This window comes from Peromyscus leucopus, chromosome 18 (genome assembly GCF_004664715.2).
Source record: "Peromyscus leucopus breed LL Stock chromosome 18, UCI_PerLeu_2.1, whole genome shotgun sequence".
Lineage (NCBI taxonomy): Eukaryota > Metazoa > Chordata > Mammalia > Rodentia > Cricetidae > Peromyscus > Peromyscus leucopus.
The window spans coordinates 26,323,217-26,395,305 of NC_051078.1; the positions used below are offsets into that span (position 1 = coordinate 26,323,217).

At 37.5% G+C, this 72,089-nt stretch overlaps 1 protein-coding gene across 2 annotated transcripts; it reads right to left on the reverse strand.

Moving 5' to 3' along the window:
- Positions 1 to 1,248: 1,248 nt before the first annotated feature.
- On the reverse strand, positions 1,249 to 54,254 carry Slc6a15 (solute carrier family 6 member 15). Of its 2 annotated transcripts, XM_037196786.1 has the most exons (13): positions 54,163 to 54,254; positions 53,371 to 53,533; positions 32,740 to 33,200; positions 28,164 to 28,321; positions 27,682 to 27,808; positions 26,445 to 26,626; positions 19,037 to 19,147; positions 15,151 to 15,392; positions 14,856 to 15,048; positions 9,277 to 9,469; positions 7,795 to 7,954; positions 3,756 to 3,918; positions 1,252 to 2,586 (listed from the first exon to the last, which is right to left on the reverse strand). In XM_037196786.1, exons 3-13 carry the CDS (start codon positions 33,026 to 33,028, stop codon positions 2,215 to 2,217), a joined length of 2,190 nt encoding a protein of 729 aa, XP_037052681.1. In that variant the 5' UTR covers positions 33,029 to 33,200; positions 53,371 to 53,533; positions 54,163 to 54,254; the 3' UTR covers positions 1,252 to 2,214. The 2 variants fall into 2 exon arrangements, with proteins under 2 accessions (XP_028739351.1, XP_037052681.1); XM_028883518.1 differs by lacking the exon at positions 54,163 to 54,254 and having other exon boundaries at positions 1,249 to 2,586; positions 53,371 to 53,740.
- Between the last annotated feature and the right edge of the window lie 17,835 nt (positions 54,255 to 72,089).

The window sequence follows — 72,089 nt, forward strand, 5'->3', positions numbered from 1 at the left end:
GGAGATCAGGTTGGACCTGGACATGCAGCAATCCCTTGCCTCATCTTGTGAGTACTGGGATCATAGACAAGAAGCACCATAGCTTGCTTGGACTTTTATTTGACAGATGCTGACATCAGGACAAAGGTTACCTGAAAGGACAGCTGAAGGATTAACAACACAACGTGACGATAAAAAAAGGAGGGATCCTTCACTTTTCTCTCACCTCTTAGCCAATGTTCCTTGCGTGGCAAATGGGGGGCCTTGGAAATTGTTCTCCAAATCAAAAATAGAATTCCTGCCTTAGTCTTAATTAGTTTGATAATAAAAAATGGAGATCTGTTTCACCATATAAGGTAGGATCCCAAATGACAAACTTTGTCAGAAGAGAAATGAAATCAGCCCCTTACAGAGCTCCTTCTGCTGCAACCCTGTGCAGAAGAATGAGGGTATGGAAGCAACTTATGTGTCCATCAAAGCGCTGACAGATAAAGAAGTGCTCATATATAAAAGCAGAGGAACATTATTTAGCTGAGCGAGATACTGCCATGGGGAACAACATAGAAGGAACCAAAGAAATAAGATTCAGTAACAGAAAGTCAAATATTACATGCTTTCCACTTATGTCTGAGATATGTTTGTTTGTTTGTTTGTTTGTTTTTATCATTATTGTTAGTGGAAACTCAGAGTAGCACAATGAATTACCACCAGGAGAGTAGGGAGGAAGCATAGTAAAACAGACTTGTGTGTATGTTTAATGACTAAATGTAGAGGGCTCATATAAATCATGGGTATTAACAGGCTGGGCATGCATATAACTCAGTGGTAGAACACTTGCCTAGACTGCACAATATGCTCATAGGTTCAATATCCAGTAAAGGAAAGAAAGAAGGGAAGGAGGTAAGAATTATAATTAATAAAATTGCACTGTGTGTTCAGGTTATTTTCCCTACATTTCCAGTTCTCTAGCTAATGTCAAACATGAAACAATTGAAGCAAGCTTTCAACTGTGTACACATTTTTTTGGAAGCTATATGCCTTTTTCCATATTTTGAGACATTAGAGCACCCATTAATCATTAAACGCTATTGTTTATTTGTCTGTAAAGTGGTCACAGCCCTGTGACTTTGTTAATCCCACTGGGAACGTGATGATTACTACAAAATGCTTAAGTGCTGGCTGAAATGTAAGACAACCTAGGTCACGAATTGTAAGGGGCCATAATTCAGTTCAAATGATTCAAGGAAAATCAACGAGGGAAACAAAACACCATTGTTTAAATGTTGTTTATTTGTAGGTTAAAATGTAATGCCATACAGTTTTAACAATCACTTAAAAAAAGGATTTGTATTTGCATAAAATGAAGCAAAACAGAAATATATGAAATCAAATACTATCTTGCTTCAAGTTTCCAAATCAGCACTTAGAGTCCCAATACACATCTCTATACATTGCAAGTATATTATATAAATATACTATAAATGATCTCGAAACCACAATAAATATTAAGTAGGTTTTTAGGCACACGGCATTAGAAAAATGCAGAGTCTGCATAATTCTAGAGAGTGTAGAGCAACTCTCTCTTAGGTCATTTTCACCCACCTATTTTACACAAAATATACAGACATCCCATGTGATCCTCTGTCACCTCTGACTAACATGTCATCCGCCCCAGTGCCTTCTCATTCTTTGATTCTATTGCTCTCTATAGCTATCACATAAGAAAATACTTTGCAGTTTTCTTCAGTTAGTGCCTAAATAAGTACAGCCTATCTACAGAACGTATTCATGAAAATGCGCTGAGAGGCACGAATTCACACAACTGTTCTTGGTAATACTGGGACTCACCCTGAAGGCGAAATTATAGCTTGTAAGATATACCGGGGATTTTAAAACTGCCAATAATATTAAATCCAGAAATTATTAGAAACTGAGGTAACACCTGTTTTTTTTTTTCTTAAGAGATAGAAATACTTGAAAATATGCCAAAAGTATTGTTTTAAAAAATCCTGGCAAAACATGACCTCAGTCACTGTAAGCTTTGTTTGCAATCATCTCTGTGCAGATGTAAAATGAGGAATGCTCTTCCTGGACTGCCTTACACTGTTGGAATTAAAGACCACAGCCATGGACACCTGAGATCACCTTCTGATAAGTGAAGCCCAATGCTTCTCATAGTAGAACCAACGCTCATCTATAAAAATGAATCACACACAGCTTCTGCTTCCATTTCAGCTACAAGTCTGACTCTGGCATATCTGGCATGTCTGCCATCAAATACCCAATCCCATAGCGTCCATTGGGAGCGGTGTCCAGTGTCGGGGAACCACTTTGTTTTCGATAAATATTTTTACCAAAATTTGGAGATGACATTTCACTCGGTATCTTTCCGTGAATGAGGCTTGCATCGTCTCCTTCCAAGTTTACAGGCTCTTTCAGGACTCTTCCTCTCTTATACGTCACAGAGGCCAAGTTACCGGAACTATCATCTATGAGGTTGCATCGACGAATGACGAAAACAACCGGGACAGGAAGTATTGCAAGAGCCATCAGAGAGAAACAGACAGCCATCCCCCACATTGGATAGCTCAGAAATTCTTCTGATGCCTGATAAAACCAAGGAAAAATAACTGTCAGCCTTCTTCATATGCCCACATATGAAAGAGTTACATTGCTCTTGGGTTTGTGTGCCAAATTCTGGGATTATAATGTCACTTGCTCAGAGTGACAATAAGTAATGGAAATAATATTCAGCAAATTCAATAGTTAAAAAGTCTGATCATTTATGTTTTGGTTTCTTAGAATTCTGCCCTTATCCAATAGTGTTTGAGAGAACCCAAGGATGAGATAAAGGGGGAAAAAAGGGAGAGGAAGAGAAAGGGAGAGAGGAAGGAAGAGAGGGAGGGAGGGAGGGAGGGAGGGAGGGAGGGAGGGAGGGAGAGAGAGAGAGAGAGAGAGAGAGAGAGAGAGAGAGAGAGAGAGAGAGAGAGATTCTATTTCCCAAACCGAATGCAACCACATCTGTTAGTCTAGGAAGAAAAACAAAAGACTTGACAATAATTAAGCAAAACTATCTGTCACTAAGTTTTGGGGTACTGTTACTAAGCAACAGACGTCTGCTATGTGTACCATACTATCTTTCAAAAATCTGAAAACCTGGTCTGTGTTTCCATTGTGAATGTGTGATTGTTATGTAGAATTATTGACCATGGAGTAGTTAAAATAAGTGCACTGGTCTGTAACAGCCAATACAGATCTCATCTTTGAGCCAGTGTGACTAATACTATTTGGAAATACACCTTCTATAGTCACTGCTCACAGAAAATAACTGTCATAAATCCTTGATTCAATATTTATTTAAATTATGTCTACATCACTATATGTATTTCAAGTGTTGGGAACAGCTGGAATGTAATGAATTTCTATATAAAAAAAATATTTCCAGAAGTTTACTATGCTTCCTAGAGTCAAAGACCATGCAGCCACTGTTCTTCAGTGGTAAGAGGAAGAGATCTGGTTGATAAGTAGAAAGGTGATGAGTGTCATTTGCTCAACAGAAGTTCACAATGTATAAACATCATAGCTGTTGGAGGTACAAATAATAAACCATAATACCCCAAACCAAAGCAACATCATTCAAAAGCAACAAATAAGTAAATAAATAAACAAACAAACAAAAAATAAATAAAATACTATGAAGCAAATAAAATACAAAGCTTTCTAAAGTGGTATATTTTCACTTCAAAATAAGCTAACTTCTTTTTTTCGTATTTTACCTTCTCCTCGATCCATGCATTATAGCCTGGAGGACTCAATCCCATATTCACAATGCTAGCAATTAGCAATGTTAGTAGCATTAAAGGGGAAACGTATTTCCACGTGTAATAGTAATATCTGCTTGGCGCAAAGCCTAACATATCCGTTAGGTCTTCTATAAACCTGGATAAAAAGAAAATATTTAATTATTCTTCCATCTTATTACGCTGCCTTACTAACTTCACAGGAATCTAGATTTAGACACTTTAGTTTGTCTTGTACGGATCACAAATTCAGAGTAGAGGCATATCTCCATGGGTTAAGTGCCTACCATTCAAGCACAAGGGCTCAAGTTCAGATTCCAGAATCTACATAAAAAAACCGAGGCCCATCAGCATGCATATCAACCTCGGTGCTGAGGCAATGAAGACTAGGCAGTCTCAGGAGCTTACTTGCCATAGCAAGCCCCTGGCCCAGGGAGAAACCCCTTCCAAAATAAGAGGATAAACCAATGTTAACCTCTGGCCTCCACAGGCACATAAACAGACAAACTTGTCTTTACATACATGCACACATATAAACACACACAAATTCATAATGGAAGATGACTTACCCAATGAATATTTACTTATGAAATAAAATGAAGTTACTATCATCATGTTTAAACCTTTAGTCAATGACTAGGAACTATATTACAAATGCAGAATTTGCTGTTATGTTAAACATCCTGATTATCATTTTACAAAAAACGATAATGATTTTATGCCACCATCAAATACCACCAGTGGGTGTTTATACTTTGTGGAATTCTCACTGGGTTTTTTTTTGGGGGGGAGGGGGGATTGTTGTTGTTTTTTTAGTAGTGTCATAATTGGAAGAATGTTCGCATTTTGTATTTCATTCACATATCTTTCAAGTCCCTCCTCTAGGATCGTCTCTTTACTTTGTCCTATAGTTGCCCAGTGACAGTTACCGAAGGCTATCTCCATTTTCTCATTCACAAAGACAGCTGATTCTTTTTCTACTCACAAATTAGGCTTAGAAGCGGAGTCATGAATAAACTTATGCTGGACTGGAGTTGTCTGGTAATTGTGGTATAATTTATAAGAAAAGATACTGAGCCTTTTATGTATATAGCACCAACATGGCAAAAGTTTTGCCACTGTAAAAATAATCATCTCCCTTTGTATTCAGCTAAAAGTGAATCTTAAGGCCACCAAGATGCCTCAGTGGGTGAAGGTTCTGATGATCAAGTCTGTGACCTGAGTTAGATACCCAGAAACTACATAGTGTAAAGAGAGAATCAAAGCTTAAAAATAGTCCTCTGACCTCCATGGGTACACTGTAGTATGTGATCCACAAACACATAAATAAAAAAAAGTAATTAAATAATAAATACATAGATAGATAAATAAAAAAATGAATCTTAATGCCACCCAGTTATCCTTGTACTGATGTTTTTTACAAACTTTCTAGAAATCTATCTCTAGTGGACAGTTTCTCATAACTGTAATTGTCAACAATCACTACACTTGAATATCAGTTTAGTTATGTCCAAAAATATTTTTTTCTTTTCTTGATTATACACATATATAGCTAACAAATAATAGTTGAAAAATGCCTGCTGACAAATGATTCTTCTACTAGAAAATAGTTTGCTTTATCAAAATAAAGTTTTGTTTCAGTATGATGCTCAATATTTTTTCTTGTACTAATAACTTAGAGATCTGGCATTGGCTATTACATCTGGTTTTAAAGAACTCTGTGCAACCTTTCAATAATCACATTATCATTTATGTCAGGTCAGTTCTTTTCAGTATAGTTTTATGTTTGCATATATATATAGATATATATAAAATGTATTTATGCTTTCTTAACTTCTGTCCCATTCCCATTCCTAAATCATTCATTATTTTTACTTGATTTTGTAAAAATAAATGATAAAAATTATTTTCTATCTCATATAATTAACTACTGTGCCTTTTATGTCTCTTTTATTTTTGAGTTTCATTTATGACATACTTATATTTTATGCACAATTATTTCCTGAACCCCCAAAATTTTGCTTTTACATCTACTTTTTCTCTGTCATATTTTTCAAAATTTAAACAGTTCCCCAATTACACCCTTTGGAAATATGGGTCAATTCTAAAACTTTGAGTATCTTGTGAAAACTTTTAATTGTTCATGGCTTGCTGTGTATCTCATCCCCTCAGTTTCTTTCTCTTGAATTATTTTCTGTAAGACGACTACCTTAAATAAAATCAATTTTCCTGAATTTTCAGAAGGAAAAGATGAGGACACCTCCATATTTGAAATGATCAAAGATTGTCCTTGCAATTTCTCAGACCTGTGGTGTCTGCTGTCCTCCTCTTGTTTATCTGTTCTTTCTTTTTAGACTGGCCCAGCCCATGGTGGGAAGGGTGGTGTCATCCCTGGGCTGCTGGTCCTGTGTTCTATAAGAAGATGGGCTGAGTAAACCATGGGAAGCAAGCCAGTAAGCAGCACCCCTCCATGGCCTCTGTATCAGCTCCTACCTCCAGGTTGCAGTCCTGCTTAAGTTCCTGTTATGACTTTCTCCAGTAATGGACTACAATCTGGAAGTGTAAGCCAAATAAACCCTTTCCTCCCCAGCTTGCTTTTTGGTCATGGTGTTTGATCACAGCAATAGTAACTGTATCTAAGGCACATGTCTTCCTCAATCATGATATACCTAGGCAGGGTCTCTTACTGAACACTACTTTTTTGGCTAGCCAACTTCCTGGAGACTTCCAGCCTCTGCTTACTTTATAGGGGGATTACAGGCAAGTCACCATGCCCAACCAACATGTTTTCCATGGGTTCTAGGAATCTGAACCACAGTATCTGTGCGAGCTGTAATGCTTACTCACTAAGCTATCCCCAAGCCTCCTTAATTCCCATGCATTTCCATGAAGACACAGAAAGTTCTTCATCCACAATTAAGGCACAAGACTTCATCCACTTCTAAAATTTCTATTGCTGCTTTCGCTAATAAAACGTGGTTGTTAAATGCAATTCCTACTCTACCTGATTTGTAGCTTTGGACAATAAGACAGTCTCAACTTTGTCAAAATACTCACTCAATACCAATGATGCTATTTATGTCACATAAGAGGACTCTAGTTCTCAACTAAATGCACTTTCCACAAGACTCTCATCACTCAATCTGTATCTGTCAGGTGGAAACAATTATTTTTAAATATATTGAATAAAGACTTCAAAGATCACTTATCCATTGAGATGAACTTGAACATTTCATTTCACATCAAATATACATCCCTTTCTCATAAAAAGTGTGCAACTTGGGTTTAAACATGTAGAAAATTCAGTTAATTGCATATGAAGACTGTGTGAAATGAATATATATGTATCTCAGAATCGAACAGATCATTTCCCCAAATCTTTCTGACACTAGAAACCATTAACTCCTTCTCTCTGTCTCTCTGTCTCTCTGTCTCTGTCTCTGTCTCTCTCTGTCTCTCTGTCTCTCTGTCTCTCTCTCTCTCTTTCTCTCTCTGGGTGCCAGTCTCTCTCTGTCTGTCTCTGTCTCTCTTTCTCTCTCAATTTCTTTCTCTCTCCCCTCTCATAAAAGATATAACCTAGGAAGTAATGCATAAGCTTTAGAAGGAAGTGGGGAAATCTTGAGTCACAGATCCACTGCTGCTCAGGTTTTAAATGAATAAGATGCCTCTTATTCTTCTTATCCTCTCCATATATGAAATGTGTGCAACAATACCAAGTCAGATGAACTTAAGGTCATGGAACATATCAAATACTTTTCAAGTGTGGAAGTTATTCATTAATAATAAGAATTAAACCCATGCTTAGAATTCTAGACAATCTTAGGTTGTCTGCAGTTCTCAACCCCCATGCACTGAGGGAGTATATGTCAGTAAACTATTCAATCAAGAAGAGACTGAAATACTAGTCTTGGTGAAGATTTACCCCTTTTCATTCCATTCCCCTTTCAAATGAAATATTGATCAAACTTTTCAAAAGTGGAAGGAAAGCTAACTGCATGCAATCAAGCATACTTACTTATCTATGCCATAAACAAAGCTTACAGCAATATTCTCCAAGATGACCACAATTAGCAGAGGCAATGTAGCAGAATAATCATCAAACATTGTGACAAAGTAATTTCCAGAGCGCTGCACAAATATCAGGCCGATACAAAATGCTAGGAGGCAACAGATAACTAAAGAAAATAAACAAATAAAAAAGTTAGCCTCTAACCAAAGCCAAGACTTTCCTTTATTATCACTACATTCAACCAACAGGTTTTATTTTTATATTTTCTTGTAGGCAATAACTTCTCTTATTCTTTGGAAAATTACATGTTGGGAGCAGGTTACACTGGGTTAACCTCTACTAAGTTAAAAGTATGTATCCCATCTCTTTAATTCTGTGGAATTCCACCTACCGAGTACAAATAATACCTGAAGGGGAGTTGTATGACAATTTTAAAAATAAATATCCATATCATATTTCTATTATTAATAGAAAAGTGACCTTCCTGGTAGTACATTCTCATAGATCACTACATTTAATAAGCTTCTGTAGTTTTGAAATCCCTATGCAATTTTGAATTAATAATGAGTCTAGTATGCCTTATAATGAGATTATCAAACTTACATATGCTCATATTTGATTGAAATAGTAACTGCCATTATAGTATCTTATCATTATAATAAACTTTTACATGTCATTAAAGCATAACAAGAAAAACCCAATTAGAAAAAGCCTCGCCATCAACCCATATTTATACATTCATCTTGCCTGAATAGCTTGAATGTGCAAAGTAAAGCAATGATTAATAGGGCTGAGTACTTTGATTATCCAAACAACAACGAGAAGGAACTATCTTAAAGTTGTTTCCTGATCAACATCTAAGACATAGATTCACAAATTTAGGGACACTTGTTAATATAAAAACCTACAGATACATTTGTAATCTGGTGTGTTTTCTACACATTTAAAAGCTATTTTCTTGGGCTTCTTGGCAGGGAATATAAATAAGTAATGGCTATATTATATGTCTCAATCCTGTTTTAACATAGATAAGTAAAGTTAAAAGAAGGCGGGAATAGCTCTCTCTACTTCCTCTTTGTGGATCCAGATGTGAGTTCTTAATACTGTTCCACTTGCCTGCTACCTCAGGGTCTTTAACCCTCTGAAACTATGAACCCCCCCAAATAAATTCTTTCTTCAATTAGTTACCTTGGATGTAGTGGTTTTTCACAGTAATAGACAAGTAACCAATATAGGATAGAAATAAAAATTACTTTTTGGAGAAGATAAAAATGTAAATGTAATTTATAGTAAATATAACTTTTCTCCTAAAAAAATTAATACCCTAAAATAATAATACCTACCATTGTATTCTTATGAAGTATAGTCTATTATCATATAGATATTAGTACAATCCCAGAGATAACACAGTCAAATTACAGTCTCTAATCTCTCACCAGCATAAATGGACCACACAGTTCATGTTGAAAGTCAAAAGTGGAGTCTCACCAGTGAGTATTTCCTTCCTCACTTTGAACGTGTCCACGATAGGTGTGATGATCCCTTCAATGGTTCCAAACATGCTGCCAAGCCCGAGATTTATCAGCATGAGGAAAAACATCACTGACCAGAAGGGAGATGCCGGGAAATGAGTCATGGCTTCTGTAAAGGCAATGAAAGCCAATCCAGTGCCCTGCACAGCCTGCAGAACATAGACAAGAGCGATAACCTGAAAGTGGGGAAATCATTAAGTAATAGCCAGAGCTACTGCAAAGAAATATGCTAACATAAGCTTTTATTCCTTAAATGGAGTTCTTATTCCCAAGACCCAGACCGATGGTGTTGAATAACCAAAGAAGGAAATACAGTTCAGAGTGCCTAAACAGAATATACAACCATATGGTTGTTGCTTATTACTTCAAATATAGTGGAAGGATATACTATATTAATAAATACATGATATTTTTAAAATTTTGTTAAAGCTTATGAATGTAAACACTGATTTATTGTAATAAAAACAAAACACAATACGTATGTACGTAAATATTTCTGGCCTATGAAGTAGTTTAGTCATCTGGAATAAAGAAAGCAGATAATGGAAAGAATAAATGTTTTAGCTTAAAAGAATGGGGATAAGGGGGGAATTACTGGTACATTCAGTTGAGGCAAGTCCAAGCCCTTCTCTCTGCATCAAAACTGTGCAAGGTGTCCCACCACAGGTAGATAGCTCCAAAAAGCTAGCCCATGTACCAGGGATGGATCCTGATCCCACTACCAGGGGGCCCCCTAAACACTCCAAGCCAAACAACTGTCTAGCATATGTAGAGAGCCTAGTCCAGTCCCATGGGGGCTCCACAGCTATTGGTCCACAGTTCATGAGTTCCCACTGGTTGTCTCTGTACATTTCCCCATCATGATCTCAATGTCCCTTACTCATAGAATCTCTCCTCTCTCTCCCCCTGGCTGGGGGCAGGAGGAGGGAGAGAAGGGGATCTGTGGTTGGTATGTAAAATAAATAGAAAATTTCTTAATTTAAAAAAAGAAATTACTGAATTATAGAAAGTAAATTGCCAATCTTAAGAAAAATCACTGAAGACAGCTTATGCTGGAGAGGATGTAGAGATAGGGGAACTCTCCTCCACTATTGGTGGGAATGCAAGCTTGTACAACCCCTTTGGAAATCAATATGGTACCTTCTTAGAAAATTGGGAATTAATCTCCCTCAAGATCCAGCTATACCACTCTTGGGCATATACCCAAAAGAATACTCAATCATACCACAAGGGCACTTGCTCAACTATGTCCATATCAGCATTGTTTGTAATAGCAGAACCTGGAAACAACCTAGATGCCCTTCAACTGAAGAACATAAATAAAATGTGTTACATATACACAATGGAATACTACTCAGCAGAGAAAAACAATGACATCATGAGTTTTGCAGGCAAATGGATGGATCTAGAAAAAAAAATCATCCTGACTGAGGTAACCCAGACTCAGAAAGACAAACATGGTATGTACTCACTCATAGGAGGACACTAGATGTAAAACAACGATGACTAGACTGCTACTCACAACTCCAAGGAGGCTACCTAGAAAACAGGACCCCAAGAAAGATACAGGGATTGCCCAATGACAGAGAAATGGATGAGATCTACATGAACAACCTGATGTGAGTGGGGGTAATGAAAGGCAAGAGTCAAGGGAAAGAGAGCTTGGGGGAACAGAAGATGCCAGGTGGACCAAGAACAGAGGGGGAGAACAAGGAACAAGAGACCATGATAAATGGAGACTACATGAGAATAGGAAGAAGTAGGGTGCTAGAGAGGTCCACAGAAATCCACAGATACCCCCACAATAGACTACTGGCAATGGTCGAGAGACAGCCCAAATTGACCTACTCTGATGATAGGATGGCCAAACACCCTAATTGTCATGCTAGAAACCTCATCCAATGGCTGAGGGAACCGGATGCAGAAATCCAAGGCCAGGTCCCAGGTGGAGCTCTGGGAGTTCAATTGGCGAGAAAGAGGAGGGTTTGTATGAGTGAGAATTGATGAGACCAAGTTTGGAAAAAGCACAGGGACAAATAGCCAAACGAATGAAAACACATGAACTATGAACCAAAGGCTGAGGAGATCCCAAATGGATCAGGCCCTCTGGATAAATGAGACAGTTGATTAGCTTGATCTGTTTAGGAGGCACACAGGCAATGGGACCAGGACCTATCCTCAGTGCATGAGCTGGCTGTTTGGAACCTGGGCCTTATACAGGGATACTTGGCTCAGCCTGGGATGAGGGGACTGGATCTGCCTGGACTGAATCTACCAAGTTGAACTCAATCCTCATGGGAGTCTTTGCCATGGAGGAGATGGGAATTGGGGGTGGGCTGAGAGAAAGGCGGGGGGGGGGGGCAGGAGGGGGAAGAGCAAGGGAATCCATGGCTGATATGTAAAATTAAATACAGATTGGCAAAAAAAAAGATTTGACTCCCTTAAGGTGTCCACTGATCTCCATTGTTTGACATATGCCACACTAATGCATGTATAAACATGATACACACATATAATATTAATAATAATAATAATAGATAAACTATAAAAATGTGATTTCAAAAAGTTTTAAAATGTTTTATTCATCTTAGAAAAATCAATAAAATTAAATGTTCTGGTAAATAGAAAAAGAAAAATCAATTTCAAAAAATAGAAAAAGCAAGAAACACTTATTTTTGTCTGTTTCTTTGCTTCTTCTTCTTCTTCTTCTTCTTTTTTTTCCTAATTAGAAAGAGAATGAAAGAGCCTGGAGCTAGGTGGTGGGGGAGTGGGAAGGAGCTGGAAGGAGCGAGGGGAGGCGAAACTGTGATTAGAATGCGTTGTATGAAAACATCACTTTTCCTTCTATTGGATTGCCTTTCCAGCCTTGAGATGGTGGCTTTTGCCTTGTCTTACTGTATCTTATTTTGTAGTGTTTGGGTGGTCTCTCTTGGGGGGCCTGCTCTTTTCTGAAGAGGAGATGAAGGGGGAGTGAATCTGGGAAAGAGGGTGTGGTAGTGGGGAGATAGAAAAAAATGGAGGGAACAGAAACTGTGATCAAGATGTATTGTATGAGAGAAGAATATATTTTCAAACAAGTACAAAAAAAACCCACGTTTTCAATGAAAAAAAAATCCATTGCATATTTATCTTATCTAAGTCTAATATTCCCGTTTTCTAATGTTCAGAAAAAATTGGGTTAATTGATTGATAATTTTCATAATCACTAAAACTGTTAGAGAAAACAGTTAGGAAAACACACAAAATTATAGGCATATACAAAGACTTTCTGAATAGGATGCCATTTGCAGACAAAATAATGCTAACAACTGAAAAATTAGATATCATGACATTAAAACCAATCTGTAAAACAAAAAAAAATAATCAAGTGAATAGACAGCCTACAGATAAAAGTTTGCTAGCCACACAACTGACTAATGATTAATATCTATAGTAAACAAGGAACTTTAAGTACTAAAATAATAAGAATCAAACTATCCAATAAGTAAGCAGGCTAATGAAATGAACCGATATTTCTCAAAAGCTACAGTACAAATAAACTCATACAATGGACTTAACATCATTAGCCATGACAGAAATGAAAATTAATACTACATTACTATTCCATCTTACTGAAGTCAGAGTAGCAGTCATCAAAAAGAAATTACAAGAAAGACTGATGAGATCATGGAGAAAAGGAATTCATATACCACTGGTAGGAATGTAACTAGTGCACTCTATATGGAAATCATTATGAAGTTCTCTCCCAAACTAAAAGTAGATATACAATACAACTGAGCTGTACCAAGCCTGGTATTCTCACAAAGAACTCCAACCGGCATACATGAACGTTAGTTATTGTAGTACTGTTGACAACAGCTTAGATATGGAACCAACCAGGCGCCCATCAACAGAGGAATGGCAGATATGACGTGGTATGTATATACACAAAGGAATTGTTTTAGGCCTAAAGAGCAAAGTCACACCTTTTACAGAAAGTTGAGTAGAACTGGAGATAATCATATCAAACATATTTAGTCAGTTTCAAAAGGACTGATTGTGAATGTTTTCTCTTATTTGTGCTTCCTAAAATGTGTGTGTGTGTGTGTGTGTGTGTGTGTGTGTGTGTGTGTGTGTGTGTGGTTAGTGGAAAAAAAATAGCCCACTTATTGAATGGGTTGTTTGATTCTTATTATTTAGTAGTCAGTTTTTTGCATATTTGGTGTGTTTTCCTTATTTTTCTGTCTAACACACACACATATACATATATATGTAAATATAGGCATTAAATGAATACATTAAATTAAGACATACAGATATATATTAAGTTTTGTGTGCATTAAAGTATAAACAACTTTGGGGGGAAAAGAGTGGGCGGGGCTATAAAGAGGAATGTGTATGGGAGGAATAAAACTTCTAAATGAAACTGTTCTTATGTAACTTAGTACTATAGACAATGAATATACACCCACGGGAAAAATAAAACTGAAAATACTTTTTTACTGAAAAAAATGAGGCCACAGGTCAGTGGGTGGACTGTTTGCTATACAAATATGAGAATTTTAGTCCAGATCCCCAGCATCCATGTAAAAATCAGGCGTGTTACCACGTGTCTATAATTGCAGTACAGGGGCGAGGGCTTACTGACACCCACAGACACGACATGCAGATCCCTGTGGGTCACAGTGTCAAGTTCCAGGTTCGTTGAGAGACCCAGCCTCAGGTCATGAGGTAGAAAAGTGATTGATGAAGACACCTACCAACCTATGGTCTCTCTGCCCATGCCCAATGGGAAAGTGTCCTCATGTCTCATGTGCACACTACGCATACATACATACATACATACATACACACACACACACACACAGAGTGAAACATATTAATATTATAAAAAAGTGAGACTATGCAAAGTGATTGTGGTATTTCATTTAAAAAATGAATGAATAAACTAGAAACTATATTTCCTCTTACAATTCAAAGTTATAATTGTTAATGGCTTCAGGCACAGTTGCCAGCATGAGATATTGATGTTGAGTTCCAGGCATAAATAACTATATTAGAGAAAGTGATTAATGGCCAATTTCTGTCTTCGTATTTGGCAATGTGAGTAGATAATAGCAATCAATAGAAGGACATTTATTGCTTTTCCCTAATTCCTTGTTGATTAAAATATATTATAGTCTAAGAAAAAGAAATAACCAGAATTTGTTGAACTGAACTGTCAAAGTAACCAAAATTATCATTCATTCATTCATCAAAATCTCAGGAATCAAAATTCAAATTCTGCATTCAATTTTATACCAAAATATGTATTCGGATTAGTCTTCATTCTAGAAGGGCCATTCATTTACTTGTGATGAGAGTATATAATAGTGTGACTCAAGCAATAGGACTGCTTTTTAATGAAGATCTTTGTAAGTAAACACACTCTATGAGATGCAGAGCTATCTGAGAATTTCGAAACTGCATCCCTAAGGCATTTTGCAACCCACTTTGGGGCGAGGCATATGTTAACTGAACGATAATTGCTTGGCTGCTCAGACAGGGCTTACTAACTTTATTTAGCTCATCCTCGATCTGACAGGAGTTGAGATGAAGAACAGCAAACTCCTCTTCCTTCACTTTTTGAATGATGTCATAAACTAAATGATAATCTTCCACAGTGACAGCTGAAAGGTTAATGTGATGGGGAATGACATCCCGGCTAATGTTTCCCATTTTCAAAAATTTCAAGATCATCTCGGAATTTCTGAAAAAATAGAACAGAATGAGAGTGAGCACTCGGGTTCTTTGATGCATAATTTATAGAGAACTGTGCCATTAAAAGCAAGTGGATATTAATTGTCCGTACTGTGAAATGCATTTTTCATTTACGATATTGGCTTTGAACCCCAGCACTGCGAACACCACCAGTGTGGCCAGGACAGAAGTGATAAAATTGATGAAGGACACGAGGACGGCGTCAAAGTGGCAGTTGTTGTCTCTCTTGTTATAACTCGAAAAGGCAATGACTCCACCAAATCCCAGACCTAAGGCAAAGAAGACCTGAGTGGCTGCCTCTCTCCACACCTTGGGCTCCAGCATCATTTCCAGCTGTTTGAAATGAAAGAGAACAGATGTCAGGAATAAATTCCTAGTTCTGACCAACTCACTTAGATGGGATTAGATCAATTTAATATGGATAGATGACACTTACCAACCAAAGTGTAATTTAAAATGGGGAAATAAATTTTCCTTTAGGAATAAATAACTTTTTTTTCTATAAAAGCAGCTAGAAATGCAACAAGAAATACTATCAAGCTCTTACATAGTGATTTTTCCACTTATAAAAGAACTTTTCAGTGTTTTCAGATAAATCGTAACAGGAGATTGTGGCAGAGAAATGACTAGTCCTTGATAATTTCCCATTATATATTCTTCTTTGTCTTTTCCATAGTATAATGCATCAATTACAAACACAAAGTGAAATAATTACTTCACATTATAGTCCTCTCAAGTTTTGAGTATTTCAAATGATGGAGGTAACTGGCATGTAATTGTTCTGATTTGGCTGCTACTATAGCTTTTCATTGTTTTTATTCATTCTTTCTAAAGTCTCCTGAAGGTCATTTCTTTGAAAATAGAAGGAAGTCTATTGCATTATGAGTGTTCTGAATGTGCAAACACATTTCATAAGGTTGTGCCTTACTTCTTTGAAGTCATCAAATCTTTCAAGAATGTAATAAAATAGTTAACTGAAATAATTAATATTATATACAGCTGACATGGACCTCAATAAGTATTTAAGTTCATTTCCAGTCACACAAAAAATGCTTAATTGGTATTTTTTTTCTCTCACACATTAGGTCAAATTGTCTCTATTGAGAGTAATGTCAATTGGGTGGCAGGGAGCTAAGAATAAGGATTGTACCAAGTTTCAGACCATAATGTTGCCACGGAGACACTTCATGAAAGTGCAAACCAAGGCTAACCACAGTCCTCTTAATTTTGCTTTTTCAATAGAAAGAGTAACAAAATAATTGCCACAGTATCAACTGGAGTCTAAGCGTCCAGTATTGATAGTGTATGAAAATGGTAGTGACAAACACAGATAAGCGCTTTGCATGTTTTCTTCTTATTTAATAGTCACAGAAGCCCATCCAATGTAGTTGCTGAAACTGTTATCTGAGCCTTTGAAAAGATGAGAAACCAGCCCAACGTTACTCGGCACGTCAAAAGTGGAAATAAATAGTAATATTTGTGGCCTCTAAAACTACCAGTCTCTCTCAAATATTGGGATGCTGTGCTCCTGGTAACTTTAATTATCTGTACCTTTTAATACTTTATGAGTATTATTATTAAACATAATGATTAGATCCATAGTTTTAGCAATTAACTAATATGTGGAGTATTTCTCCAAATACACCCAACTGTCTATCATGGCATCACCACTAGATGTCAGGAAAGAGTCATTTCTAAAGACTTCATTTTGCCTGCTTCCAAATTCCAAGATAAATTTCCTCATGGTGTTTCAGGGTATTTTGTGTGCTTAGGTACTTTCTTCCCAACAACAACAACAACAAAAAAAAAAAATTGTAAATTACAAGTAACTTATAGCGTTCTATGTTTTATTGATACTTATGGGAGACTAACCCTTTCTTGAACAGAGATGAATGAGAAGGAGATTGATTGGAAGTCCGGGTAGGATAGGGGTGGGGTGGGTGTGGGGGGTCAAGGTGGTGATGTGGGGAAGAAACTGGGAAGAGGAAATGGGAAGTACGGGGTGGGGAAGTAAGGGGTAGGCTACAACAGGAATATAAAATAAATAGATGAAAAAAAAATGAAGGGCTGTTTTAGATTAATAATAATAATAATAATAATAATAATAATAATAATAATAAAAACAAAAGTAACTTATAGCCAGGTGTGGTAGCTTATGCTTGCCTTCCCAGCACCTGGCTATAACAGGAGTATTGCCCTAGTTGTGAGGCCATCCCAGACTAAATCCCAGACCCCCAGGGACTATAAAGTGACATCCTGTCTGAAAAACAAACAAAAAACATGTGATAATTATTATCATCTTTATATCCACACCCTCGATCAGAGGTTCTCAACCTTCCTAATGCTGTGACCCTTTAATACAGTTCCTCATGCTCTGGTGACCTCCCCACCCACCCATAAGATTATTTTTGCTGCTACATCATCACTCTAATTTTGCTCCTCTTATGAATCAATATGTAAATATTTTTGGAGATAGATGTTTGCAAATGGGGTTGAGAACCACGACCCTGGAGTAAACCAACATCATTTTGTCAACAGTAAATGGGAAGTTAGCCGAAAAGAAAAACTAAAAATAAAAAAGGAAAGAAAAGAAACTAAAATTTTAAAGAGAATCCCTAGTCCAAATTAAAAATGTTAATTCACGCTGAAATTTTAAATGCTAGATCCATGTAGAAGTTTGTATCCATTCTAAACTATGTACTAAAATCAAACTCCAGAACTGTGTGACAAGCAGTTGTGAAGACAGAAAGTAGTTACAGTTCAGAAGTTAATTCAGAAGACTCAGTTGCCTTGAAATCAGGAAACATTTTCTTCAACGCTCTGAATATCAATTGTTTTGGTCATTGGGTATGTGAGGCTTGATGTAGATTCTAATTCTAATTCTAAGGCAGCTGAAATTTATGAATCTAAAGCAGTGTGACTTAGAAAATTCTCAGTGGCATCAGATATTAAAGAAGAAAACCAGACGCTCACATCAGCATTTTTGCTCCTCCGAAATGAACACAAACTCAGAGCCAGACATGCAAAGAACACAGCTTCTTTTACCTCCTAACAAGGCAGCTGACAAAGAATTCCACAGAAGCTAATCCCTTCTGCCCCTGCTTACAGGACCCACCCACAGCTCCACAATCGTCCTTCACATAACCTCCAGTGTCGGACCTGTTTTAACTGCATGCTATGACCTCCTTACCAGAGTCTTAACAAGCTCATGGTGAGCTGAAACTTTATTTTGGTGAATCACAAAAATCACATACACCCAAACCTGTTTCTGTTTTCTGTTGAGTTAAAAATGACAAGGTATGATTAAGTCTGCAAGTTAGCTCTGAGTAACCAGAGTAAAAAATGAACAGCAATCTGCTTAGCACTGCTTAGTAGAATGGCAATATGAGTTTCAAGGCCTCCATGAAGCTAATGGCAAAGTTCCTGATATATGTATATGTCCATAAAAATTACAAAGATTACCACTATTAGCTATGACTCCATTCCCAAGAAAACACTAAATCTCTGAGACAGTATTCTAGGAAACAGTAGGGACCTTCCCCTGAGTCTGTGGATTTTAGATTATCTGTAACCTGCGGACACTCAGGAGATTAATATTTTCTTTAGTTTTTCTAGCAGAAAGATACTGTTGTTCATCAGTATTCAAATAATCCATGATACCAGTTGGATATGAACCACTCAACTAGAGGGGAATGAGTAAATGCAGATCTAAATTTCCCAGATTTATTAATGTAAAAACCATAAGCTATTTCATAAGTAGAAGAATTTCTAATTTAAATATTGACAATCTTACTCAAGAACCAGAATGATATGTTTTAAAATTTGGAAATGGGTCTAATTGAAAATACAGAAAAGCTGCTTTTCTGGAGTGGTCAACATAGTCTAATTTAGAAGTCTAATACATTTATGTTAAAACAATTAGCCCTTAAAGATAGCTACATTTTTACAATACATGTAATGGAAAATAACACACATACCTTAGGGGTGAACATGTGTCGGATGCCATCAATTGAACCATTTAATAGCAGGGATCTGATTAGGAAGCATACAAGTACCACGTAAGGGAACAGAGAACTAAAATACATGATCTGCAAACAAAGAAAATGATAATAGGTGAGGCAGACTAATGACTGTTCTCACAGTTAACACTACACTTCGATAGCCACTGTTTTGGCAGTGTGAGTAATATTATTCCTAACAGCTTCTGAAGTCACTTTGAAAGTTAATTGTCCTGGATTCTTTAAGATCTTATTTGACACATAAATAAAACTCGTTCAAACTGATTCATAGTGTTGTATATATTTATGGGGTGCAGCATCAGTCAATACATGTATAAAATGGTCAATAACTTTTTTTTTTTTTTTTTGGTTTTTCGAGACAGAGTTTCTCTATAGTTTTGGTGCCTGTCCTGGATCTCAGTCTGTAGACCAAGCTGGCATCGAACTCACAGAGATCCGCCTGCCTCTGCCTCCCAAGTGCTGGGATTAAAGGTGTGCGCCACCACCCTTGGTGCGGTTTGGCTAATAACAATTTTAAGGTAATTAACATTTTGTGTTGTGAACCTTTAAACTCATGTCTTGTAATTACTTTAAGATGGTCAGTAAATTGCAGTCAACTTTATTCACCCCAGTGTGGTACAGAATGCTAGGCTGTGTTCTTCCTTTTGTCTTTTGGGAGTCCTTGTCAAACAATTCTTTGTCCATCTCTTCCTTCCCCAGACCCTACTGTGGCCTCTCTTTTGCCCTCTAATTTTATGTAAAAGACTCTTTTAGTTAGCCAGTTGGGAAAGCACATAGAATTTGCCTTTCTCTTACTGCATTATTTCATGTATCTTCCATCTGTTTTACTATGATAAGACATTGTCCAATTTAGTAGATGGATAATTTGTGGGGTGTGTGTATGTATTTGTATGTGTGCACGTGTGCAAAATTTCTTTTTAAGTACAAAATGTTTACCATCTATGCAGCTTCAAATAGCAGGATTTAATTCTGCTCAATGGCTTATTAATGTCTCATGTGTGCCTGCATGGAAAAACACTGACTTAATTTCCCTTGAATTAGTGCACAAATACGGTATAAGATTAATGGAGCTGGCTGTTTAAAAGCAATGTTTAGGAAAGAAATCAACAGGCATAAGTCTCTAACAAGTCCTAGTTCATGTTTTACACACATTTTAAGCAATGTTTCATGATAAATCTGTAAAGCAGCCAACGTATCAAGTAATCCTTAGGCATTGTATTCAGTATAAATCCTTTAACCATTTATTTTTGCCATGTTTGCCTCTAAGGAACTCAGCAAATTGCTGTCATCCCAAGGAGTCATTTGATGCAGTCATTAACTATCTCCTTGGCATCTTCAGGTGGAGGTCTAACACATAAAAAAAATTTCTCCCTGGAAAAGCAAACTTGGGAATTTCTAAGTTGTGCCCCCTCTAGTTCAGAAAATGGTCCTGGCCATCCAGTTGCTGAAGTCATGAATGCAGAGTTGTCCAAGACAATCTGCAATATGCTCAGCGCTTCGAGATCAGCATCCCAGCTGTGCCATTTTCTGCTAAATGCATCCTAAGAGTTCCTAATAGCATTGAAGCAATTGCTAATTGCTCCCTCGGCCCTGCAAATCTTTAAACTAATATGTTCTCCTCCTGCAGAGCTCAGGCCCTTGTGCCCTGACCACCTGGTAGGTGCAGCAAGCTCAGCCTCTCCCTGTAATCACACCACCTGCTCACTCCTTTTCACTGCTCACAGAATCATCTTCTCCCAGAAGTCTTCCTGAGCACCCCAAATCAGACTGCCCCCCTCCTTTTTTTTTTCCAAACTGAATCCACCATCTGCTGTCAATTCTGCCACAGTAGGTGATGACATCACCTTGGAGATATTACCATTAGGTTTGGTTTTGTCTGTGACAGCATACAGCATCACTGAAGTCACCTTAATTGAGTTTTCTTGTCTGCTGCTATACAAGCTCTGTGAGGGTAGAGGGCATATCTTTCCTGTTCAGTCACAGATCTTGAACTCCTAATACACATGCAGACACAGAATAGCTATACGGTATGTATGTGTGTGAAGAAGAAATGAAGGGATGCTGGGAGAATAAGGGGGAAACAGAGCAGAGGAGGCCTCGGCGTGGGCAGGGTGTGAATCGATTACTATGAAGAACTTGTAACAAAAAGATGATGCTTGTGTGCACCTCCTCTGTGGTTGATCCTCTGAAAGTCATATTTAAACATCCTGAAGATATCAGGGACAAATTAGTTCTACCTGTAGAATGTCAGTATATTAAAATCAATATTTTAATAAAATAATTCCATTTTCATTAGTGAAAACAAACATCTTTTCAATAATCTTAGATTGGCCTCCACTTTGATGATATGATTTCCCTTTCATTTCCTGGTTTCTCCTTATTAGGGTGCTTTTTTGTAGTGGGGTTGGCTTTTGTGATCATCTCTGAGGACTTTCACATTCTTTACATGTGCCAGTCCCCAAGGTTTCATTTATTTGTAGCTCTCCACCATTGTGAGGCTACCAAAAGCATGAAGTCCTTTCTGAACGTTTCTGAAATCAAACTCAATTTGCTGCTTCACAGTCGACTTGAGAGGCTTTCCTGGTTCTCACTTAGTTTTACTTCCTGTTCATCTTTCCTCCAGCGTCTCCCTGTCAGTTCTCCTTTGCATGCCAGAGATTCAACATCCACGACTCTTCTGGACGGAGTTTTCTAGCAAGCTGATGGTACTGTTTGCTGAACTGTGAAAAGCCTTCAGATCTTCACAGTGTTTATTGTATAACAAGAGGATCGTTTTACCAGTTTCTGCAGACACTTCAATGTCCATCAGCAACCAGCCCACATTCCTTGCTTTATCTCTCTCCCTCTGCATGAACGGTATGCCAGATTCACACGGGAGCATTTAGCATCCTCTGGGCTTCAGGCATGCTTGATTCTGTGCCTGCAATGACCTCTTTCCAATCCTTCAAGCATCTTAGCATGACCCTGAATGACCGGCTATGTGAAGCCTCACAAAATCCAGGCTAATTACAATGGCTGTCTCGTGCATGTTCTCATTCCCTCTGCTGCTGATGTACTTAATATAGCAATTATCTGCCTGGCTCCTTACCCTATGGGCTTTATGAGGACACAAAATGCTCTGCTAATATCTATATTCACTAATTCACAGCATGCAGTAGGTCATCAAAAATACTGTACATTAAAAAAGAACTTATAGAAAGCTAAGGTTTCTTTTGTGTACACATTCTCTAAACTACAGTCTCTTTATAATATTTTCAAACCATATTCTAATTATGTGGTTCCAATTATTTCCACTTTATTTTATTAGTTCAACAGACATTTGTGTTCTTAAATAAACTAATCTGGATTTAGTGAGAAGATTTTTACATGCATTCTTAAGAAAGAGAAATAGAAATATTTCAAGTTTATAATGTGAAAACAAAAGTCAATATGTCAAACAGATGAATAGTACTAAGTATGACAAACCATTGACTGTATTCTTCCCTAAACAAAGAAATGTTCATACATTTAATTATAAAATTATAAGAGTTAAAACAATGTATCTTAAGCCACACTACATAAAGCATCTACCTTGTTCTTAAACACAAATTCTTTACATTTACACAAATGACTATATTTTTATAGCAAAATCTTATATGAAATTGCAAAGATAAATTCAATTAAATATGCCTCCATATACTACAGACACACATACATTGTTATTTGAAATCGCTTTATTGTATGTAGCTGCCTAAACCTCCTACATTGTACACATTGCTGTTGTACACTTGGACCTGGAATTATTTTACAAATTTGTGGTTTGCCTCTATCACTAGAATAGAAACTTCCTAAATCCAGGCTTTGTTGCTAAACTAAATTAGACTCTGGTAAACACAAAATATTCAATACTTTTGTAAAATAAATAGATGAATGGAAGTGTCCATGAACCTTGTCTAAGAAGTTCATGTTATTAGAGTAGAGAAATGAGATACATTCCTTTGTTTAACTTCAAGCCTCCTTAGAGTTGTCAACCAAAATAGTTTTCACAGAAATTACATTAAGTAAAAGATTACTTTATCAACCAAAATATTATATAGGATATTTTCATGTTGTTACACTAACTAGAATGGGAAAATATATAAAAAATTCTTAATTGTTTTTCTATTTGTATTAAAATGTTTATTATAAACACACATTCAGTAAGCTGTTCAGGACTTGATCACCTGGCTTTAGTTCTGCGGTTTGTTAGTTACTTAATTCAAGATAGTTAGCTTACTCTTGAACTTAATGGACTTTGTTTTGGATTAGAGATAAAATATATGGCTCATTTGGCCTTCAGAATAAAGAAACCAATGTCTGTAACTTATTTAACAGGGTAATACATTAATAGTGAAGAAATGCTAACTAGAAACATCACCCTGGTACTGGAAGCAAGTTGATAAAACTTCCTTTCAATCTTCTATTCTGGATCATAAGATGCTGGAACAAGGGCTCACACAGCCTCTGAACATTGCCAGTGCTACTGAGCTGTCTAATATGGAGAAAATTTCACTGTCACCAAGCATTGTCCCTAAAAGGTTTTCTTTATTTGAGGATGTATTATCACTCTCATTCCCTCTATAGTCTGATACCGGAACATAGTCCTGTTCTTTGTAGTTTTGCTGTCTCCTTTTTATTCAGCTGATGGTTGATTGTGCTCACAGAGCAACAATTTCTCTCCTCCATAATAAAGGCAGAAAAATAAAAGATACCAGAATTCAGTGCTGCAGTTGCATTTTGAAGTGTGTTTACCTGGCCTGAGAGACTACCAACATCCTCCTCTTCTCGCCCATGCAAGTTCCAGTTAGCCTGTCTCCACCCTGTGTGTATTTGCGTGTTTAAGAAACTATATAACAAATTCTCATCTCCCAAGTGGGACTTCCTGGTAACAACGTGCACATGCTAGCCTTCCAGCACTCTTCTCTAGCTAATGCTTGCAGAATTCTCTATTTGGAGGCTTTCGTTTGTTTAATACACGTAGAGAGAGTTACAGTCATCCTTTACAATTCTCTCACCCTATTGACGTCACTATTTATACTAAAGAGCTGTGTTGACTTCAACATTTGTATCTTTTCTCATGTTATTTTCAGCTAGCGTTGGCCCCATCTGGACAGTCAAATCACTTTTGGATAACGATGATGGCTCAGTGGAAGAGACCCTGGATTTTATTAGAGCATCCAATACAGCGCAACACTAGTCTTGTTTTAAATTCTGCCTCTGTCACCCTCTCCCTAAGGTCCCCTCACTGGAATAGTAAATCAAATGTACTGCACAGCTTGTTCTCCATTTCTACTGATACAATTTTATTACAAGATGTTAAAGACAAAACAGAGAAGTACCACCAATATCACTGGCAGTAAATTTCGAATAGTCTCATCAGAAAAGTTGTTAAATATTTGATGTGATAGATATGCTGATTAGCTTATGTTGATGATTATACATTTTCCTCTAAAATAGTAACATTAACTTAGTGTTCCACACACCTGTACAATGATAACTTGTAAATGTAGCATGGAAGAAACTGGTATATTTTTTAAAAGGGGACATTATTCTTTAAGTGACAAGAACACACAAACTCAGAAAACCTTAGCAAACTTGATCATGACAGCTTTTAAATCTCTATGGGTAACCAAAGGTAGGCCCTTCCTCCCACATAACACTACCTGAGCAATGATATGCATGTAATTAAACCTGGCTTAAGAACTTATTCCTTTATTTATGATCTAACTTTAGTGACCCCTACATAGTCAACATGAACTCAGTCAAAGCAATGTCTAAAATTACTAAGTTGTTGGGAAACATAATCACATTTACAAAAAGATTTAAAGACATTTAGTTGTGTTAGCTATTATGGTCACTTATTCACATGCAAATATGTAGTAGCCACAATAGGAATGTAAAGGTCAGGTAACCTGTGATTTACAGTATAAAATACTCTCAGTATTGTTACTAAAATTGAATTAACAGGAAGCAGAGGTGAAATCAGATCTACTTCTGTCCACCCTCATTCCCATGCCCAAGTCATCATTTGACAGGCATAAATATCGTACATACTAAGAGTCAGCATAGAGAGGACCTATGAAGAACACAGCCTGTTAATTTAAAGACAGGAGACAGTAAGGCAAGGTGACACATGGCTGTAAGACTACCACACAGGAGGCAGAAAGACCCCAGTTCAAGAGAAGCTGGCTGTATAGGAGAACCTGTCTCAATCTCTTTTTTAAAATCAGTAAAGTGGGTCTGAAAGTTGTAACTACGTCTTAGAGGTTTTAGGAGTTAATAAGATAAACCAGTACAGTTCCCAGAGCAAAGAAACATGGACTAGGCATCAGTGCCTAATACTGGTTTTGTTTAAATCACCTGTACCAATGTCACATCATCATCATTATCGTCATTATTATTATTATTGACATGCTTTATTGCTATTAGTTATTTTTATTATGATAATAGTAGCGTAGTCCAACTACTACTATTCCCACTATTTCTAACATATGATGCCCAGTTAGACTGAAAAGATACATGATTACAGTTACACTTTGAAAAAATAGATTGATATACATATACCATTAGGGAACAGTGAGAGAGCCAATGCTGAATTCTTACTATGAAACAGCCGAGAGATGGAAAGGACTTTCAAACAAGGGCAGTGATAAGAGTAGGATTCTAGTATTTTTGAAAGCAAAAGAGTGAATAAAAATTATTTTCAGACTGCATCATCTATAAAATAAAACAGCAAACTCTACAGATTTCACACTTCACCTAATGTCCTTTTCAAGCACAGAGTTTTTAATTTTTTTATTTGTCCTGGAAGGCATGCTCTTGTCGTCTTTTGTTTATTCTCTGTTGCTTGTTTGAAATTTTCTAACTGCTTAAGGCCAACCAGAACTTTAAGAAACGCTCAAAAGTACATGATTTGAATATTCTTTATGTAATTATTTCTTAGAACAATACCTGAAAGAAGGAAATGATATCAAACAAATGAACAAAAAAGCAAATTCTTCATTGCATCATTTTCTACTATTGGAGGTGCCTTGTAGTCAGAGAACTATCAGATACTGAACAAATAGCAAATTGAACAGACTTTTAAATATTGAGTGTTTTTTTCAAGATACTGCTGGGATAAATAGATATTATAAATCATATTAAATGTCACTGCAAAGCACTTTGATTATTACTTATGTCCTTTTTGAAGACACATTTTTTTTAAAAGCATCATTTTCGGTAAATACCTAGAATGAAGTTTTTTTACAAGCAATTTGTCAATTGGATTTTGGGGTTTAGCTACAAGGGATTGGCAGTACCCAGGAATGGTACTTGGCTGAGTCAGGAGGGATTCTAACATACTAACTTTTCCAGAAGACTGAATGCCTTTGATCATGGCCAGACAAACCATGACCCAGGCAGCCAGCAGGCAGACAGTCATCTTCCAGTTCAAGCCGCCACTTTCAGAGATGGAGCTGGTGATATCCAGGGCTTCCCTGTACCAGTAATAGGTAGTGGCCGAACTTTTTTCACATTCAGGCTCAATATCTGTAGGAAAAAACAGTTAAGATTCAATAATTCAGACCATCAAAAAATCGTAATGTATAATTTTGGGTTTTGCCAAACAAGTCCCTTAGCTAATTCTTATCATTTCCTAAAAAAAAACATGTACCCGAAAACAGAGGTCAAGTTCACAATGAAAAACAAAAATTTGCGAACTTCAAAAAATTGGGAAACAGGTATCCTCTTTGATATTTATTAAGAATTCTTAGGGGGTACGTGAACTTCTTATGGCAATAATCAAAACAAGTAGTTGACGTTTCCCTTCTCAGACTCAATTATGTGGCTCACTAACACAGCCCAGTCAAGTGAGACAGCTGATAGCCAAAGGGATCTTGTTAAAAAGCAGAATGCAATGTGTGAACTTGAAGCCTGATTTTTGGAATTGCTGCATGAAAACTCATGCTAACTATCATGCTAACAAAACAATATCTGCACTTTCCAAGTCAAAATGGCAATGTTTTGTATATACTGAATTAAATAAAATATTTCACACTTGTTTAATTTTACTTTCTTAAATGTGACTAATAGAAAATTTTTAACTTCATAAATGAATTGCATTCTATAGAAAATGGTTCTTCATTTCTTAATATTTTTAAAAAGAAGAAAACTACAAAACACTATAGCCAACTACATAAAAACAGTAAGTTCAATTCAAATCAATGTTTTACTTTGCTTTTGTAGACTTTATTGAAAAGGAGGCTTCCCTGGGGTATATAGAGTTTATAGGAGAAAGCTTGCAACCTTACAGCTTTTTAATCTAAAGTCTTAAGCACACTAATTAATCCAAAAAGAGTCAGTAAAATTACATGAGGTCCAGTTTATCTCTCTTGTTGAGCTGTTCCTAATGTTGAAGCAAGCAGCCGTTCCAATAACTGAAGGAAGTCTGCTATGATGTTCATTACATCTCCTTTGTTTGTTTGTTTGTTTGTTTTTTGTTCCCACCCACCACCATATTTAAAAGGCAGAAAAGAAAGCCTGTGCCTTTGCTAGTTTTTAAATCATTCAATAGAAGAAGATAACATAGCATGCATGCGTCTTACAAGTGTGCGATGCGTTTTTCACCAGGGGGCACTGATCCCAAGGAAGAGGTTGTTGAAAAGACTGAGAAAAGTAAAACAACGTCCAGCCAATGATGACATTGTAGTAAAGAGCCACAAAATAGCACACCTGCAAACAAAAAGAAATGCATGGAGTTTTATCTCGCATCCTCTGCCCCTCTCTTTAAAACAATGGGATGCAATTCACTCCACCTAATAATATTTAAGTCTTGATCTGACATTTTTTTTATCTGAAAGACATTATCTTTTCTTTAAAGTACCGTTTCTGCGTTCAAGGTTTAAAATACAAGATCAAAGTATTATCAGCTGTCATAGATGGTTTTGTACAGTGCTCTATGTCCCAGTAGCTTCTAAAACGTGATTAAAGAACTATACAGAGACAAAATCTTGCAGTTTACAGAGATGAGGATTATACCATTCCAAACCAGTAAACATAAAAGCAAAAGTCATGGGAGGAAACTTACTACACAGCTAGCGAATCCAATCCCGCCCAGTTTAGGGCTTATGTAATTCCAAACTCCGATGCTGCCTCTCCGAATTCTTTGACCCACCGAAAGTTCCAGGAAAAAGAGGGGAATTCCTATTACCAGAAGTAGTATTAAATATGGTAAAAGATATGCACCTAGAGAGACCAGAACAAACAGAATGTGTCATGTTTTCAGTAGTCAGAGTAGAGTATACATTGACACTAATCACATAATGAAAGACAATATTTGAGTTTTTCTATAATATACATAGAGGTCTTTGAGAATATATAACTGATTTTCTTTAAACTTTGGAATGTTTGAATTCTGGATTTAATTGCTCTAAGAAGTCCCTCGGGACTGCTAGATGGCTCCATGGGTAAACCTCTTTGCTACACAAGTCTGATGATCTGAGTTTGATTCCCTGAGCCACAGTAAAAAAAGAAAATGGTCCTGAAACGTCTTCTGATTTCTTCATGCATGCTCCTCCTCAACACACATATGCACCACACACAAACACACACATACAAAATATTTTTTTTAAAGTAGTTCAGGGTAGAATAATTCTGATTAAAAAGGGGTTATAAATAACCCTACTTTCATTTTGTTGAAAAGATAAAACAACTTCATTAGAAAATAAAGGGTCAGTTCTTTGAAATAATTGTTTTTGTCAATAGACTTCACAAACTCAAATCCATCTTCACACAGCATTTACAAAGTTATTTACTGAATACTAACCTAGACTCATTTAAGTCCTGCATTCCAAAAGCATGACTTGAGATCAATTGTATTTGATAGAACAAAAAAATGTTTGTATTCTAAATAAGGTAATGCCAGAGAAGAGCAAATACCTCATCTGGAAGACAGAAACAGAAAAAAAAATTCTAGCAAAGATAATATGTTTTTTTTTTTTCATATATACCACATATAAAGAGTTTACTTCAGGAACCATATGCTTTTTTTCCCAAAATTATGAGGAAGGAGGCACAGAGTGTTAGAGAAAAATAAAGCCAACACACTTTGTATTTACTGTTAAAGTGTTATATTTGTAGCAAAACACCCATAGTTAAGAAAATAACCATTTTCCATCAAAATCACATGTAAATTATAACTTAGGATATGCAAATCAACTGAATAGCTGGGCGGATATCATTTTTTGATTGATGAGATAAAGAAGTTGTGTACATACATTTCTATATGAGAACATTGCAAATAAGTATGAAAAGACACATTGGATTTCATACTTTCAAATTTCTAGGCTGGCAGACTAGGTCTGGGTTTATTGGTAAATACACCCTGTCACAAAGAAGTAAGGTGGATAGTGATAAAGCTGGACATGGAATGTGCTCCTCTACCCTCCGTGGGTACACAGGAACATGTACCTGCACAAATGCATTTGCAGACCACACAACACACACACACACACACACACACACACACACACACACACACACACAGTATGCTATAATTACCAACCTCATTTTACATGTGTAGGAACGGACCATGAAGAAATGAGGCAGCTAAGGAAAGGTCACATGGCTTCAAACAAGAGAAAAAAAACAAGACTTCCAACTGTCAGAGTGACTTCAAAATATGAGGCATCCTCTCTATGCTAAGATTTAGTAAGCATGGCACTGTGCAGAAAAAGTATTATCTTCACAAATCAATGTATGTTTTGACCTGGTTCTTTTTTTCTGTTATTCAGAAAAATGCCTCAAATGATTCATGAATAAAGGGTTTTGGTTGTTTTGTGCTTGATTAAGATACTTCTCAGCTTTCTAGGAAACTATGCTACACAGTCTTCGTCCCTCTCCAATTCAGCCTATTTCTCATGAGACATGCAATACTGCTCTCTATTTTCATTTGTAGACAAGAAAACAATAATAGGGAAATTATTTTGAATTTTACTTTTATTAAAAAAAATATGTATAGAGATTTGTCTGGCTAACAGCTTCTAATAGCTGTCCATCAAGGCCAATGTCATACTAAAAGGAATGAGACCTGACTTTTATCTGAGGCTGCCTTCATCCTTAGCAGGATGTCCAGTAAGGTGGAGAAAGTGAAATGTCTCAAATTAAGAATATCTGCCAATCTTAGAAAATGAAATGTGTAGTGAGAAACTAACAAAAAAGCAAGCCAGCCAGCAAGCAAGAAAACATTAAAAAAAAAAAAAAAAACAGTCATACACAGGTACTACTCTTTGACACAATAAATAATTCCCTTGTGATATTATCAACTTGCTAGGGAATTGCTGTTTTATGAATGATACGTAATGTGTGGCTCATTTCATGTAAAATTGAATTTTTAGCTCTCTGACAGGTCTGATAAATAAGTTGCTTTCCCAAACCTCTTACTGCACTCCTGGTGGAATTATCTAAACACCTCAATATACTTCAATCACCTTAATACCTTAGCATTTTATCTTAGGAACTAGGAAAATATTGCATATGAATATCTCTATTCACTTGACATGGGGTGTGTGTGTGAATTATAATTAATGTCAAATAAAACCACATTTGTTTTCAGCCAACCAAATTGTCAAAGACCAGAATATAATACCAGAATAATCCTCATAACATTTGGTGATTAAAATGTACCTTACAGAATATGCAGGTTTGGGTTTGTGGATGTGCGGGGAGGGAAGTTCACTCACATGCACATGAACATGTGGAGACCAGAGGTCAATATCAAGCATCTTCATCTACCAAAATACAGCTTATTTTTTGATATAAGGTCTCCCACTGAGACTGGCACTCACAGTTTTGGTTTACCTGGCTTGCTGGCAAGCCCCATGGATTCGCCTAAATTCCTGCCATGAGTATCAATGTTAAAGACGCTTACCACCCTGCACAGCCTTCATGTGGGTGCTGGGAATGGAAACTCAGGGCCTCAAGCTTGTGCGCCATGGAATTTTCCTGGTGAGCCATCTCCCCAGCTCAGAATATGTACTTTTACCCATATTTACTTTGACAAACTTTATATGCATATATTATAACATTCAAAACAATTGGCTTTTCTCCATTTTCCCTTGATCTGGAGAGTGAATCTATGATTTCATGTGAGTCAGAAAACATTTCACTCTTGAGCGACATCTAGAATTCCTTCAGTTTGATTTGGGTGACTACAGAACCATTAAAATATCCTCCTTTTAGGGTTTGTATGAGCAAGAATTGTTGAGACCAAGGTTGGAAAAAACACAGGGACAAATAGCCAAATGAATGGAAACACATGAACTATGAACCAATAGCTGAGAAGCCCCCAACTGGATCAGACCCTCTGGATAAGTGAGACAGTTGATTAGCTTTATCTGTTTGGGAGGTATCCAGACAGTTGGACCGGGACCTGTCCTCAGTGCATGTGCTGGCTGTTTGGAACCTGGGACTTATGCAGGGACACTTTGCTCAGTCTGGGAGGAGGGGACTGGACCTGCGTGGATTGAATCTACCAGGTTGAACTCAATCCCCTGGGGAGTCTTTGCCCTGGAGGAGATGGGAATGGGGGGTGAGTGAGGAGGAAGGGGAGGGGGGGGTCAGGAGGGGGGATAACAAGGGAATCTGTGGCTGATATGTAAAATTAAATTAAATTATAAAATAAAATAAAAAAAACTTAAGTAAAAAAAATCCTCCTTTATATTGACTTTTTCCCACAGAATTTTTGTTTGTTTGTTTGCTTTGTTTTGAAGGATAGGTTCTCTCTCTGTAACAGCCCTAGATATCCAGGAACTTGCTTTATAGACTAGGCTACCCTTGAACTCACAGAGATTCACCTGCCTCTACCTTCTGAGTGCTGGGATTAAAAGTGTGCACTACCATGCCTGGTTTTTCCACAGAATTTTAAAAGTATTTTTTTGTCTTTTTAAAATGTTGATAATTATGTGCCCACTATATATAGTAAAATCGTTGATAATGGTGAAATTATTTTTGTTTAAAATTAAGAATGTTCTCTCTTTTTTTTTTTTACACTACTTGTTGAACCTGGACGTCATTCCATACTATTACAGAACTGGAATTAATGGTGTAAAAGCCCCAAGGACAAAGAATGACCGGCATTATGGTAATTACTGGTTTCACTCCTTCTCATGAATCCAAAAAGTGCTAGGGCATTTAAAGACCATAATCATTCTAAATTACATGTTACTTTTGCTTTTGCTGAAGAATGAAACAATGTAAAATCCAGAGGTAATAAGTCACCGAGAGAATATACGATTCCTCGGTAGTGTTGTCCGCTTTAGGTTCTTACTGAACGCCAAAGCCTGACATGCAGAAAGAATGTAACACATATTAGAAAAGTTCCCATCAGGACTTCAGCAATGTTTATAGTATCCAGGGCAGAAGTTTGAGAATGTGTTACCTTGAGCAATCCCTGAGTGTTTGTAGGACGCCCATCTGTTTCTATGGAAACTTAATCTGAACACAGAGCTGGGCTCCCTTCCCGCAACCCAGTCTCCCTAGCTTTATAATGGAATTCACAATTTCAGAAGTAACAATAGTGTAGCAGCAACAGGAGCGACCTGAAATAAGGAACTGCCATTTACTAGCGTAGCAACTCATCATTAAGACAAACAAGCGCAACTTACCACCTCCGTTCTTCTGACATAGGTATGGGAATCGCCACACATTTCCCAGACCTACAGAAAATCCAACTTGAGCCAGAATGTATTGCAGTTTGCTGTTCCAAGCTGGCCTTTCATCATCAGTTTCCGATCCATCTTCAGCATCTGTATCTTTCTCTTCTTGAACATCGACAATCAGTTCACTCTTCTTAAAAGCATCTTCAGGTGAATCTTCATTGGACAGAAGGTCCTTGACAGACTCAATGACCTCATCGTCTAAATCTCTTTTTACCACTTTGCTATTCTTAGGCATTGGAAAGTATTCTTTTTAAAGACACCTTTGAAGAAAATATATTTTTAATTTTTTTTTTTTTTTTTTTTTTTTTTTTAGTGAAGTAAATCTGAGAAGACTATCATATAAATCCTTGATTCAAGGTGAGAAATTCTTAGGGATCCTGGATCTGATCCCAGTACTCTCAAGGTACCTGTGAAATGAAAAGTTGAAATGTGATATTTAATAATGAAAATATCAACAATACTTCAGCATCCTTCCTTGCTCATTTTTAATGCTCGAGTCCCTTTCTAAGACTATAAAACATGATTGATTTTGGTCATTTAGAATTCAACAATTTCAAAAGAATGTGAATTAGAATGTGTATGAGTTTCACATGCATTTCTTTCACTTAAATTCCTCCTTGAAAAAAATAAACTTTTATCTCCACTTTAATGTACAGTATATAGTCAGTTCGTTACTACTTATTTTTTAGCGTTCTTAATTTTTTTCCTCTCTAACTCAAGTAGGTCTTTTCTTATACATGTGTTATTTTTCATCATTACAATTACATATATAACTTCAAACCCACCGTGTAAATCTGTCTTAAATAATCTTCTCTATTTATTAATTACTCTTCATCCATTCACATGCTTGTTATTAACTGTGATGGCACCCAATAGTTACAATAATGAAGTATACAGTGCCCACTTTTAAGGAATTTATATCTAATAAAGAGAAAAGTCCATCTTCGATAACTAAACAACAACAACAGAGTATTTCAACACAATTTTGCCTACTACATGTAGACAATGCACTAAATAAACCAATTATCTGTCTGACTCATCAGCATTGTACACTGGAATGTGACATCTCTTTTCTCTTCTAACCTATTCAAAGTTATTTTATCAAGAAATTCACATTTTTCCAGCGGGGAATGACACACTTAGAAATCCTGCCTGTCCATCTCTGATGAAAACCAGTGATATATTCAGTCCCTTTTGAAGAGGTCAGAACCATTTACATGCAGATATGCGTTATGCACTTCTTACATCCATGTCTGCATATGCAAAGGATAGGAAACATAGTGTACAAAGCTAAAATGGGAAAGCTGTCAAACTGATTGGTGTATGGAGGGGCAATGTTTAGGAGATCTATCATGAATGTCAAAACACATTGCCTGTATTTAGACTGTCCCTTACATTCAGTATGCCCTTACTCCCTTTCAGTCCAACTATAATATCTTTCAACCCAATGGTCCTTATGTTTCCAGTTGCATATATTATTTAACACTTATGTTGTGGTCCAGCAGAAGACTACGTTATGGTTTACAAAACCTAAGTTATGCACAGACTCTTCGACCAAAAATGTTTTCCAAGGTCTCTTCCAAATCTCTTCAATTTCCCCCAGCTACCTTCATTTATTTATATGTCATGGTAAGATAATGTTTACTGTATTAAAAATATACATACCAAGATAGAAATCCTCTCCTACCCTCCCAAGAGGAGTCATTATGATGAATGAACTAGCATCTTATAGACACAAAAGCAGAAATACAAACACAGAACATAAGTACAAATAAGGGAAATGGGTGCTAAGCAACCAAGAGATCACACCTAAGCAAACACACATTGCTTTATATTGCAGTTATGAGGGCCACTGGCAAGTACTCCATTCTGTCAGCATAGTGGAGTCCCATGGGGCAGCAGATTGGGGAACTAGGCTATAAGATCATGCACTCCAGCCATACAAGGATCACCATAACAAAAGTCACACAGACACCGGGGCTTTAACAGGAAATAGGATTTATAATTTGGAGAAATTATGTTGAGAGGAAGATGCAGATTGAAATTTAAAAGAATGTATCAAAACTTGGAAATAAAATGAGAGGAACAGGTAGAAATATAAGTGTAAAAGTGCTGTTGTTACTTCAAGAAAGAAGTAGTAGTGTTTAGACAGGACCCTCATAATCTTTTTGTTTATTTGTTTGTTTTCGAAACAGGGTTTCTCTGTGTAGCTTTGTGCCTTTCCTGGAACTCACTTGGTAGCCCAGGCTGGCCTTGAACTCACAGAGATCCACCTGGCTCTGCCTCCGGAGTGCTGGGATTAAAGCCGTGTGCCACCACCACCTGGCTAGGACCCTAATAATCTAAAAAATGCTGTCCTCAACTTCTTCGTCTCTTCAAGCTCTCATATAAGCTTTCTTCTTCTATGATAATGGAATCTTATAAGAACTAACATGCCCATGTGAAGAGATAGAGCACTACCAAATATTTAAATCTATTTTTTAAACATAGGCTTTCTGAAGTTGAATCTCTTCTCTAACACTTAGAGGGGTTATGATCTTGGCCAAGTTAATTAACTCTTTTGTAAATTGAAAATGATAATTAGCTTGCCCCACAAAAGTTCTTGTGAAAATACTATCTCAATGAGAAGGTGCGGCCAGTGTCCCCTTTTACTAATGTTACTACTGTTCACTCCTTTGAAAGTATTAGTCTATAGTTAATTTGTTGTATGTCCAGAATAAATGTTGCTCCATGTTTCAGCAGGTATTTTTCCTAAATACTAAGTTCTTTTCCTGCACACTGGATCACTTCAAAACCTACTAACTTCAAACAGAGCAAGAGTTTTAACTGTGTATGATTCATTGGTTCACTAATGAGAGGTAGGTTTTCATGGACAATTGTTACACCAGTTAGAACATGCCTTATTACTGCACCAAAGACCTCTTACAGCTCCAATATGATGGCCTTAGAGTCTCTACCTCAAACATTCAGGAGGCAAACTAGCATTCTGGTATCTGTATTTCTACTAGATATAGACTTTCTAAAATCCTGGCACCCACTGTCTATACTGTAAACACAGATTCCCAAAATATATCCCAATATTCTACCCTACAGAAGGTAAGCCCAAGCAAATGTACTAGTAAGCCTCTGAGGCATATTTGAAAACAACTCACTGGTCAGAGACAGGCTTACAACTAAATGCACACTGATTTGAATAAAATAGACATCTAGACCTATGGAACAGACTAGGGGACAGAGAAATAAACCCACACAGTCATGGCCACATTATTTTTGATGAAGGTGGGAAAAATACAACCTATTCAACAAATAGTGCTGGCAAAATTGGATATTCATTTTGCCATCAAAAGAATATATATATATATATACATATATATATATCATGTTGCATAAACCAATATTAATGATAAAAGACCTTAATTTTAAATCTTAAACTTCTATAAGAATACAGGAGATGTATTTCAATGTAGAGGCAAGAATTTCCTGAATACCACCCTAATAGCACAGGAAACAACATTAAATTAACAAAGAGGGTTACATAAAATTGTAAAAGTGTGCACATAAAAGAAAATGTCAGCACAGCGAAGGGACAGTCTACAGAATTGGAGAAAAATCTTTGCCAGCTATACTGAAGATAAGATTTGAGTATCTAGAATATGTAAAGAATTGCAAAAGTTAAAAAAAAAATGTACCAAACTAAATAGGCCAATGAACTAATCAGGAAGTTTTCTAAAGAAGAAACACATATGGTCAATAAATAATTTAAAATGTGGGAATACTATTTACTCATGGTATGAGTGTAAGCAGATGTAGCCATTGTGGAAACCAGTGTGAAGGTTTCTCTATAAAATTATAAGACCCAGATATTCTAGTCCTTAGTATATACCCAAATGACTCTATCTGACCACAAAGATACTTGTATATCCATGTTTATCACTGCTCCATTCACAATAACCATGAAATGGAATCAGATGAGATGTTTATCAACTGATGAATTGATAATGAATATGTGGTGCACAGTCACAATGTAATGTTACTCAACCATAAAGAAAAGTGAAATTACGCAATTTACAGGAAAATGGATATATCATGAAATGAACGTATATTAAATGAACTATACCAAGTTTAGACAAATGCCACATGTTCTTTGTAGGCAGAGTTTTTCATCAGGACTGCCGGCTTATTACAGAAACTTATTATTAATTATAAATGACAGCTGATAGCTTGGGATTGTTACTAACTAGGTCTTACAACTTAAGTTAACCTCTATTTCTTATCTGCACTCTACCACATGAAGGTACCATGTTTTATTTTTTTTTTCAGCATGGCATGTTCCTCTCCTGCTTCCTCTGCATCTTCTGTCTGCTGGCAGCTCAGCTCTCTTTCTTCCCCACATTGTTTCAGACTGGCTCTCTGGCCTAACCTCTTCCTGCCTAGCTATTGACCAGTCAGATCTTTATTAACGATGAGAGCAACACATCTTTACAGTATATAAAAGGATTATTCCACAATTCTGTCATGCACATCTTATTTTCTAATATTACATAAGTATGTCTATATGAAAGTGAGTGTAGTTGAGGAAATGAAACAAGAAAGAAGCCCATATGAGAGAAGAGGTTTTAAGGAATAGAGTTATAGAGAATAGTAGAAAACATGGTATTTGAAAAGTGGAATGGGGCATATTGAGAAAGGAAGGGTACAAGAGGCCCAGAAGGGAGGCGGAAGACAGGAACAGGCAAGGAAAATCAACCAATACAACCAATGTATGGAAACTTCATAATGAAACCACTTACTTTGCTAGCAAAAATTTTTGAACAGTTTTGTTTGTTTATTTGTTTGTTTTAAAGGGGTGTTGGGATAGAGTCTCACTCTAAAGCTCTAGCCGTCCTGGCACTCACCATGTAGACCCAGCTGGCCTTGAACTTACAGAGATTTGTCAGCCTCTGCATCTCAAGTGCTGGGATTAAAGGCATGCACCACCACACCCGGGTGCAAGCTAATCTTTAGATAGAAACAAAGAAGAAATAAATGCCATTTTTTTTTAAGGAAGGGGCAACAAAGCCATACAACAAAGGGTGTGTGATGACATAAGAGAAACAAATCACCACCATTTTTGAAAACAATTCTCCATATGTGTCCTGTTAGATTATCTTCCTTGTTTGGGGTTTGCATCATAGGGAGACACAACAGTATCGAAAAGCTGGTGGCTCATTAATTTCCATCAAATGTGTCATGGACAGAACACAACTACTTCTGTAGTCATGGGTCCCGCTTCTGACTCTCAGGAACTGCTTTCATTCTTCCCCCTTTCCATCTCATTGCCAAGCACCCTGGTGTGTCTGTGAGGCTTTGTGCCAGTACCTTTCCCTTTTTATTTTTTTCCATTTGCTTCTTTGCCAGCATCGGTTTCCATAACTTGCAAACAAGAACTCTAAATAACACAGTCGTTTTAAATGCCAAAGTATTTTATCTTTCTTTTAATCTGTGTGTAAGAATATCTACTCGTAAAATACGTTGGGAACTTTGTTTAAATTTGTATTTAAATTTTCCCATCCCTACGTTTTTTTTTTTTTCGTTGATTTAATTACCTTCACACATAACTTTTCACAAAAAATTCCTTTGAAGTACTTCAATTTTGACCCCAAACCTTTTTAAACCAATATATAGTTACAACAAAAACCACTTTGTATTTTCTTCTTGTTACAAATTGCTTTAAATTTTTTTAGTTTGGGTCTCTGTCTTCCAACATACATGTTGAAATCAGCTAGTTAAGGGCTACCAATAAACCAATAAAGACAACAATAAAAACATGTGAAACAGTCCAGATAGTGAATGCACTTGCCACCAAGCCTGATTAGCTGAGTAGATGAGTTTGTTACAAAGGACCCATATGGTAGAAAAAAAAAAAAAAAAAAAAAAAAAGAACAACTCTTACAAGTGGTCCTCTCCTCTCAATATGTATACCATCATAGGTACATACAAACATAAACACACACACACACACAGACCAACAGACAGAGTCATAGAAAGAGAGAGAGAGAGAGAGAGAGAGAGAGAGAGAGAGAGAGAGAGAGAGAGAACAAGAAAGAATTTAAAAATTAAAATTTTAAAACACAAATAATTAATTAAAACCAAGTTTACTGGTATTCCAAACAGTATAACATTAATTATGCAAATTCATTTGATAACAATAGCATCTGAAAGTTGGGCTTTTCTAGTTCGTGAACATGGCATATCACTACATTTATAGGAGTATTCATCAATTTTACTAAACAATGTTTCATAATATATTTTGTTAAATTTACCCCTACTTACCTTACATTTTTCATAATATTATAATCTTTCTTAATGTTTGACTTCATTTTTTAATGTATATAGAATACAACTGATTGTAAATTCAAACCTTCTCCCTTCTAATGATTATAAATTAGATTTCATCATTTTTATAGAATAACCTGGAATATATATTTATGTGATCATGTTATCAATGAATGGAAATAATTTAACTTGTGCTTCTTTACGTAGTTAATTTTAATATCTTACACTCAACTGTTGTTACTGGCTAAGATATATTGTTGAACAAAGGTGATAAGAGCAGACATCCCCTGGGCTGGAGAGATGGCTCAGAGGTTAAGAGCACTGACTGCTCTTCCAGAGGTCCTGAGTTCAATTCCCAGCAACCACATGGTGGCTCACAACCATCTGTATATGAGATCTGGCACCCTCTTCCGGTTTGCAGACAGAACACTGTATACATAATAAAGAAAAAAGAAAAAAGAAAAGAGCAGACATCCCTATTTATGGACTAATATAACTGGGGAAATCTACTATTTCAATTAAGTAAAATTTTAGCAATTGAATTTTTGTGTACATATTTTTATCAACTAAAGAATGTTACATCTTCTTAAACAGGAAGTGGGTTTTATAATTTTTATCTTGAAACATGAATAAGAGACTGATCTTTGACCCATACATTTATGCCTTTATTAAAATAATTATATAACTCCTTAACATGCCAATACAGAATACTAAAAACTGTTTCTTAAATTGATTTAATTTATGTAATAGTGTATGTATTTTGTGTTTAATGTACCACTAAGAAGAAACCTGTGAAAATTACTTTTAACCCTTGGCTCCAGTATATTTTATTTTTTAATGTATTTTTAATTGAAATAGAATTACAACAATTTCATCTCCCCCTTTCTTCTCTCCATCCTCTCCCATGCTTGCCCCCTCTCAGGTTGATAGCTTCTTTTTCTTGGATTATTATTGGTGTGTGTGTGTGTGTGTGTGTGTGTGTGTGTGTGTGTGTGTACGCGTATGTTCATGATCATGTACAAATATAAATACAACCTTCTGAGTTCTTTTTTGTTGTTGTTGTATATGTGGTTTCAAGGCTGAGCTCTCTGTATTTAATTACCATTATATAGGCTAGTCCCTGAGAAAAGCTGCCTCTCCTCCTTGCAGTCATTAATTAACTGTCTGCAGTTCCTTGCATAGAGGTGACACTCCACAAAATCTACCTACTTCTATGTTAACATGCCCATTAATATTGCCTTGAGTCCATTCTTATTTATGCAGCTATTTCTAGGAAAGACTGTTTCATAGTAGACTTCCCAGTATTCTGCTCTTACAGTATTTCTACTCCCTTTCCTATGATATCCACTGATCCATAAACACAGGAACCATGATGTAGATCCTGAGTTGCCCAGGATCTGTTGATCTCTGCATTATTTCTAGGCACAAGGACTCTCCTATTAGATGATTGGTCAGGGTAGTCCAAGTAACTTTCAAAACAATATAGACATCCATGTTACCAATGGTTTACTCTTAGGGTTTGAAGGTTGGGCCCCTATTGCTGAAGACACCACACACTTAGGACATAGGACTCAGATGACTTAATGGTATCTAACCCGATATCCTCTTTCCTTGTGGTCTAGCTCTCACAGTTCCAGAAAATGTTATGCAAGCTGCCTCTGGAGAAAGTGATTAACAGTCCCACCCAGCTGTAACACCTATGAACCACAACAACCAAAGGTGCATTACTGACACTCACTGGTTGGGGCAATCAACTGCTGTCTAGTTGAACTTAAGGCCACTCGATGGGAGGGAAACCATGCCTGGTATTTTGCTAGAACAGAGTAATTCCTTACTACATTTTAAGTCTTATCCTTATACACAAAGATGAGTGTGGCTACCATACCTTGCCAAAGCTTCTCCTTATAGCGAATTGTGACCATCACACCACACACACACACATACACACACGCACACTCACGAACTGAATATTTTATTACAGATATTTTAAAAGTGTGAGTGTAATGTTTTTCTTATATCTTGTTTTTGTTTAATTTTAATGCTAATATAAAAGGAGTTTAAGGAGGTTTGTCATGATTTTTATTTTCTGAAAGAAAGCGTATAGGATCATTAGTATTTCTCTTTTAAGTATTTGGCAGTGCTTACCAATAAAGCCCTCTGAGACTATGAGTTTCTTTTCAGAATATATATTTAATTTAGAAATTCAATTCATCCCCCTGACATACAGCTACTTAAACTACTTCTTTGTTGCCTTGGCTTTCGGAAACCACCTTTGGCAAGGATTTTGGCCATTTCGCCAATTCTATTGGCATAATGTGACTGCTGATATTCCAAAGGGATTTTAAAAAGCAACTTTCCTTTCATTTCATTTTGTCATGATTTTGATGTTAGCTCTTCTTTACGCTTTCCTTCTCCTTCTCCTTCATCTTCTTCTTTCCCAGGTCACACTGATATTTTCATTACAGAATTACCTCAATACGTTGGTCATTTTTTTGCCCCATATTTCAGGAGTTCCCAGTTCCAAACTATTATAGCCTCTCTGAAACATGCTTTAATTAACACTTAAAATAAAACTATGCAGAGACATTGCAGACAGAGGGACGTGCATCTTACAGACATATGAAGCATAGCTTTACAGCTTTGACTACACTGGACTGAGATACAGTTCTGGCCAAATTGCCTGCACTGTGACAAGGGATAGTTCTGACATGTCAGCCAGCACAGGCTAAGCTTTGGCATTTGCCAGAAGCTTTATGCTCACAATGCACTAGAACACCCACAAATCTATATTAGGGAATTCAAATTCTAACAAGTTAAATTTTACTGGCTACAGTTTTCTTTAAATATTAATCTGAGTGTTGAATTTGAAATTCATCTTGGATTTAATTACATGTATTTTTTAATTCTAAAACATAGAATATAGAGTACAAACTATCTGAATAAAAAGGAAAAAAATCAAGCCTTATTACAATGTTCAGGATAAAAATAACAATATTCTATTTGCTCTAAAGTTGTGAAATAATTGCAAAAGGAAACAGATGAGAAATTTGTGAAATGCTGAAAAAAATGATGTTGACAAATGTTATAAAAATATTTAATCTATATAGAGTTCAATCTAACATTTCTTTTGAAATTTCTATTCCCTTTATCTCTATCTATTGCATTAAGGAAAAAGATAACCAAATGATACATCAAAGACAGGGGAAGAATATATTTTACAAGTGACAACCCCAAAGTCATAATCTATGCTTTATTAAATATATACACTACCAGAATAACTCAATAGTAAAAAGTATTAGCATCACATACTGGTGAGGTTGTGAAGAAACTTGACTACATTACATATTACAGATGATGACACAAAAGGATATGTCTGATATGAATAAAACTATCCAAATATTTCTGAACCTAACAATGGACTTCTTCGAGTGATCACTGACCATGCCGTTGTACATACCAGAGAAATAAAAACTTACAAAACTTATATAAAATGTTTATAGCAAATATTTATCCACAGTAGAACTCATGTCAGAAATTGCATATATGTGCCTAAGTGATTGAATAATTAACCTACTATATTTACATTGTGAAATAATAGTCAGCATTGATAGGGGAAAGTGTTATCCCTACCAGAAACAATTAGGATAGACAATAGGGAAATGATGCTGAGTACAAACCATTAAATATTAGTAGAGATCAGGATATCACTAAGTGGCCATTGGGTGGGGCTTTTAATGGAGTGGAGGTAGAACACACTGGCATATTGGTATAAAGGGTTAATCTCAGAACAGGAAGTGATAAATTAGATAGAAATGGAGGACAGGGTATAGGAGGGGGCCTGGAGAGGGATAAATTACATTAAATAACCTTCCAAAAAGACATATGGAAGCCACCTGCTATAAAAGTTTCAAACCCATTAATAAAAATAATCAGAATGGAATTACTCTACAACAGGGCAACAATGAACTATTATAGACACCAGAATCCAACAAATGAAAAGGCCAGTGCCAGGAATGAGTTACTTCATTTGGAGTTGTTAGCCATCGAGATCTCTTAGACCCACCCCACCCCCAAACATTACAAGCTATTACTGTTACTCTTGATTACCCGCCCCCAGAACTTGCCAATTAGACCCTACTGTAGAAGATACCAAATACTAGAATCAAAGAACGTGGCAAAAAGGCTGGTATGCACCTGGAAGATGTATCCCTACGAGTTAGCTTCCATAGAGCTAGAAGTACTCGTCATACTAACAAAGGAAAAAGGAATCATTAATCCTGCTGAGCTGTGCGTCCTGTGAGCTACAATAATCAGAAGCCTGACAAAAAAAATGCCCATTGATACAAATAGTGGTACACAAATCGTAATTGTAAACAACTACTTTCCAACTGGATCTAAGTTCTATTTGTCAAAAAGAAACCCATATCCTGCACCATTACCAGTCCAAAAAAATTATGGAGAGAAATATAGCCTCCAAGGGAGAATCTACCACTGTTACTCTGCTAAATGGATGTAATATTAAACTGATTCCTAGTGACTTATACCTATAGGCCAACGTATCCCACAGCCCTCATCTGGGAAGCTTCTATTGGCAGTAGGGGGTGACTTACACAGAAAACCACAACTGGCCCAGATGTAGAGAATAAGAGACTGAAGAACACTCAGCCCTAAAGAGAACATATATACTGTACTCTGCCTCCCAAGACTCATGGGTCATTATAGAAGAGGCAGGTGAGGAAGAGTCTAAGAGCCAGAGGCGGTGGGTGGAGACAAGGAAACTTTGTCTCCTGGAAACAGCAGGGCAGCTGCATGCAAGAACTCACAGTGGGGCCGGGCGGTGGTGGCGCACGCCTTTAATCCCAGCACTCAGGAGGCAAAGCCAGGCGGATCTCTGTGAGTTCAAGGCCAGCCTGGGCTACCAAGTGAGCTCCAGGAAAGGCGCAAAGCTACACAGAGAAACCCTGTCTCGAAAAACCAAAAAAAAAAAAAAAAAAAAAAAAAAAAAGAACTCATAGTGATTAGGACAACTTTAAAAAAAACCAGTAGAAGGTGAATCCTGAACAAACCCCAGCATGGAGAGAGGAATTAGGCACATAATTCCACTCTTATCCCTGGAGCTATTGGCAATTTTTAGCTTCTGGGAGAACAGACAAGGATTTTTTGTGGTTTGTTGGTTTGTTTGTATTCCTAAGAGTATAGCCTCCACTAAGTGAACTGCACTCTGGAGGAACAACACATATTTTAAGATGTTTGGGTAGCACAAACTGGTCTTGAAGGATTTGAAGGGGAAAAAAGGCAGAGCTAGACCTCCCACCCCCTTCTCCAGGGTCTAGCCTGGTGAGCCTTTCTGATCTTCTCCATAAATGCATTCTCAACAACCACCAGAATTAACCCGGGTCCCAAAAACAAAGTCCATGCCTAATCTGGCCACCCAAGTTGTACATGGAAACTCATGTTTAGGGTTCTGTCGGGACCTACCCCTACCTGTCACCAAAAGCTGGTCCCTTCTGAACTGGGTCAAATTTTCCCAACCAGACAGACCCCCTAATTCATTCTCCTATGTCTATCCTGGTACGGCTCCCTTCCCCTCTCCAGCTATGCATCCTTACCAACTGTCTATATCTAGTCTGAGTCCTACATGCAGTGATACAGCCTGGTCTGCCCCTCCCTTGCCTGCACCACAACCGTTTCCTCTCTAGCCAGAACCCTCTCTACCTGTACCCAAGACCATAGGCCCTTCCCATGCCACACTCCATCTTTTTCCCTAGCCAGATCTACCTCACATTCTTGGCTTGGACGGAGAGTGTCATCCTGTACACTAGCCCAGTGTCTTCTGTACACCTGACTTCATTCCATCCAACCTATTTCTAACCCCCTAGCCCCAACCCACACCAGCATCTTCTCTTCTTTCCCAACCTGCTTCATCCATAACAGACTCAGATCGAACTAAGAAAGCCTGCATACCTAGATCACATCACAAAAATACTAACAATAGGAAAGATCAAGCCAGTACTTTGTCTTTAAAACCTACCAGTCATGTAGAAATGTTTGCCAATAAGAATTACCCCAGGATACTAAAGTTTAAAAGAATAATTAAAAACTGTATCAAAGAACTCAAAGAAGACACAAACAACCGGTTCAGTGAAATCAAGGAGGAGATTAACTGAAATAAATGCTAGAGTGACGCCCAAGACAACACAAACAAAAGGCTAGTGGAATTGAGAAAGACAATCCAGGACTTGAGAACAGAATTCAGTAAGGATATGGAAACACTGAGAAGGAATCAAGCTGGAATGAAGATGGAATTGAAAAACCCTATAAGTCAGCTAAAAAAATGCAAAGGAAAGTCATGTAAATAGAAAAAAATCAAAACTTCCAGGACTCAAAGATAAAGTAGAAGATTAAGGAACATGAAAAATGTAAGGAAACACAGGAAAGTAACATACATAAAATGTGAGACACCGTGTAAAAACCAACCCTTTGAATTACAGGCATAGATGAAAGAGAAGAATCCCAAGTCACTACCGTAGACCAGATCTTCAACGAGATCTTGAAAGAGAACTTCCCAAACTAGGGAAAGACATACCCATACAGATAAAAGAAGCAAACAGAACACCAAATAGACAAGACTAGAAAAGAAAATCCTGATGATATATTATAGTTAAAACACTAGGTATACATGGCAAAGAAAATGTATTGAAAGCTACAAAAAAAATTTAAAAAGTTCATGCCACATAAAAAGGAAAACCCATGATAATAATAGTTTATTTCTCCAAACAAACTTTGAAAGCCTGCAGTAATGCTTTCTAAATCTGAAAGGACTATGGCAGTTAGCCTAAACTAACATACTCAGCAAAACTACATGCCATAATTGAGGAAAAAGGAAAAACTTTGCATCATGTAAACAGCCTAAAAAATTTATATCCAACATATTAAATATCAAGAAAAGCCAGGAAAAAATATTATGCACTAACAAAAAGAAAGGCTGAGGGGCCCCCAACTGGATCAGGCCCTCTGAATAGGTGAGACAGTCGATTGGCTTGATCTGTTTGGGAGGCAACTAGGCAGTGGTACCAGGTCCTGGGCTCGTTGCATGAGTTAGCTGTTTGAAACCTGGGACTTATGCAGGCTCAATCTGGGAGGAGGGGACTGGACCTGCCTGGACTGAGTCTATCAGGTCGATCCCAGTCCTCGGGGGGGAAACCTTGATCTGGAGAAGGTGGGAATGGGGGGTAGGCTGGGGGGAAGGGGAGGGGGGCAGGAAGGGAGAGAACAAGGGAATCTGTGGCTATTATGTAGAACTGAATAGTATTGTAAAATAAAAAAAAGGAAAAAAAAGAATGAGCATAACAGAGAGTCCATGGAAAGAAATAAAAAGCCGTAATTATTAAAACACAAAGTAATACAGAATACAAATAACACAAAAAATACATTATAAATAATAATAAGTAACATGAATTGGGCTAATACAAAAACAAATTCATGAATCAGTGGAATAGAACACTCTATCCAAAAAAAATGCACATGAATAAAATATGCCCAGAGAATTTTTGATAAAATACAAAGGTAATGCTGGTAGGAAAATAACAGCTATTTTAATAAGCTAATCTAGAAAAAAAGTCAACATCCTTAGTCAAAACTCCAACTCTGAATGAAATAAGCTTTAAACATTATACTAAAACTAACACAAAATGGTTTATAGACTTGAATATAAAGCATAAAACACATAACCAGGGAGTTTTTGAGAACTAGAGCTAAGAAAAGAGATCAAAACCAAGATCCATCAACACAAAAATTAGTAAGCTATGCTTCAAAATATGCTTTTCCACTATGAAGAGATATATTAAGAAGATGAAAACAAACAATAAAAAATAATCAACAGCCACAAACTGATGCAGACATCAATGGATTGTGTACCCACCCAAAAAGACACACCAACACAACCCCTGCACCTAAGGCTCAGGGGATATTGGCCAAGAGGGGGCTGAAAGGTTTATGAGCCAGAATACCAGGAAATCTGCTATGAGATCGTGTCTCCTAGAAATGACTGGGAAACTACATCCATGATATCTCAGCCATATGGCTGCCTAAACAAGACCTAAACAATGATATGCTAATTCAGAAGGGGAGAAATCTCTAGGGAGTCTGTCTCACCTTTAATCAAAGAACTACTGGCAAATAATGACTGCTGAGAGAGGAAAACTTAGCCTCTACATGGGATGTGCCCCCTCATTAGTTATCTAATGCAAACAGATGAGTCCTGAAAGGATATACACACAAGACACAATAAATGAACTCAAAGGACTGTATTTATATATTTATGCATATACATATAACAATAATAATTAAAAGAAGGCCATCAATTTAGGAGGAGGTGAAGAGGAAACATGGGAGGGTTGAGAGTAAGACGGAAGGGGAAAATAATGTATTTATATTATTTCATTTCTCAATTTAATTAAGAAAAGAAAGGAGAGAAACAAGCTGAATACTAAGAAAAGGTGTTGATTGTTTAACTAAGGGGTAAAGCACTTGCCTAACAAAAAGAAGGCCTTGAATTTGGTCCCTACTGGAGAAAATGTTTGAAGATCACACAATGAGCAAAAGTCTCACACTATGGGTATATAAATGGTCCTTGAACTCATCCATTAAAAATACAAAGTACAAGCAAGGAGGTGGTGGCGCATGCCTTTAATCCCAGCACTTGGGAGGCAGAGGCAGGTGGATCTCTGTGAGTTCGAGGCTAACCTGTTCTACAAAGCAAGTTTCAGGATAGTCAGGACTGTTACACAAAGAATACCTGTTCTGCCCCTACACACACACACACACACACACACACACACACACACACAGAATGAATAAGTAAATAAATAAATAAAACTATAAAGTACAAATTGAGGGAAGAACCTAGTGGAACAGTCTACTGAATGTTATGTGGATGACAAACACTTGAGATAAGATGTAGCATGAATCTTAAAAATTCTTATTAATAAAATTAAACCTGAGGCCAAGTATTGGGGTGAACACTGGAAGATCAGAGAGACAGAACAAGCCACAGTTAACCTCACCTGGCCAACTTCACAGCTGATCTTGTTTCCTCAGACTGGAAGCCTCTGTGTCCTCATATCCAAATGGTTCTCAACTGAACTGTGCTGCTCAAAACCTAAAAGCTTAACCAGCCAAATGCTTCTAGTTTCTGATCCTCATGCCTTATATACCCTTTTGCTTTCTACCACCACTCCCTGGGATTAAAGGCATGTGTCACCATGCCTGGCCGATTCCAATGTGGCCTTGAACTCACCGAAATCCAGAGGGATTTCTACCTCTGGAGTGCTAGGATTAAAGGTGTAAGTGCCACCATTTTCTAGTCTTTGTATCTAGTGGCTGTTCTGTCTCTGACCCCAGATAAGTTTATTAGGGTATACAATATTTTGGGGAACACAATACCACCACAATAAGATTAATATTAATATTAATTAGGGAAACAAAGCCACAATGAAATGACACTACATACCCCTCAGAATGTCTAACATCTCCTGAGGATGAATCAAAAGTGGACCACTCATTTATCTTTGAGGAGAATGTAAACTATGGCCCCTACTCCAGAAAACAGTTAAGGAGTTTCTCTTATGGAAACTGCTTTAACATTGAGTACAGGATTACTATATTACTTAGCAATTACATCCCTAAACACATGTCCCAGATAAATGCAAAGGTATATTTTGTAAAAACTTGTGCAGTAATCTCCCTAGCAACTTCCCTCACAATAGATCAAGATTGGAAATAACCCAGATGCCATCCTGTGGGTGAATGCTTAAACTCTGATACAACCATGCCATGGAGCAACCTACTGAAACACATTAAAAAACAAACAACAACAACAACAAAAAACTGAGTGAGAATGAAGATGACTAGGCATGTGAAAAGGCTACCTGTTTACTGCATGGTTCTATTTCCTAACATTCTTGAAATGGAATGAAATGGAATGAAATGGCTTTGGTCATGAACAGGAGGCCCAGGTATTTTCTGCATGCTGGGATGGTTCTGTACTGTGATTAAAGCAAAGTCAATGTTTTGAGAACGATTTTATAGGATAGTCTGTAAAAGACATTAACAGTAGCAAGAAAGTTGTTTTTTTTTTTTTAAACTCATAAACAAGTGCTCTCATTGCTTAACAACTACACGTGATTTTGTAAATATCTCATAACTAAAGTTAAAATCTTTCATGCATTCACTGATTTTTTTAAAAAGTGCTGTTTGTTTGTTTGTTTGTTTTTATGTCTCTATATACCCAGCTAAATTTAGCAATTTAACTAAATCTACTCTAAATGAAACCATGAAGGAGATGGCTAACAAATTACATCTTAAGTTTTCTCTCATACAATTTTATTGTAAAAAATATTTAGCCTTATGGGCTGTTCCCCAACCTTTACCATATGTTTTGTTGTGTCCTTGTTTAGCTCACATTTAGGCAGCCATGTAGGTTAGATTTTATGGCTGCAGCTTCTGACATTACTAGGAGACACAGGCTCACAGCAAACTACCTATCATCTGGCTCTTTCAAATTTTTTTTGCCCCTTCTTCCTCAAAGTTCTCTGAGTCCTACGTAGGAAAGTATAGATTTATCCACTAGGACTGGGCACCACAGCTTTGAATTTTTATTTATTGTGGTTTTAATTAATGTTCTTTTTTGCAAAGAGGAGGCAGGGAAGCCTGACTCCTACAGAAAAAAAAAAAAAAAAGAAAAAAGAAAAAAAAAACAAAAACTACAAGCAATGAGAAATGCTGAGAATGGAACAAAAGAAATAGTCTTACCCAGGGAGATCTCATCAGTTGGTTACCAATACCAAATGGTGAACCTTGAAAACATACATGCAAGTAACATTGTGTCGACTGATATGGATGTATATGACAACACTCAATGGAAAAAAAATAAGGCCATGAATGTGAAAGACAGCAAAGCAGTCTGTATGGGAGGGTTTGGAGGAAGTAAAGGAAGGGGGAAATGTAATTATTATTTCAAAAAATAAAACAAATAATGAAAAATTATTGAAAGAGTAAATTCCTTACAAATTTGAAAACAACAGTAAAATGCCTAAATACTCTTTGACTTTTATACTTCCTTAACTTGATTATATGGATGCCCTGAATACTACTCTATCATGGGCTCTTATTTGATCCTTGCACTTTTACAATGTTTTCTTCCCTAACCTATTTCTTTTCATACAACTTTTAATTCCAATTCTGCATTTCTTTTGCTTTTGATGTTAAAAATCAACACTTTTGTTCTTAACATACTAGACTTATTTTAATAGCCTTACAATATTCCTGGTGTTTATACTCTATATGCATACGTTGTATCTTAGTAGAGAATCCCAATAATTGTCTTGCATATCTTGCATTTATGAATCTACAGAATAAATTCCTGGTGGTGAAACTTATGGATCAAAAGTACTGTTGCAATTCTGATAAGAATTACCAGTTGTTCTTTATAAAGCTCTCTCAATTTCCATAACCACACACACCATCTGAGAGCGATTGTGCCTTCTTCCATTCACTGAGTCATCTTTGTGATCTTTTCCAGTCTGATGCATGAGAAAGCTTCCATGATGAGCATTCTACTCAGAGATTACATTCAGTCACGCTCAGAGGACATTGCTGAGGATTAATCTCAAAAGAAATGAAGTAACCTGGCCATCAAGGCTGAAACATTTCTCTCTTTCCTGTTATCTAGTAATAATGTTTATTTATTCTAACTATTCTGCATCCCTATCTTTAGGGTTTGTAATTCTCAGAGAAAATGATAATGACTGATCACAGCTGACATTTTAGCATAAGAAGTTTATGCAGAATTACTAAATACCAGCAAAAGAGTAATGTTGTTAATAAACCAAGACTGAATCGAAAGATTCTGGCTATAGAAAACTGGATGTCTTCCACGAATCGCACTATGCCTATGGATTTTTGTTAATAATGCCATCTGCTCAGAAATCACTTCAAAGTCAAGTCTGCATATTAATATATTATTATATCCGATCATGCATATGTAGTGGTAAAGAATTAACATAATCTTCAGCAAAAAAGTTGAGTGATAAAAGAAGAAGCAAAAGAAAAAAACCTGAAGTTTGTAATAACCACTGGGGTCTCTTTCAGTTTTGCCATTCTAAAAGAGTAATGTTTTTAAACTGACTGCATATAACTCCAGAGTTTAAAGAAACATTAAAGCATCTCCTATTTTGTACATTTTTAAGACAGAGAAACATTTTTAACATGCACATGATAACACTGGGTAAGTGTATGATTGTAATCATAAGGCTCATTGACTTATTTTTAGATATTTCAATAATTTATAGAAAGATATCCTGCTTACCTCCAAAAAGCTAGATCACCTACTTTTAAAACTCCATATTTATTGTTAATTAGATGACAAAACACTTTTCCAAAAAATATGTATTGGAATTTTACCATGATTCTTTAACTAGAAATGTGCAGTAATATATTTTTAAGTAATAAACATGGAGACACTAACTTCCTTTCAAATATTGTTAATTCTTATCTCCTAGCAACACACAAGGAATGCACTTAGGGCTCACTTGGAGAAAAATGGTCAGTTAATTTAATTTTAAATTTGGTAGGATAATACAACCTCATCCGAGTTAATGTGAGAGGAATATACATACTGTTTATGAACAAACAAGAAATCTCGTTCCATCAGTATTTTATAAAGTGCCCAAAGAACTTCAGGCTAAGAAAGTTGAGAAAGATGCAATTAGGTCTTATTTAATAAGACGTAATTTAGAAATGAGACATTCAGGCTTTGAAGCTTGGATGTAACTGCTCTGATTTTGGCTTTCCAGAAAGGCAACCAAGCACTGGCAGTCATAAAATACCCTTTACAGAAAAGACTAAGAGAAGCCTAAATGGGGCACCCAAAGCAAAGCCTTCATCTCCCCCCACCCCTAACCCCCAATCATTCTCAGGTCTGCAAGGAAGAACTCAGACCTAGGAATGGGTATACCTTTAAGACCTGCAGAGACTGGGAGGGTGGACCAGAGGCAATGGCTGCAGTCTTATTTGCATAAGCACCCAAACACTTACTACGTCACCACGCTGGCCTCTAGGCCCCGCCCAGTCTTACTCCAACCTCTCTCCACTAGGGTGGAGGATGAAAGGGAAAGAGAGAAGCCAGATTTGCTGTGTTAACAAGCACATTCAATGCCATTTCTCAGCTCACTGGAAGAAAAAAAATCCTCCCATGGAGCCTTTGAAAGCGAGCCGGTCTCTCTTGCCACCCCCACCCCCCAACACACACCGCTACCCCCACCAAGTACCCCTATGGGATCCGGATTCATTCCTTTGCTTAAGGCTGGTGCATAAGTTAGGAATGTATGGCTTTCGCTCCAGTGTACAACATTCCTATATTCAAATCTTTCTGCGCTGTCACACACAGACGAGTCGAGTGGATGGATGAACTACGTAGAAGGCGTAAGGGCAATCCCCTCCAGCCGGCTGTTCCTTAAGATCCCAGTGCCACCATCCTTTCCGCAACCCTTTCTGCCACCCTGTCCAATTCCCGGATGCGCAGAGACGCCCAAAGCTGTGCTTTTCTTCAGCAGCCACGTGCTGAGTGTATGCCTAAAGACCGGTTTTCGGACAGCCCGTCACAGGATGCCTCAAGCGAGAGAGAATCGAATCCGGGTCACGAATACACTGCCCTGATAGACTGTGCTGCTGTGGCAAAGGATCCACAAACCCTCAGGAAAGGAGGCAAGCGTCTCTCCTGCCTCACCTCCCACCCTTATGAGGATGGGATTCCCATTTACTTTAGGAGTGCATCTCTGCCCTGGCACCAACTTTCCTCTCGGACCTCCGCTGGTGTCAAACCCTGCCCTGCAACCTCCAACTTGATTTGGAAGGGAGCCGGTCTCCTCGGATGCTCTAGGCAGTTTCCACCTAGGTTATGAAGGATGGAGGCACGTTTTGACCCACGTGCTTCTCCCCACAAGTACTGCCTCGGACCCGCACCACCCGAACCCCAGTTCTCACAAGTGCAGGACGCAGAGCCAGAGGGTATCCTCAGAAACCAGCTTCACCCTTCCACGTTTTCCCGTTGCCCTTCCTCCTCCCATCCCAGGATCCTGTCTGAGTCTTTCTGGAGCTCCATCCGTGCATCCCGCTGTCCTTCCTGGCGCCTGACTCCAGGGTAGCTGATAGAGAGCCCCACCCTACCCACCGCGGTACCCCAGCACCGGAGCGTGACATTACCTCTGGTGCTTCTTGACCCAGCACCTCTTACTGTTTCCACCTTCCTAGGTCGAGAAAGGGTCGGATCCAGGTGATGGTGGCAGAGGCCTCAGAGGAGCTGTCTGGAGAGCAGAAAAAGCTGTCCAAGGGCAGGCTTGATTTCGGGGAGTCGCTGTCCTGCAGCCTGGCACCAAGAGACTCGTGAGCGCCTGTGTCTGCCAGAGAAATGGCACCGGATGCTGGTGCGCGGTTCCCGGGGCTCCTGTGCTTGTGTGCGTGAGTGTGTTTTGGTGTATGTGCGTGTGTGTGTGTGTGTATATGTGTGTGTGCGCGCGCGAGCGAGCGTGTATGTGTGTGAGCGTGTGTGTGTGCGTGTGTGTGTATGTGTGTGTCTGTGTCTGTGTGTGTGTGTCTGTGTGTGTGTGTGTGTGTGTGTGTGTGTATGAGTGAGGGTGTGACGGAGGCTCCCACGTGCCCAGCCCGCCTGTGCTGCGGGCCCCCGACAGGCTGCGGGGGAGAGGAGGTGGTTGCGGGCGGGGACCTGGCGCCAAGGATCGAGCCAGGTCTGCAGGCTGGGAGCCGCCTCTCCTCCCCACCACCCCATGACGCAGAGGCCACTGCGGCTGCCCGCTGCGTCCTCCCGGCGCGCAGGGCTAGGCCGCCGGGATGCTAGGTGGATCTGGGGAAGCCCCACGTAAAGCCAACAAAACAGATTACCCCTCCCCTCTTCCTCCCCTACCCCCCACCCCCTGAGCCGTTCTAACATCTGTCTTCTCACCCACTCTGCTGAAAGGATGGACACTAGTTGCCTACCCGGTCTTTGTCTCTGGGAGGACAGTTGCAGGGATCCTGCTCTCCGACTCCCCTAGAATCAGTAAGGAGGGAGTCTAGAGATGAGGGATTCTGGGCTTTCTCCCCATGCCACCATTTACATATTTTGTGGGGGGGGGGAAGCTCTTGCAGCTTTGCATCTCAGCTGAATACTCAGCCTCAAGGATTCTGATTAGGTTGTGCCAAGTTAAAGTGGTTTTAAGAGAGCTGGACCGCACTCTAGGTTTGCGTCCACGGATTAGATTCTTTTTTTCAAGAGGGGTGTCCACCAGCTGAAGTCTGACTTACCTCTTGCGATATTCGAAGCATCCTTTCAATTAGGCCACGTGGAGAATTCCTAAAATAAATATATATCGATAAACACGGAGTTTTGCCTCCTTTGTAGAATCTCTGAACAGTTCCTAAACATATTACCTAGGCTTTAAGTGAATGGTCGTTGAAACTTCAAATTTTTGAAAGAAATTTGAAAAGAAAAAAAAAAAAAATGACCCTAGAATGTATTACTGAAGAATGGCTTTCGTTCTTTAGCGAGGTACATTTCTTTATTTCTACATGATTAATATTATTAGTAGGAATGGCTGTGCCCATGTAGGCCTTGCAAAGATCTTTTTGGTTTTGATTGCTTGTATCCAATTAAGGCTGACTTTGGTAGTAAAGTCACTATTAGATAGGCTTTCACAAAGTGAGAAATCTTGGGGATTTCTTGGAGAGAAATCACAAGACCTGAATTTCAGATCAGAACACTGCCACTAATCCCTTTAAAGGAACCATAAGTGCTTACCCCATCAGCCTCTCTTCAACCTCACCTTTAAAAATATATACTAAACCAAGGGCAGTGGTGCCATATGCCTTTAAACCTAGCACTTGGGAGGCAGAGTCAGGCAGATCTCTGAGTCTGAGGCCAGCCTGATCTACAAAGCGAGTTCCAGGACAGCTAGGACTTTTACCTGTCTCCAAAAATTAAAAAATTACCCTGTCTCCAAAATTTAAAAAAAAAAAAAATTAAATGTGAAAGTTTGTCTCTAGGAGACTCCCTCATCTGTTAGTGTTGATGCTTTTCAGGAGAAAAAAAAAAAAAGGAAAAATTGAAAACATCTACAAGGAGCTTCTTACTGAAGATTTTAGATAATAATGTGGGTTTTTTTTTCCCTCACATACTGATGACAGGCAAATGTTTACATAGACTTATACATTGCTCTAAATGTTAAAACAGAAATCTTAATAGTCTAGGAAAAGAACTTCAGAAAATGGATAGTACTATCCTCTAAAATCAAGATTAGGTTTATCTGTGAGAGAAAAGTGACAGATTTGTTCCCGTGAATATTTTCCTTGAAACTAGTGCTTACTTAAAGTCCATGTTCCTGATACTATTCCAGTGATAATCAAACTCTTCTTTAAATGCATGGAACAAGCTACTTGTCACAAAATATAATGATGTCCCTAATAATGACTGATATTTCATGTCCAAAAGGAAAAATTGAGAAAACAACTGAAATACTGAACTTATCGCTAGGGACCTAGGGGTTTTATCTTATTTTCCTTAATCTCTTCAACTAGTTAGTATAGCGAATTTTCCTAATTCAGAGAATTGAGAAAGATGACACTCAGAAAAAAAAAAAAAAAAAACTTCAAAACTTACAGAACTAGTTAAAAATTAAGCTTAGACCCGCTGTCTTCTGTAGATCTGGCCCCAGTACCAGCTTTGAAAGAGTTTGTAAGATTGTGTTAATTTACAGATTTCTTTAATGAGAGGAAAGGGAAAAAATTAACAAGAGTTAGTCACCTAGAAAACAAGGAGTGGACTAGGGTTAGAAAGGTTGTCCTGAGCACAGGGAACTCCAGTCACAGGTAAAATGTATTTACATTTTCATTTTAACGATATTGCTTCCAAAATTTACAGCACAATTCGCTAATATCTGTCATGCTAGCAATTCGAACTTCATCATGCTGTACAAAATGACCACATGGTGTTGATGTGGAGGAGGGGACGGTACCCCGACAGAGAACAGAAGCCACTGGAAGATTATGTCAAAGCAAGTAAAGAAAGGTTAGTCTTTCGGGCCATACTATTGAAAACAGTAGCAAGTATCAAATCTATGATCAATGTATTTACACCCCATGAAATCATTTATAAATCATTTATTTAATACTCCTACACTAGCCTGTGAGTGATTTATAAGCACTCTTATAATTTCAATTTTAATGCTTATGATTTATAACGGCATTTTTCCTATGTGTTGATGTTTATGATATAAATTCTGTTTTTTGAGTTTTTGAGTTGTATTTTGTACCCTGACACATGTTTATTCTTTTTCATTAGATCAGGCATATTGGCTTCAAAGGAATATATTCATTTATATATATATATATATATATATATGGAGAGAGAGAGAGAGAGAGAGAGAGAGAGAGAGAGGTCTCAGTGGATATAAGCACTCACTGCACTGAACATGAGGACCAGAGTTTTTATCCAATCACCCACATAAAAAAGGAGCCAGCATTGTTGGAAGCAGGGGGATGCAAAGACAGGAGATCACTGGACCTTGCTGGCTGCAAGACTAACTCTAGGTCCAGTGAGAAATCCTGTCTCAGAGGGGCAAAAGCTGAGGGTAATGGAACAGGGAATCTGACATCTGGCTCCTATGATTACAGGCACCTGAGCTATACAAACATATACATATATACATAGACCCACACACATGAAAGAAAAAAGTTTGCTCTTTATTTACTAGGTTCAGTTTTGTGCATTTTAAATCTTTGAATATGCAACCTTCACTTACAAAGTCTCATGTGACTGCATAATCTTCTCCCAATCTGAATTTTAAAAAGAAAATATGTGGTTCCTTCTCATTTCATAGTTGGTTTGCATTTGACCTCTACACTTTCCAGGAAAAAGGTTGGCTGCGTTTAATCATATGTGTTCTTACATCTGAGCTAATGTGTTTCTAAAGAGGATTCAGAGTTCCTTAATAATCAAATAGATTAGAAGAAACTCCCATAACAAAAGTCATTATTAACAGAAAAGAGATGAAAAAAACATTTAAATTTAAATAGTTAAAAATATAATGTAATAGGCTGACAGAACTGCATACAATACAAACACACACACACACACAGGATGGAAGACTGACTTTTTGGTATAAAACACCTTCATCAGTGCTATAGTTACTTTGGATTTTAAAAACCAGAGCCTTTGAGTCATGGAGAGAATATTTGAGATTTTGATAAGTAATAAGAATGTCAATTAGCAGAAGATCAGATCAAGATTTGTCAGGACCCAAAGGTGAAAGAAGGCCATCATTTCTGACCCTAGCCTCCCAGTTTTACCTTATTAATGGCCTCCGTCTCACAGCATTATAGAAGTGGTAAACTCACAGGCCCCTGTTTTACTAGGCCATACATTGGATTTAGTTCTGGGGAGTTCGGAACTTTTGTCACTCTGGTATACATTCAGTCAGAATGTTTATGGTTTTGTACAGATTGTAACTTGCTACTTCTGCCAATTACACAAATCCAGTGTTGGTGTGAAAGGAAACATGAGTAAGGAAACCTCCTCCTGTGTGTAACACAGACCACATTCAGCAGTAAATACTTAGTTTATTTGCTATGAAGTTATTTTTGATTCTGATCTAGTGTACAGACGAGCTGAAAATAGATTTATTTAGGGGAATTTCTTGCATTTTCCAAATGTCTTCTATGCCCCAATCTTACAACCATATTTCTTTATCAATGATTTTGGAGCTTCTTTTAGGACCCAGCAACCAGGGGCATCATCGGCTGATTATTGGGTATCAGTCTACAAAATTAATCACTAAAGATTCACAGCACAGCACTCTAAGGTTATAGCTATTTCTATTGCCCATTTTTGTTGTTATTGTTGTTTTTAATCAATCTGCTAAAAGAGAATCCATGTTGCATGAGGATCCCACATATAAACAAAGCCAAAGCTACTCAATATAAATCAATGAGACATGAAAGAGAAAGCCTGTAGAGAAGGAGGCACAACAATCAGGGATGTCACAGTTTGAGATATAAGTGACCTAAATTCCCATCAAATTTCTGCATCTGAGGTTGTAATATTACAAGCCTGCATCGCCTATTTCACTAAGTTTCTGCCTTGCAACTAAGAGTCCATTAATACTTTTCAGACTCAGTTTCACCACTGTCCCTTAATTTTTTTTTTAATTACTGTTTCTTCTGACCATGGGGAGATTATCGTCTCATTTATCACTCTAGGAGAATTATTCAAAGTTTAAACCACAGAATCTAGAATAAATATCCTTCCTTAAGGACTGTGCACCTAAGATATATAATATCATAATGTTTTTAGTTATTCTTGATGTGATCATAAAAGTGGAGCTTCATAAACATTTGAGGAAAGACACTTAGTATAGGAAATATAACTTTAAATATGTGAATGAAAACTGGTTAAAAAGGAAAGGTTTAGAACTATGGTGGTTAATGTTGTCAGTAGGCAGACTGTGGAATCACCTGAAAGATGAGCCTTTTAGACATGATGGTGGTGGTGATGGGGCATCTTAATTAATTTATTTGAACTAAACCAATGTGCCACTATTTTCTGACTGGCATGCTGGATTGTAGAAATGGAGAAAAGGACTTGAACAGCAGGAGACATTCCTTGGCCTGGGCTTCCTGATTGCGGATGTGATGTGATCAACTACTGTTAGCTTCTGCCTCCTTGACTTCCTTGTCATGATGGACTATATCCTTGAATTGTGAACCAGAATGAACTCTTCTTCTTTTACATTAATAATAAAAAAAAATACTTTATCAGAGTACCCAGAAAGGAGTGCTACGTGGAGAATCAGATAGTCACTGGCATTTTCAGATCCAAGCAATGCGTAAGTACAGATTCAGGGAAATTCAAGAAGCCCTGTAACTGGATTGACTCTCATGAGAAAGGCAGCCTCCTATTTATTTACATTTTTATAATTTTTCAATTATTCTGAACAAAGACAATGTATTCCAACTCACAAATAAAAACATAACACAAAAAGGTTAAGAAAGACATTCAAACACATGCCCTGTCCCAGATTTTATACATTTCAGTCAAAGTTGATGTGGTTAGAACAACCTTCCTGTAGCAGCGGAGTTTCATTTGGTATAAAGATATCTTTCAAAGAATATTAGTGTTTAACACAGTCATTAGAAACAGGAGGGAAGGAAATTATTAGAAACAAACATCCATTAACTATAAGGAAGTGTGTGGTCATATTGTATTTGTGATAAAATGTAGTGATATTTTATTCGTGCTTTAATAAATAAAGCTTGCCTGCAGAACAGATGATAAAGCAAGCCATTTTAAGTAAATAAAGAAGTCAGGCAACAGTAGCACACACTATTAATCCTATCACTTGACAGGCAGGGATCTGTCTGGATCTCTGCGAGTTCAAGGCCACACTGGAAACAGAGCCAGGTGTGGTGGCACATGCCTTAAATTCCAACACTAGTTAGCCATGGAGGTCTCAAGGTCTGTACAGACAGACAAGAAGGGACAGAGCTGGACAGGAAGAGGAAGTGATGTAGCTGGACAGAGAGAGCAAACGAGATGGCAGAACAGCAAGGCATGTAGGCGTGGGTAGACAGGAAGTAGGCACATTTGGAAGCTGCCAAGTTGGTGAGATAAGGTTAGCTGTGGCTTTCCCTCTATATCTGGATCCTTGTTTTTAATTTAATTAGACTGTTTAGAAATTAGTCCACAGAAGTAGGCATCTTTGTATCTATTTCCACTGAAGTGTAGCGCTAACTCCTGTAGAGGGGGCACAAAAGACCCAGAAAACTCACAAAATGTATAAGATTCAGAAAGTTGCAAGAGTCACATGCCCCCCCCAACCAGTTATGAGAACAGAAAACAACCAATGGAGCAAGGAGACTGATAGAGCTGCCTAAAAGATGTGAAGCGAACTCCAGGGATGCAGCTTCATAACACATCAGTGGTGCCAAGGTGGGCTTTTACGAGATGCAGCTGTCTTTGCCCGCCTATAAATAAACTCACTAAGATGACTAGTTAGCTAGGCTGAATTTGGACAAAACCAAGTCTTTGGTCTTTTGATGCCCTATATGGAGTGAGTAGATGCTTGTTTGTCATAGCTCCACTGGCAAAGCCACACAATGCTGCAGTATCAAAGAGACAAAAGGCAATCTCACTAAAAGTAGCATATGACTACTAGTGACACTTTGGGAATTCCTCTTCATCCGTGGCTTCCTTCTCCTCCATCTATTCCTTCTTATTCTTATCTCTCTCTCTCTCTCTCTCTCTCTCTCTCTCTCTCTCTCTCTCTCTCTCTCTCTCTCTCGTCTGTCTTCTATATCCTTCCTCCTGTCTTGTTTTTAGTGACTTACATTAGACGTTATTTTAGGCTGTGTTTATTTTACAAAGTGAAGTGTGACGATTTTATATCTTATTAAATTGCTGAATAGTATGCGTGTATCGTTTAGGAAGAATATCTTTTTAGAGAGGTTGGAATCAATTAGCTTATAAAACTGTCTGGGCATAGAAGCCTTTCAGTGATAAGTAATATTTTCCAGTCTTTTAAAAACATCTGTCTATTTAGACTTATTTCTTTCTTTGTAGTCGTCTTGAAAGTTTCCTTTAGAAAAGAATCACAATATCAACAAATTTCAAATATACATAACACTATTAACTATCTTTAAAAATAAGTTATCTCACTGTGCTGCATTTTAGTGAGTTCAAGCCACTAGAAGAAATTATCATAGATTGGTTGTCTGAAATAATAAACATTTCTTCCTCCCAGTTCTAGAAGCTGAAGTGTATTGTAAGCTGCTGCCGAATGTGGAGTTTGATAAGATGTTCTTCCAGGACTGCAGATGCCAAACTTCTTGAAGTATCCCCATACAACAGAGAGAATGGAGAAGCAGAGCAATCTCTTGACTCTTTTCCTGCTAAGGACACTAATCGCCTTAATGAAGGTTGATCTCTCATGATACAATTACCTAATTATGGATTACCTCATACCAGCTTATGTTAGCCAGGCTTCCTGCCCAATTCCCTACATCAAAACCTCAGTTGCTCACAACACAATGAATGCTTTTTGTTTGTTTGTTTGTTTTACTTGCTCTATAGTTCTAAAACTATGGTTTCTTCTGCTACGTCTGGTGCCATGTGTCTTCTCGCTCTGGACTTTACCTAGAGGAGAACACTTCACACAATGCTCATCTCTTGCCTTAACAAGAAGGAAGAGCAAGAACTCAAACTGAATCACACAATAAGCACTTGATGCTCTTACAGGTTAGCCAGGTTCAGGTCCTGGCACCTACACTTTGGCTAACCAAGCATAAGTCAAATTCTGATGTTTTGTTCTGGCCTCTGTCGGTAGTGCATGCATGCAGAAAACAGACACATGTAGGCAATCACCCAGACACAGTGAACAAACAAAGAAACAAATAAATAATATCTTGAAAATAAAGTGTGTCACAGCCATGCTTTCACTTTGTACAAAGAACATTCAAGACATTTTGACATCCCCCAAAGTTTGTTCTTTGGAAATGAGAATTCTATATGTATTTCTATAAATCCTGGGATTTCTGTGCTAAGTTTTTCATCTCTTCTTTCAAACGAATAAATTTTGGAAATACAGAGATAGCTCAGAAGTTAAGAGAATATATGTCCTTATAAAGGACTGGGCTTCAGTTTTCAGCATCCATGTCAAGCAGCTCACAAATGCATGTAACCAGCTCCAGGAATATTGTCTTCTGGCATCCATGGGTACTGCATTCACCTACACAAGCTTGAACATGTGAAAATACAGGCACTTATATTTGAAAACACAATCTTATTTAAAAGAATAAAATCTTATAAAGTTAACCAGTAAGGAAAAAATATCTTATATTCATCTCTTATTTTGAAATATTTTATTAAGCCAAAATGAAAAATAGTATTCACTTCCAAAATATATCTCCCATAACCACGTGTTCTTTGGATTGATTGTCTATTTTGGAGATTACTGAATTGATCAGATTTACCAAATATTTCTCTGTTGTTTCATGTTGGTTATTGTTTTCCTGGTCTTTGGTAACCGTTAGCCTTAGACTCATTACTTGAGACAAAGTGAATATCCCATGCGTAGTTTGTTTTGTTACTGTATTGTTTTGTGTTAGAATACTGCTTAGATCAATTTACACTGAGTCAGCTTTGTGACATATCAGGCAGGCTTCAGGTGACTTCTGACTTTGAGGCACAAGATAAATGGCCAGTGGCTGTGTTGGACATGCCTATTCATCAAGCAAAGAGGAAGGGTAAGGCCAGAAGCCAATACATGCACTCATACTTAAGTCTGTTAAGAATGGGACATGTTCTTGTTTTTGTATTTCTGAATTTGCTAAATTCAACTCCAAGTCTTTTATCCTCTTGAATTTATTCATTTAATGATTTTTACATCTCTTGCTCTTACTGATGCTGATCTGATGTTTCTATTTTCCAGTCTTTTATATTTTTCCATTTTTTCTTTTATAAGGAGACTATCTTACAATCACACAGTGATGCTCCTAATGTGTTGCTCACTGTGATAACTTCCCTCAGGTGCTTCACCAGCCTTCTAAAAGTTGTCTGTTGCCTATATCATGTGGCTTAAAGTTGAGTTGCTTTCAAATATGTAGTGTCCTAAGCCGTGTGTGCCTGAACTCCCTGACACATGAGGGGCTGAGATATTTGGGCCTGAGAAAACATGACTAGGCTGGACACCATTGCAAAGCTTTATATTCTTCTATGAATACATTCAAATTCTCACACTCACATCATCTTTTTTCATGCTTTCTCTACAAATCTGAGTACATTTATGATGATATAAAAAAGGTTTATCATGAAGTGACACAATAAAGTCAAAGAAGAAAAATTAATACTCCTGTTGTTTTCTGTCTATATACCTGATCAGAATTCATCATCATCATTTCCTTTAAAAATTACTTTTTAGATTTCAGTATGTATTCAGAAACCCCTTTAGGATTTTATTTTACCAGTGCAGTAGGACCCAAAAATAAGATAATTGCCTGTGTTCATACATCATCTTGCCCAGCAACATTAGCTGAATTATACATATAGAGTATCTTATATGATTTGAATAATACATAAATCACTCTTGTGGTAGGCTGCCTTTTGTCCGATGCAGAGGTGTTTAAAATATTCAGTGATGCATGTCACATAGGGAAATAAGTGCAAAAGATGAATCTTCTGGTGCTAGAGTAAAATTGCAAGCTTCCAAGTAAATTATATATATATATAATATATATATATATATATATATATATATATATATTAAATATATACCTTCAGTTTAATTTAGTAGACTTTCATGAATTTTATACAAGTATAGAAACCTAAAGGAAATATAACCTCAGTAATGAGCTGGATTTCATGTTTAGAATTCTCAATACTGTTGTCTAAGCAAAATAATCAGCTTGTGAAAGGAATGGATTCATCTAGATGTGATGCTATGTAATATCAGATGAGCATAGAAAACAATCTCCTGTCACAAAAGTGGTTACAATGATAGACTTATACCAAAGGAAACAAAGAGTAGTTGGAAAGACTAAATTTGCTACATTTTTGGAAATTTTGACCTTGGAGTTAAATAACAACAGTAATTTAATGTTACTCAATAAGCAAAATAAAATACAAGGTCACAATTACAGGATACAAATCAATAATTATGAGAGAACAAATTGTATTTTCAGATATTGAAATGCAAAATAATGATGTGATTGGAATGAAGGACAGAGAACTACCATTGTGTAAACAGGAAAGCATTAATTGATTCAGGTAAAATAAGCTCTGATTTCTAAGAACACTGATTGAAATATTTTCTAAAATTTTTATGAAAAGTTATGAATATATAGATTCCTTATATAAAATTGAGAATTTTCCAGGACATATATGTGTGTGTGTGTGTGTGTGTGTGTGTGTGTGTGTGTGTGTGTACACATTGCTTATATTCTTCCATTCACATTTTAGTCTATGAGGTTAATCACACATTATAATATTAGAAAGATATACTAGGTATCTAAATTCAGGTCCTAACACAGAACCCATAAATCTTTGGTAACTTCCTGAGGAATGGCAGTAGCTTTCATTCTAAAGTGACTACTATATAGCTTCAGGTTAAGGTTTAACCAACAGAAGGCTATGCTGTGATTAGAAGCACTGAACTTTCAGCCACACCTTCCATTTTTAGGGTTGGAAAGAACAGCTGTAAATTGAGTTAATAATCGGTTATACTTGTGGAATGAAAATCCTGTAAAAGTCAAAATATTAGATGATGAGCCCCCAAGTTGAAACTACTCATGCGTCCAAAGAAAAACACCCTGATTCATGGAGACTGAAGTTCCTCTGCTTGGGAACCTGTAGGGCTTTGTCCTATAATCCTTTCATTTATGCTTCCAATAAACTGTTAAACATATAAAGTGACCCCTTGAGTTCTAAAACAAACAGTGATATGTGATCTAGGTTTATAAGAATTTTCAACTTGTAATCAAGTTTGGCAGAAACTTAAACGCTCACCCTCGGAAACTATGATGATGAGTTTTGACACAAGTATTTAACCCCACAGTGCCATTGTTCTGTGTGGTATGAATAGGAATGCCCCTCTAAGCTCATATATTTAAGTATGTGGCCACTAGCAAGTAGCACTATTAGGAGGTGTGGCCTTCTTGGAGGAGGTGTGGACTTGTTGGAAGAAGTCTGTCACTGGGTGTGGGCTTTGGTGTTTCAAGCCAAGCCAGTGTCTCTTTTCTTACTGCCTGTGGATCCAGATACAGAACTTTTAGGTTCCTTCTACAGCACCTTCTTCCTAGATGCTGCCATACTCCCCACCATGATAACAATGGACTAAACCTCTCAACTGTAAGCAAGCCCCAATTCAATGCTTTCTTTAAGAGTGGCAGTGATCACAGTGTCTCTTCACAGCTGTAGAACAGTGACTAAAACACATTCAAATAAGTTTGCTACGACGTCACCCTAGGTAATATCTATAACAACCACCATAAGCCACCACTTCGCTGATTTCCCAATACACATGATTTTTTTGTTAATTTTTAAAAATTAATTATTAGTATTTTCCCCAGCCTGATCACAGTTTCTCCTCTCTTCTTCCTCTCCTCCCAGTCCCTTCCCCTAATCTCTCCTCTCTCCACCCACATCCACTGTTTCTACTTTCTCTTCAGAAAAAGACATACCTCCCATGTATAACAACAACCAGCCATGACATATCAAATTACAGTAAGACTAGGCACCTATTAAGGTTGGACAAGGCAATTAAGTTGAAGAGAAGGATCCCAAAAGCAGGTAACAGAATCAGAGACAGCCTGTGCTCTCACTGTTAGGAATCTCGCAAGGAGACCAGGCTGTAGAACTCTAACATATGGGCAAAATGCCCAGCTCAGCCCCATGCAGGCTTTTTAGGTGATGGTTCAGTCTCTGTGAGCCTCCATGAACCCATACACATGAATTTTTAATACATCGTATTAGTAAAATATTATAGCACTGGTATGTGATGAAGTCTCCTTAATAAAGTACTTCTTATTAATCTATATTGTTTGAGGTCATTTGTTTTTATTGAGGAGGAGGCTTTCATTTGAACAGAAATAAACAATGATTCGAGCCTTTGGGAACTGATTGACTACAAATACTTTTGTGTACTTTAATTTACTGATACATCCTTTATGTTTGGCAAATTCCTAGGAATAGGATTCCATAGAATGGATGTATGTTTGGCTTATAACAAACTGACGTGATTTTTCCCACTTCACTCTGACTTCCAAGTCTGTGCTCTTAACTATCTTACTGAGTTGTGGGGCTTGACAAGATTCTATTCTTAACTAAACAGAATCTTTAAAGAAAGATAGTTCAGATCAAAATGATATAAACAAGAATATAAGAGCATAGACTATGTTACTAATTAGCTATGTGGGAAATGGAGGCTGTGGTAAGAGATTGGGTAGCAAATGTATCCAAATTTATTGGAAACTGTAAAGTCCTGCTTCAGGGCTACAAACAGGGTTCAGAAAAGAGATACACAGTGAAGCAAAATGGGACTCAGGACCTTTCTATCTGAGGGGTAGGGAACAAATTCACATGTGAACTGTTCGGGTCATGGTCTTTATTATTCTGTCTATTCTGTCTTCTAAGTCTCTTTCTACAGCTTCAATTCTCTGTTTCAATTCTCTTTGCTTCTTTGTTCATCTAGCTTAAATAAACTGATTTCAGGAGTCTTGAGGCAATAAGGAACAAAGTTACAAAGGTTAGGAAAGAGAAGCACATCTTGAGAAACACTAAAAAAAAAATTCCGAAGGAATTTGGGGTTGACTATATATAGTTTCCTAAAAGACTATTAACTACTAAACATAATTTGAGTAATTGGAAAGTTGATATTGTCCTTCACAAAACAGAGAACTTCAAAAATAATCAAGTTAGATCTATGAATCTGGAGGCATCATGTATTTACTAACACACCTGTTAGAAATCACAAGAATTTTGCCGCAATACCTCATAAAAGAGGCTCTCATTCTAACCATGTATATATGTTCTAGATTTTACACGAGGATGAAAATATTTAAATCCATCTGTAATAAGAAAAAGACTATTTCAGTTCTAAATTGTTTATCATATTCCAATTACAATTATCATCAGAAAGCCTTCATCCAGGAACTGATAGAAACAGATGCAAAGACCCACAGCCAAACACTAGGCTGTGCTCAGAGAATCCTGCTGAAGAGAAAAAGGAAGAATTATAGGAGCAAGAGGAGTCAAGGACATCACAAGAAAACCTACAAAAACAACTAACCTTGGCTCATAGGAACTCACAGAGTCTGAACCAACAGCCAGGGAGCCTGCATGGGACCAACCCAGGCCCTCTGTATATATGTGACAGTTGTGTAGCTTGGTCTACTTTTGGAACTCCTAAAAATGGGAGCAGGGGCTGCCCCTAATGCTTGGCTGGCTCTTGGGATCTTATTCCTCATATCAGATTGCCTGGCCTGGCCTTAACACAAGGGGAGATGCTTAGCCTTACCTCATCTTGATATGACTTACTATGTTGATACCTATGGGAGGCCTGCACCTCTCTGAAGAGAAACAGAGGAGGAGTGAATGGGGGAAGACAGAGGGGAGGTAAGAGAGAGAACTGGAGGAAAGGAGGAAGGAAACTTCGGAAACTGCAGTTGGGATGTAAAAAAAAACTAAATTAATTAAAAAAAGAATCTGTCAAGTAATTTCTTAGACTCAATTCATTTGTTTAGGAATTATCATGAAGAAGGTTGTAATTCCTTTGTAAACAATAAACAGTGGTTTTTAAATTTACCTAAAAATCATAATTTCACTTTTCTTTATAGCTGAATATATATAAAAAAACCATTGTATATAAGCACCACACTTTCTTTATCCATCCATCAGTTGAAGGGCATTTAAATTGTTTCTATTTCCTAGCAATTGTGAATAGAGTGGCAATGACTATTGCTGAGCAAGTATTTGTAGAGTAGAAGCTCTAGTCTTTGGGGCATATGCCAAGGAGTGGTAGGTAGTGGGTAGCTGTTCCAGCTTTGACCTGGAAGTACTACTCACAGTGAGGCTTCTGGTAACTGTCATGCCTACCTATGACTTGTCCCTGGGGCAGAGCCGGGATGGGAGCGCTTAAGGTCTGAGATCTAGATGCGCTGGCTCTATTGGTTCCTGGTGATTCTGGATGCTGAATGGTAGACCGAGCAGAGTTCTCCAGGGAACCCAGCTGGACTGCATCTCGCCTCTCCTGGATCCTGTAACCAACTCCTGTACTAGCTGTAAGTTGCCTTAATGAGTCCTTCAATAGTGGTATAGCTGAATCATATAGTATATTTGTTTTTTAGCTTTATGAGAAATTTCCACACTTATTTCCATAGCATCAGCACCAGATTGCAATTCCATCAATAGGCAACAAAAGTTCCCTTTTCCCCACATCTTTACCAGTATTTGATCTGTTATTTTCTTGATCATCGTCAATCTTACTGTGGTAAAATGCAATCTTAATTTATTTTTATTTGTGTTCTAATAGCTCACAAGGTTGAGCACATTTTATGTTATTTCTTAACCATTTGCTTCTTTTGAGAACTCTCTGTTCATATCCATACACCATTTTTAATTAGGTAATATGTTTAATTAAATCTATCAGATAAGTAGCTAGCAAAGACTCTTTTGTACTCTGTGAGCTTCCTCTTTATTCAACAATAAAACAACAACAAAAAGACATAATAACTCACTTGACTAAAAGTTGGGCAATACAGAGAAGCTCTGTAGAGGTATCGGATTTGATTCCCAGCAATGTGTGTAACTCCCCTTCCAGAGGACACAACAGAGGTGAGAGGCACTAAAGCCCCCTGGAGCTAGGGTCACAGATGGTTGTGATCCATCGGACTTGGGTGCTGGGAACTGAACTTGGCTTGTCCTTTACTATACAGAAGCTTCTTAGTTTTATGAGGTCTCATTTCCAGAAGGACATGTTGTCATTTGGTTTGCAGATAAGCACTAAAGAAGCAAGAATTGTTAAATGTTCTTTTTTTTTTTCTCCAAAGGAAGAAAATGACACTTGTTCACCCAGAAGGCTGGAATGCATGTTGTCTAACAATCTTGTGATTTTTTTTTTTTTGCTACTCTAAGGATCTTCACCTTAATACCCCAGACTTAATACCCCAACCTTCACCTTAATACCCCAGAATCCTGAGCATTGTGTTTTGGTTAATACAATACTTATCAAAAACCCTTCCTCCATAGGCCCTTATCCTGAACATTGTTCTTCAGCCAATAGAACCTATCCTTTATTCTTATTAAAAAGCCTTCTTCCCAAGGCCCAGACTCCTGAGCATTGTTTCTCAATCAATAGAACTCATTCGTGTATATAAGGTCACAGGTGCTTTGTTAAAGACATGTTCTTGGCAAAGGAGTTTGATGAAGCCATGCCTAAAACTTTGTTGTGATAATTGTCATGTGCAAACTTTTTCCAAAGTTTTTTCTGGGTTTAAATGTGTAAGAAAAAATAAACCTCTTGGTCAGAATCCAGAAATTTTTAGCACAGCACTAGCTAAGTCTTGATGACCTCAGTTTCATTTTTGCCTCACCCTATGAAACTTGCAAGAACCCTTCATGGTGTCATTTCTTCTAGCACTTCCAGCTCTTTATGTTTCACATTAAAAAGCATTAATACATTTGGAGTTGATTTTTGTGCATGGTAATAGATGTGACTCCAATATCATTCCAGTTTTCCCAATTCTGCATGCCCACAATAACAAATAAGAAAGAACAAAAATGCATGGTGAAGATCAAGAGTTTTGGGTAGGGGGAGAACAAACTAAACTCAAATGGGAAGGAATAATAAAAAGAAGAACTGAAATCAATGAAATAGAAACAAAGAAAACAATAGAAACAATCATTGAATCTGGGTTCATTTAGAAGATAAACAAACTGACAGGACCATGGCTCAGTTAACCAAAAGAAACAGGGAGAAGACCTAACAGCACACGAATAGATGAGCAGAGAAGCCTTACAACAGACACCAATGAAAATTAAAGAGCTACAGATAGAAAAAGTCAAATGATCCCTAGTTGCAGGCAATGTGGTATAACAGATAATAGACCAAAACAGTCCCACCACAAGTACAAAAATGATCAGCAGTTTCAGCAAAGTGACTGGATACAACATCAAATCCCACAAATTAGCAGCCTTTCTACAAACCCATAACAAACACACTGGGGGAAAAACACAGAAATACTCCTATTCACAATATCCTGAAAAACCATCAAATATCCAGGAACAAACAAGCAAGCAGGTGGAAGATTTCTACCATGAAAACTTTAAATCTCAGAGAATGGAGATAAAGAAAGACACTAGAACATTAAAAGCCACCCATGCATGGGGGTTGGAAGAATTAATATTGGGAAGTTGGCTTTCTACCACATGCAGTTTACTGAAGCAACCATATTTTAAATCCCCATGACATTCTTCACAGAACTAGAAAGAAAAAAAATAAAACCTAATTTTTTTTTGAATCACACAAGACCATGGATAGCCAAAGCAATCTCAAACAGAAAGAACAATGCTAGAGGGACTATCTTTCAAATTTCAAGCATATTACAGAGCTATAATAACAAAAACAGACAGGTAGTGGCATAAAAACAGACATGTAGATGATTAGAACAAAACAGAAGACAGGAACATTGTGAGACCAAAATGAGCCATCTTAGAAATAAGACCAAAACGCTTTCACCCTAAAATTAAAGCTTAAGATTTCTCCTTTTGGGAATAGGCCATTAGTTATTGAAACCAGTCAGTTCAGATTCCAGAAACCAGGAAGTATAGAAGTACAGAGTCACAAAATAGTCACGAGGTAATGCCTGCTGGACTATGGAATGTTCTCTCCCTGATTTCCAGGGTAACTGACCACAGAAATGCCCCTACCTGAGGGCAGCCAATGAGAAATGGTAGCAGGCAACCACTCCCTTAGAAGTAATTTCTAGAAGTCCCTAGAAGTGAGCCAATCAGAATTGTACCCATACTAGCACCCCTAAATGATGTAACCTTTTGATTTTTCCCTTTAAAAGCTGAGCTTGCAGATAGCAGTGGGCACTTCCTCCAGCCTCCACTTCGTTGGGTGTATTGGACAAAGTCCCTGCCTAGGCTTTTATTTCTTTTGGATATCCCGAAATTAAACCTTACTTTTGCATTCCAGCATGCTCATCTTTGGTGGTCTCTCTGGGGGTCACAATCTGGGCACAACAAACATGAGTGTACAAAACTACAACCATCTGATATTTTACAAAGATGTCAAAAATACACTAAAGAAAATATATGGTCTCTAACAAATGGTGGAAAATACTTTCTGTTTTTTTTTTTTTTTGGGGGGGGGAGGGTGTTCCAGACAGGTTTCTCTGTGTAGTTTTGGTGCCTGTCCTGGATCTCACTTTGTTGACCCGGCTGGCTTCAAACTCACAGAGATCTGCCTGGCTCTGCCTCCTGAGTGCTGGGATTAAGGGTGTACACCACCACTGCCCAGCAAAATTCAGTAAAGGTTTTCTATTTTTATTTTATGTGCATTGGTGTTTTGCCACAGGTATTGAGTTCCCTGGAACTGGAGCTACAGAAAGTTGTAAGCTGTCATGTGGGTGCTGAGAATTGAACCCAGGTCCTCTGGAATAGCAGTCAGTGATCTTGGCCGCTGAGCCATCACTCCAGCCCCTGGAAATTACTTTTAAACTGGTCTATTCTCCCAATTCCATATGGCTCTCAATCACTTTAGACCAATGGTCTCTAAGCAATGTACTTGTCATGGAAATATTCTGGAACATCAAAAGTCAAAAAAAATGTGAAACTTAAAGACCAGAATTAGAATTGTCAAGTTTTCACAGCTTCCTACATTCTATTGACCAAAACATGCCCCAGAGGTGATAATTATGTCATATTTCTGCCCTAAGAGAAAAGAAAAGGACTGAGGATTTATGTATGATAATCTGCTGTGGGATGGTCTGTATGTCAAATTGCTCTGATTGGTCAATAAATAAAACACTGATTGGCCAGTGGCCAGGCAGGAAGTAGTAGGACAGGGAGAGAGGAGAATTCTGGGAATCGGAAGGCTGAGGTAGAGAGACACTGCCAGCTGCCGCCGCCATGACAAGCCACATGTGAAGACACCGGTAAGCCACAAGCCACATGGCAAGGTATAGATTTATGAAAATGGATTAATTTAAGCTATAAAAACAGTTAGCAAGAAGCTTGCCACAGCCATACAGTTTGTATGCAATATAAGTCTCTGTGTTTACTTGGTTGGGTCTGAGCAGCTGTGGGACTGGCGGGTGACAAAGATTTGTCCTGACTGTGAGCAAGGTAGGAAAACTCTAGCTACAATAATCCAATAGAA

Excerpts from the sequence above, each read along its gene's own strand:
- Slc6a15 (XM_028883518.1), bottom strand. The coding sequence starts at position 33,028 with ATGCCTAAGAATAGCAAAGTGGTAAAAAGAGATTTAGACGATGAGGTC. Across the intron at positions 28,322-32,739 it reads ATGTCAGAAGAACGGAGGTG|GTGCATATCTTTTACCATAT; the intron begins GTAAGTTGCGCT and ends TGGTCTCTCTAG. Across the intron at positions 15,049-15,150 it reads AATGAAAAATGCATTTCACA|AAATTCCGAGATGATCTTGA; the intron begins GTACGGACAATT and ends CTATTTTTTCAG.